The sequence below is a fragment of the Rhinolophus sinicus genome, linkage group LG04 (assembly GCF_036562045.2).
Source record: "Rhinolophus sinicus isolate RSC01 linkage group LG04, ASM3656204v1, whole genome shotgun sequence".
NCBI classification, from domain to species: Eukaryota; Metazoa; Chordata; class Mammalia; order Chiroptera; family Rhinolophidae; genus Rhinolophus; species Rhinolophus sinicus.
This window is the reverse complement of record NC_133754.1, coordinates 57,649,990-57,710,937: the sequence shown is the minus strand read 5'-3', so window position 1 is coordinate 57,710,937 and position 60,948 is coordinate 57,649,990. Positions and strand designations below refer to the sequence as shown.

Sequence of the window (60,948 nt, the reverse complement as noted above, 5' to 3'; positions counted from 1 at the left end):
GAAGTTACTTAAAGAGAACTCTGGCGTGTTAGGGCTTGTTTTCCGGCTGTTCTTTTTATCTCCGGGGGCACAGCCTGCTTAATTTCGATTAGAATTGTCTAGAAGCCACATGCATCCATCCCGGAGTCACCTGAACGCGGGTTCTCAGGGTACCGACCTGATTGCACGGCCACGGTCCGCGGGCACGGGGCGTGGCCTGGGCCAGCGCCCCCCGTGGCCCCTTTAAGGGCCGGCCGCGGTCCACGTGGTCCGTGACGTCAGAGCAGGAAGTGTTTGAGGAAGTAGCACTCGGCTGGCATGTTTAAGATTCCCGTATTTTAATGTCTTCGGGGTGTTACCAGAGCCCCCAGTTTTGTCGCCCCAGCCCCGGTTACCCCGCCCCGTGTCCCCGCCGACAGGTGAGTTCCCGGGCGGGCGCGGGCCGCGGGGTGCCGGGGCCTCCGTGTCACCCGCTGACCCCGCGTCTCCTTCGCCCAGGCAGGCTCGTACCTCCCGCCTCCCTTGAGGCTCTTGAAGAAACTTCTTTCGAGTTTAAAAGTCGGGGGGTACTGGGCATGGAATTGTTTCTCTTGTGCCGTTGGAGTTGGGAGGCCCCCCCAGCGGGGTGGTTCCAGGTGGATACTTGGAAGTGGGTGGCTTTGGGAGAGAGCTGTGATTCTTTCGGACTGTGTGAAGACACACGTGACCGTGGGACAACTCAAATAGCTTCTCTCTGCCACCTTGGGCAGAATGGCAGGGCAGGTCTCCCCTTGCTGGAGTCCAGGCTGGAGAATCCCATTTCGAGGCAGTGGGGTGTGGGGTAGCATCTCCTTTGAGTGACTTCCCTCCCTGCTTGCTTACACAAGGTTGAGGTTGGGTTGGGAAAGATGAGAAAGCCAGAAGTTTGCTACCAAAACTGAAAAACAAACCAAACTGGTTTATTTACAAAATAAAAACCTCAGTTTTTCCTTTTCCTCTTCCACTGGAGCTCTATGGTATCGCTTACCTTCTCCATCTCGTTGAGTTCCATTTTTTCTTAACCATAACCTTTTGTCCCCCACCCCAAATTGCTTACAGAGTTAGCACGGCATCATGAGCTGGTCACCTTCCTTGCCAACCCAGACATGTGGGGCCTGGGAAATGAAAGAACGGCTTGGAACAGGGGGATTTGGAAACGTCATCCGATGGCACAATCAGGTAGGGGCCCTGTGCTGATGGGAAGAGCCATGGGCGGCAGGGGTGGGGCTGGGGAAGACAGGCTTTCCCCCCCCACCATTGTCTCTACCCCACAAGGTGCAGTGTGCTGGATGGGTGAATGGGTCTCACCTTTGGTCATGGACTTCTTGGGAGAGAATGAGAAGGGGGAACAGTGAAGGGAATTCAGGGCTGCTAAGCTAACTCTAGGTTAGTGGTCTCCAAGCTTTATTGATTATGCCACCTAAATAGTAAAAAAATTTTAAGCTTTTAGCCTCAATTATATATATTTTAAATTATATATCTATGCTAACATTAGACTATCATGTACTAATGTATTGTGTACTAATATATCTCATGTTATAAAACATACAAAAATAGAAAAATTTAAAGGATGAGGATAATGAAATATTTTTAAATGTTTAAAACATTTTTTTTACATTTTAAATATTTACCAATTATGATGTCTTCCCAGTATTGTTTGCAATACTTCACAGCACAAAATACACAGATACACATGAAAGTGAGGATTATTCTTAAGGATATCGTATTTAATACAGATGAAAATCCGTATTTAAAATAATTTTTATAATTTTGAATTACTTGGACTGGTTTCTTTTTAGATCTGATTGGAGCCTCGTTGTTTTTACTCCTTACGTGTTAGACTGGAGTTTCTCACACTAGACGTGTTCTTCCATCTTCCTGTTTGCTTGTGCAGGTGTTACACATACTAAAATTCTCTGCAAGAATCTTTTTAAGCCACTTGTCCATTTTATGAGAGTTATTTTATTGGAATAATACAATCCATAATTTTACCTGAGTGGGGCACAGATGATCTGCAATATGTCCCCATCGGCCCCTGTCCCCCTGCCTATGGAACGCCCATTTTCCTCAGTATACCTCGAGTACCAGAAGAGGCAAGTGACCTTCTGACAAATGACCTGAGGAGAGTGCCATACAGTTAATATCAGTAAAGCTTAGTTTCTTTTTAACTCTTTGTGGATTGCAGTCTTGGATACCCTTGGGGTGCATATACCCAATTTGGAAACCATTGCTCTAGGGAACCCTCACTCACCAAATAGCTAAAATTTGCTTCCTGACCCAAAACTCAGACCTACCGAAGTCCTTGAAGGAAGGCACCTGTTTGTTAGTTAAGAGCTGCTTAGCCCCTTTTTGGACTGAAAGGATGGCAAATTGCACACCATCCTGGGAATCTGACTGCGGTGAGCAGGGAGGGCCATCAAGGCTACTGGCCAGTCCACACTGTACTCTGCCCTCCAGTAACATTCTCACACCCAACTGGTAAACTGGGGTTCCAGCAAACCCATACCTGGCCTAAGGGGGCCTTAGAAACACCGTTGACTCAGATTTATCCTGGTCAGAGTATAGCCAGGGGCCTAGCGTTACAACAGAAGAGGCAGATCATTCCATAGCTCCACATACACCTGGGCTCGGCTGCTTCTAAACAGGCCAGGGCTGACTATGGCTAACTTCTTGCTGCAGCTGAACTAGAGCCATCCTGGTTTCCTTCCAAAAGAATTCTGTCCAAATGTGCCATTTTCTTGTCTGTCATCTTTAGTTCATAATGGCTGCCACCTGCTCTCTGGGTTTGGAAAGCTATTGTCGGATTGAATTCATTTCTGGCTGTATAGATATTGGCCTAAGAATGTGTTTGTGTGTGGATTACTCTTCTAGAATTACTCATTTCAAGTTCCTTCCCTTGTTCAAAAATTTGAACTTATTTTTAAAAAGCCAAAAGCCAAATTTCCTCATCCTGCCGTTGGAGGCCTGTCAGAGTCTGGCCTCCTCCTGTCTTTCTAGCATTGACGCCCAGTGTTGGCTCCCAACAGGTGTGTCGGCTGAGCCCTCTCTTGGACAAGCCTCTCTCTCCTGGACAGCTTTATCTAAATTCTACCCATTCCTCCGGGATCAGCTCTCAACCATCTCATCCATAAACCTGTCATGACTCCTTCATTCCGTGGGAATTAGTTCTTCCATTGAATGCCTTCAGCTCCACTCATTTGGCGTGCCTCACATAATGCCTTTTTGTCTGTGTGTAGGAGTGTGCCTTGTCAAGTCTCTACGTTCCTGGTTAGCCAGGGCTCTGTCTGGCTTTGGATTTCTTTCGATTTCCCCATAACAACAATCTTTACGTTATATATGTGTGTGCACAAAATTATTCACTTAGTCCATAAATATTATCTATTATGGATGCAGTGGTGATTAAAACACTTTTGGTTTTTTGGTAGAACCTTTTTGGAAAAGAGAGCCATTAATCAATAATTATAAATGTAAGCTCCCAGCTATGGTAAGTGCAACATGGGACCTTATACCAGGGGTCAGGGAAGGCTTTCCCAGGGAAGTGGCACTCCTGAGGGATTGGTACAAGTTAGCTGGGCAGAGATGGTGGGAAGAGAGTTCCAGGCAGAGGGAGCAGTCTGTTTAGAGCACCCGTGGAGGGGTAGGTCATGACTAGTAGGGGGACTGAAGACAAGTGTGACAGGAAGGGAGGATGAAGGGGAACCAGGTGCCAGGGAGGCTGAAGTGTAGAAGGTGAGAGTCAGACCCTGCTGAGGAGGCTATTTTTTGGTACTAAGAGCAACGGGAAGCTGTTGAACGGGTTCCACTCTGCCTGCGGGGACAAATTGGAAGGGGCCCCAGCAGTGGTGTGCTGGGAAATCAGCTCTCTGAAAAAAAGCTCTGATTGGTGGCAGTTACCAATTTCCACAGGGTAACTACTCTGACCATAGCTTATTGTAAACCGCTGATGGTTTAACAACTAGTTCTCACTGAATTTCTCAATACTGAACAATCAACGCTGAGGAGCTGGTAGCAGGACAGCACTGGCACTGCCGTCAGGTGGGGGTGCTAGTTATGAGGTTTCTGGAGTAGTTTAGGTGGGAGATTGGACTGGGCAGAGGGTGTTGGAGATGGAGAGAAACGGGAAGACTTAAGAGCTCTTTTAGGGGTAAAAGTGACAGGACTTAGTGCTGGACTAGAAAGGGGAGGGGCTGAGGGAGTGGGAGGAGCCGAGGGTTGACAAGCACTTAGTAAGCATTTGCTGATGAGCCTGGCACAGTCCAGGAAGCTCTCCACCATCCTCCTGGGTTCTCAGTGGGGTGCTTAGGGGAGGTTCTTGAAAGGATGTTCAGGATCAGAACGTGAGCCATGTGTTCTCTGGTGGATACCCCTCTCTTCAGAGCCTGTTGAAGAAAGCAGCTGGGATAGAGTGGTGTCGATTATTTAACTCCAGTCAGTTATATTGATTAGACTTAACATAACCATGTATATTTCCCGAATACTCCATGTTTATCTTGTCTACAAAAGAGAGACTGTTTTGACTTTATCATAGCATAAAGTAGAATTGCATGAAATTGCCTAAGCATCGGTATCCTCAGTCAGATAAGTGATGCCTGAGAATAGACCTGTCGTTTATTGAGAACCTACTACGTGTCGGCATTGGCTGAGTTGTTTTATATGCTTTATCTCCAGTCTGCACAACAACCCTAGGAGGCTTTAATTCCATTTTATAGTTGAGGAAACTGAAGCGCTGAGCAGTTAAGTCACTTACCCAAAGAGGCTTAGCTAGTAAGTGAAAGAGCTAGAATCTGAACCTCCATCTCTTTGAATCCCAGCCTCATGCTTTCTCCACTGTGGCGTGTTGCTTCTCCATGGTGGGGAATTCTAAAGTGGGGATATCCCAAGAACATTCTCAGTTCTTCACCATCAGTCTAAACCATTTCAAAGCACTAAGGAAAAAACTCTCCTTTGGAGGACAAAATACATGTCTTCCTTGTTTACCAGAGAACTCTAAAATGAATATTTCTCAGTGAGGAAGGACAGTGTAACAATGACGCCACGATTGTTTCCCTGAGTTTTTTGGTTCTGTTACTAAGCATGGGCCTTGACAACCCTTGCTGCCTTGGTACTCCCTTAAATCTTTAGCTCAAGGTCACTACAGTCTAGATAGGCTGATATTTTCAATAAGATCTTTGTTAAATACAAAGGAGGAAGAAAAGGAGATGACCTGAGTGACCTCAGTTTGCAGTACCTTTTGGGAAAAAGGGGGGAAAAATACATGACTTGCAATCACACAGCCCTGGATTCAAATCCTGGCTCTGTTATTGCCAGCTTCATGGGGCCACAACTTCCCCCATCGATTTTGAGGATGCTCAGATATTGATTCCCTCAGCTCTCAGCATATCAGGGCCAGACATAGGGCAGCTGTTCTCTGGAAGCCTCTGGAAATGTCCTAGGGTACCTTGTAAATCTATTCTCTGAGTGCTTTGAAAGAGTCTGGGAAATACTGCCTTTGGTTCCAAAGGCTACTTATGAGGCTAAAATGAGGTAATGTGCTGGCTATTATAAGATATAAAAGATGAGGTATTATTAATCATTCCCTCTATGAAGTAGTATTAACTTTTACTGGTCCCCTCACTGGAGCAAACTAAGCTCACTTCAGCTTATCTGTGTATTTTGAAGTCTTAAAGACTTTACTCAGTCAGTTCACTAAGAATTTATTGAACACTGACCCAAGCTCCATCAGGGATCCATCAGGTCAAAAACAGAGATGACCTTGTCCTTAATGTGCTTATGCTCTCTCTATTCAAGGACATTACATGAATACTTAAGAATATATCAAGTAAATCTAACTATATGCATCAACTTGTATGGGAATAATAATGGCTTCTGTTTATCAAGAGTCATGTGCTAGGTGGTCTAGGTGCTTTATCCACATTATTTCTTGAATGTTCAGAGGAGAGGGAAGGCTTCTTGAGGAAATGGAACTTACGCAGGATCTTGAAAGGTAGGCTATAGATAGCCTGATGGGAGAAGAGAAGGCACTTCAAATGGGTAGAGCAACATCTACATAAGGCTAGTGAAAGGAAATGATACTACTGTAATTTACTCAAGTCTCACTATGTGTCAGACACTCCATCTCATTTTCACTGACAACACCAGAAAGGGTAGAGGCATCTCTATCTTATGGATAAAGACCCAGAAGCTTAAGTAATGGGCTCAATGTCACACATTTACCAGGTGAAGGATGAGGGAGTTACACCATGACCTACTTTGTCCTTGAGCCCTGTGGGTGAGTTTGGAGGCCACTGTGTCCACTGAGTGTTTACACTGAAAGGAGTGGGTTGAAGTCAGAGCCCTCTCAGTGTAGACTGGTGTGTGCTGTTGAGTCAGGGGTGAATCTACAGCCAGACCCTGGACCTTTTGACTCTCAGGCCTGGTTTCTGTCCCTAGGATCTCTCTGGGCCCAGCTTTGCACGTCCTTTCTCAAACATTCATCTTGGAGGGCAGGGTCTAAAAGGAAATGAGCAGGTTATTACTAATGGCCCCCTTATACCACAATGGCCATGCCATGGTAACAAGAGAGTGGACTTTCTGTGCTAAGGGTTTGAATGTACGTTTTGGCTACCTGTGTTTTCCCTACTCATTAAAAGAAAGCTAACTTTGGGGAAGCTGAGCCAGCTCCTGTGTAGACTGGCCTTGCAGCTCACGTGTGCTCTAGCACCTCTCGGTAACTCTCAGAAGTCTGAGGATGTGTCTCACCGCCACCCCCCACCTCTCACCTTCTGCACTTTATAATACACTCACATTTATACATAAGTTTTATATTTTCATGTACAAAAAGCAAAGAATAACAGAGAATGTAGTTGATAATAATCAACTACACTCAATATAGGTAACATCGTTGGCCCCTTTCTCCATTTTCTCAAAATACAAACCAATTTTAAATTTGGTTCCACGTGAAGAGTCCACTTAGTAGAAGTTGGATACTGAGATGGTTCGGGCCAAGTCTAGGTTTCCACAGAACTGAGCGGAGACTCGAGGGTGTTCCAGGCCAAATACAGAAAGTCATCTACTGCTGTTTGAGTTTCACTACTGATGAAGAACAAACTCCCCAGGGTTTTAAAACCAGTATTCATAGTCTATTTCTGTACTGAATTTTGCTTTCTAGAGCAGGTATGTTTTTAGCAACAGAAAATCATTGTTTGGGTTTGTATTTCAAATGAAAGATTATTCATGGCAAAGCTGGAATGTTTCAGAACATATCCTAGAGAGCCATTGTGTAAGAATAGTCTGTGTGTCTATTTTGTGTGGGACATCCCCGGGCCAAGGAAGTTAGGACTTCCCCTTCAACTGTAGGACTAAGCTGAGTTGGCCACAAACAGACAGTCAGTTTTGGTCTCTATGCCCAGTTATTCCAGTGTTCTTATTGCTAAATTTGCTCTTTAGTTTGATTATGGATATTGATGCCAATATGAAATCTTCAATCTTTAATGTCAGTCTTCAATATCAAAATCTATTCCTGGATTCTGGGTTGGGCCAGGTGACAGCTGTGTGTTAGGTCCAATGTTTGTATTGAGCAAAAGACTCCAATTATCTATGGTTATCCAATGTATAGGTAGACAGAGTGCCTGAAATAGTTTCTCAGTCACTTAATAAATCTACCTTTGAGTTTGATTTATCTGTCAGTTTTAAGGAAGCGTACTATTTGTGGTGGGCAGAATAATGGCCCCTCCCAAAGATGTCTCCATCCTAATTCCCTGAACCTATGAATATATGAAGTTCCATGGCAAAGGGGAATTAAAGTTGTAGATGAAATTAAAGTTGCTGATCAGTTGACTTTAGATGGGAAATTATCCTGGATTATCTGGGTGGGCCCCATGTAATCACAAGGGTCCTCAAAAGTGGAAAATGGAAGGCAGAAGAGTCAACGTCAGAGTGATCAATGTGACAAAGGCTCAGCTGGTCATTGCTGGCTTTGAGGATAGAGGGAGGGGCCCTGAACCAAGCAACAATGCAGGCAGCCCCTAGAAACTGGAAAGGGCAAGGAAATGGACTCCCCTAGAGCCTCCAGAAAGGAACATGGTCCTGCTGATATCTTGATTTTAGCCCAGTGAGACTCATGCTAGACTTCTGACCTCAAGAACTGTAAGGAAACACGTTTGTTTTAAGCCACTAAGTTTGGCAATTTGTTACAGCAGCAATAGAAAATACACTATTATGTGTATTAGAGTTAAAATATGTGCAGCTTCTAAAACATCTTGGTTTAAACTATCAGAGTCATTCTGAGGTAACAAACCATGAGTATCTTCTGGTAAACTGTTGTTTAGAAGTCCATCAAAACATCACATGTTGAGTGCCTGCTTTCAATACTGTTACCTCAATTCACAGCTTGGCCTACCCATCTTCTATCATTTGTAGAACTTGGCATTCCACAGTCTGAGTTTCTATGGAGATTCCGCCTGACTGGAAACAAGCACCTGTAACGGCCTGTCAGAGCCGTTATTTGATGAAGTTACCAGAGAACTGGGCAAAAGTGTTTGAATCTGACCACTAATGGGAAGTGAAACTTGAAACCAAATTCAAATCATTTGAGAGCAGAGAAAGGAATCCAGAAGTTCAGGATGTAGAGGGTATAACATTTTGTGAAATGTAGCCCAGTCTGTACATTGATCGAAGAAATGGCATTCTTTTGACACGTTCCCTGACTCTTGAAAAGTATTAGATGGACTTCTGCCCAAATTCACTTGTACAGTTGTACTGATTGGTTCAGTATCAACAGGATTTGCAAGTTTTGAGCATCTTCAGAGAGAGCGTTGGAATCTAGGCCAAAGATCAGGGTTCTAATAGCAAAGTAAGTGAATGGTACTTAGGGCAGAACCTGATTATCGGCTGCACTAAGGAGTCAGCTGCCACAGAAGTAGGCGTGTGGCTACGGCATGCGTGAGCCTTGGAAACATGCTAAGTGAAAGATGCCATCCCAAAGGACCATGTATTGTATGGTTCCATCTGTATGAAATGTATAGAATGGGCAAATCTATAGAGACAGAAAGTAGATTGGTGGTTGCCAAGGGCTAGAGGGGTTGGGAGGAAGATGGGGAGCTACTGCTAATGGGTGTGGAGTTTCTTGGGGGAATGATGGACATGTTCTAAAATTGACTGTTTTGGGTGTGCTCCTCTGAATATACCCCAAACCATTAAATTGTATAGTTTAAAATTAATGAAGTGTGTGGTATGTGAACTCCCTCTCAATAGAGCTGTTAAAAATGAAAAAAGCAGGCATGTGAGGTAACTGCGTGATGGAGAGCATAACCACAGCAATCTTGGGATTTGATGAAAGCAACTTTTGAGAGTATCTTGGAGGTGTTGTAAGCATCTGTTTTCTGGCGTTGGAGCTGTAAGGGTCAGATGCTTCCACCTTACTTCTGAAGCTGGTAGTTCTTGACCCTCAGTTTTAGGGATTGGTTTATCGAGCAGTGATTCAGTGGTCTTTATTAGATAGCACTGCTTGTGTTTGAAGAGTCCCATCTTTCCTTTTCTTACTGGGCAGGTCCTGGTTCCCGCAGGGATCGTGGCTGGTTTGATACATGTGTGGCCGTGACGCAGTTCTGTTGCTGGAAGCACAGCCACGTGCGCAGCAGGAGGCCCTGCCGCAGTCCTCCACGTATCTTTTTTAGGTCCCATTCAGTACCACATGAATTGCTACGCTTACACGGCTTATGATGCTTTTCAGTATGTGTCGTCATAAAATGAGAAAACGGCCTGACAGGGCCTCTGAGACATCCTTCAATTGGGCAACAGTAGGATTTTAGTCCGGTTTTGAAATCTTTTCTTACTGTTGGGTCACCGGAGCCTCCTGTAGGCCGCTGGGCTTTGGGGTGCGGTTCTTGTTGCAGCTGCATAGCATGCACAGCTTATTGGTGTAGGTCAGCTTCTTCACTGACCAGTTCCAGGCGGGGGCCACCAAAGCCACAGCCAGGGGCAGCTGCTGTCCCTCAGCTATCCTGGAGGCTCCCAGGGGCCTGAGGAAGTGGCAGCAGCATAGCGGTGACCCTCTTGTGGCGGCCAGAGCATCCAAAGCTAGTGCCAGTGTCCCTGCTGCCGCTAACGCTGTAGTCTCGGGGCCCTTTTACTCTGATCGCCGTGGCTCCCTGGTGCAGAGCACAAGGAAAAGGGAAGTGTTCATTGTCGGGACCCAGGCAGTCAGTTAATTATTCACAAAAGTTTTATTGATTGCCTTCTCTTCCATTCACGAAACCTCATTGGAGGGCATTGGGCTAGTTACTAGAATAGAGGTTAAAGTGCATGAGGATGAACAAACCTATAATTTAACAAAGAAAAGAGAAAATAACCCTATGAACCTACAGAAAATAAGTCTTTAGTAGGTATGAGCAATGGAGGAGTTACCTGTTTAGAGAGGAGGGCAAAAGCCCCTTGTGGTGGGAAGACTAGTGCCTGTGTACCTACGAGAGCATTAAAAGCACAGGACTGGGCCAGGTGGGCTAACCCCGCTGCAGTGTCAGAGGCTTGGGGTGGAGTTGTGGGAGAATGGCTGGAAAGGCAGGTTGGAGCCCAGCGTTGGAAGACTTTAAATGCCAGGAGTAGCTGCGTGACATGGGTCTGACCGCAGGAGTGTTATTGAACACCTGCTCGGGGCTGGACACTACTAGGGGCTCAGCTTCATGACAGTCCTGAAAGGTGGGCGTCTGGATTCCCATTTTACAGATGAAGAAACTGAGTCAGACCAAATGGTCTGCCCAAGGTCACAGAGCTAGTAAATGGCTGAGTAGGAATTTAAATCAGCCTGTACTCCCTCTACTATACAAGACTTGCATTCTCTCTGGAGAGACAAAACTCTCTCCGGAGAGAGAAACATGAAGAAGAGAAACATGAAGCATAAAGACAGTGTGGCATTAACTATTAGGTTGAACCATGTGGAAGTGCCATTTGCGTAGGTCAGAATGGTTAAGATCGGCGATGTCATATGGTTCAACCTAGTGTGACAGTAGTCGGGGTTTAGAGGAATGAGCAATCTCTCGGGCAGGAATGGCCAGCAGACGTTTCGAGCAGGAGGTGGGACCCGAGCAAGGCCTTGATGGCGACTTGATGGAGAGAGAAGGGCGTGCTGAGAGGTGGGGGTGGTGGAGCCTGACGGACTGGCAGGTGGCTTGGGGTACCTATCAGTGGATACATATGCCAGCCTCAGGAGCCCGGAGGTGATAGAGACCCACGTTTTGGACCCTGGGGAGACAATTTCAGGTTTGACCCGTGGATTTCTCTTTGTGTTTGGCTGTTGGTTCTGCTAATCCTTCCCGTGTTGCTCTCGCTTCAGGAAACAGGTGAACAGATTGCTATCAAGCAGTGCCGGCAGGAGCTCAGCCCCCGGAATCGAGAGCGGTGGTGCCTGGAGATCCAGATCATGAGAAGGTGAGGGCCCACTGCGTTGAGCCAATATGACAGAGCTGCCACTGGGTTGGGGGGACCGAGGGGACTGCAGGAGCTGAGGGGCCATGGGGCACTGAAATGAAATCTGGGGGGAACCGGCTAAACTTTGGGATCTGTAGCAATAGCCCTACCTGCTGCAAATCGCAGTCCCTAGTCAGGATACCAGCCAGCCTGTCCAGGTAGAAGTTTCTAGAGGCGTGGTGGTTAGTATTCAACTCCAGGTCTTGTCAAGGGCTTTTGGTCAATTTTATCTGTTATATTAAAGAGTTTAAAACAGCCACCCCAGTGAATTTTCCTTTGTCAGCAGAAATGTTTTCCCCCCTGTATTTCCAGTTCCAGGGAGGTATGTGACTCCACCGCTGTGAACCTATTGCCATTTATTCCCCCAGTGTGGTGACAGGGTCTGTCTATCCCCAGGTGGATGCTGTCCACCCAGCTAGTAAGGCACTTAACAATGGTAAGCGTGCAGGTAAACTAGAAAGCTGGTCAGCTTGGAAGACCTCAAACAGGTGACCCCTCCACGAACCTCCTAAAAAGGGGAGGTGTCACCTTGTCTGTGAGCACCCACACACGCACACACACACGGCACCCGTACTCGAGTGGCATGAGATTGGAAGGCCCTCTACTTTCTCTGCTTTTAGAAGCAGTTTCGAAGTACAATGAGGACTTACTATGGGGCACTCTAAGGAAAATTAAGTTACACAGGATGCACTCACAGAGTCCTTGAGTTCATGGTGCTGAAGGTAGAGCTGGGTGGATGCTAAGTGACCAGGCACTGAGGTAAGTCACCAGTTCCTGACTCCCATCTTCTTACTTACTCCCCAGTGCCCTTGGCTCTTCTGGGCCTTTGTTGTCAGGCGAGCTTTGCTGAGACACAGACAGAGAGAGGAGTGGGTTTGAGCCAAAGCTTGGATTCTCCCCTCATTGGTTCCCCCCCTTCTTAGGCTGAACCACCCCAATGTGGTGGCTGCCCGCGATGTCCCTGAGGGCATGCAGAACCTGGCTCCCAACGACTTGCCCCTGCTGGCCATGGAGTACTGCCAAGGAGGAGATCTCCGGAAGGTGAGGCTTCCTGGGGGCGGGGCCCCCTGCCTGGGTGAGAGCAGTGGGGCGACCTTTTACCGCTTCCATCATCAGGCAGTTCAGGGAGCCACAGTGGCTTCAGCGCGATTACCTTTCCTTCTCAAATTCCCCCTTCCGTGTCCAGCGTGGGGTGATGGATTTGGGGTGTGAACCACGACACTGAATCAGAAGGTCTTACGAGAAAATCAGGGAAGGGCTTGCTGTGCGTTCTGCACAGCGATTACTAAAATGACAAGGAAGCGATCACTAGGTCTGAGTCCGGGGAAAGACTGGACGCATTCCAAAACAAACTTTTCCTCCCTCGGCATGTCCGGGCCACTTCGGTCTTTCATGTCAGCGTCACCGTTGTCCTTATTAGGGGGGATTTTCTCCCACAGATGTGGCAGCAGTGCCCTCAGGGTCAGAGAGTGGAGCAGGAACGGGGCTGGCTTAGTAATCAGGGCGCTGGGCTGGGGTTCCAGAGCTACCACTGACTCGCCTCTGGGCTGCACTTTCTTCCTTCTCACCATATTAACTTCCTTTTGCTAGAACATGCCCTTCAGAGTGGGTGATGGTAGCCCACCCTAGTTCAGGGACAGTGGTGTGTGTCCACCTCCCTGATATTCTCTAAAACAGCGTCACACAACTTGTTTTGACACATTGCCTCATTCGATTTTCAACAACCCTGTGACATTGGTAAAACAGGTGTGACTCTCATGTGAAGAGTAGATATCATGGCCCAGAGAGGTTAGGTGGATTACCCACCCTCACACAACTGCAGTGGCAAAGCTTGGGTCACAGCCTGTAGGGACCCAACTGCAGGCCACCTCTCCGTCTGTGAAACTGAATACTGCCATACAGCACGAGGTAAACTAAGAGCTCTGTCTTTGTGTTGAAAAAGAGGTTGCCCTGTCAGTGCACACCTCCCTCAGTTCTTCACCTTAGAAGCAGGCCCATGATACGGAGAGGGCGGACACCCAGGCATTTCTTCTGTCTTCACATGGCACATAATGTGCTGTTCTCAGTACTCTGGCCCCTTCTGCCTTCTTTTTCACAAGGAAACTTTCGATGAGGGTTGATTCGCCCCAGTGGCTTTTTCCCACCATGGGTGGTGGGTGTATCCTGGCAGTGTCACAGCCGGATGTGGACACAGTCGCTGGCATGACTCCAGGCAGGGCACTGATAACCGATGAGAAATGGGGAACTTGACAAGGTTCGATTTTCCCCTTTATCTTCCTAACCTTTGCCAATCATCCAATTACTAACTGCAGTTATTTAAGGAGAGAAAGCCATGTTGTAGTAGAACAGATGGTTCTCAGAGGGCAGCGTGGGAGGTAGGTGGGATGTAACCAGATTACAGAGGGTTCAGGCTGGGCCGAGGACGTCAGACTTGATCGTGTGGGCAGCAAAGAGCCAGTCGGCCAGGGAAGAAGATACAAACTTCACATGATTGACCCCGTGTGGCTGCAGGATGACCTGGGGAGGCAGGAAGCAAGTGCAGCCTAAGGGGCGCCTGCCCATGGTGTCGCTGGGGCAGGGAGAGCCGGCCGGACGGTGCTGCTGCCCACCTCTCTCAGGTCCCCTTCGTTATCCAACTGACACAGCCTGTCCTTCCCACCTTAAAAAGTTCAAAATATATACCCTGAGCATGAGAGGCCAGCACGTGAGCAAATGTAAAAGCCAGAACTGCTTTGAAGAGTGGTCTGTGTGTGTGGCTCATTTGTGGATATAAATGTTAGTTAATGACGCTAAGCCTCAGTGGGGAAGCTTTTTTCTCCATTGTCTTTACTCAAGGCCAACCTCCAGCAGCTACTGAGCCCTCAGAGGGCGGGTTGAGAGGGGCAGGAGAGCAAAGGGATTAAGTGTGTGGTCTTGAGCCTTAGATACACATGGCTTCCTATTCCAGCTCGGCCCTGGAATGGCTGTGTGAGCAGACAAAGTGCTGACCGCCTCCAGCCTCAGGTTTCTCACGTACAAAATGGAAATGCCAGCAGACTCCTCAGTGGCCGTGGGGAGGATGCAATGAGGCAGCACAGGTAAAGCGGGTTTGCTGAGCTAATCCGCGCGCTGGTTAGCCCGCTGCCCAGCATGTGCTCCTTACGTACGCCCTCCTGTCACCATCAGCCCACTGGTGCGGCCCTGGCGGCAAGTGGTCAGAGGGTGGTTTTCAGTGAGTGCCGTCCACCCTGCCCTCTGCGGGGTGCTCAGGAGTAGTGGGCCAGTTGTGGTTGAGCTTATTAGACTCTGGCCTGTGTCCCTCAGAACTTCAGCACAGGCGAGACTGCAAATCCCTCGTGTTAGAATGACTCAGACACCCCAGTGATACGTAAGGGAGCATTTCCCGGGCTTTTCCGTGCTGCCGCCTCCTCCTCTGCCTCGGGCCAGTTCCTGCCAGTCCTACTGCCCGACTGCCTGTCGGCCCAGGTCCCCAAAGCCCCGGGCTGAGGTCAGCACGCGGATGACTTCAGCCGCTAAAAGACATTTGCACACTTACTGGTGGCTGATGACCGTCAGTCTGATGCTTCTTTTCATCTTCTTGACAGTACCTGAACCAGTTTGAAAACTGCTGTGGCCTGCGCGAAGGAGCCATCCTCACCTTGCTGAGTGACATTGGTAAATCCCAGCCCTGGAAGTCAGGCCAAGCCCTCCAGGGAGAGTGTGGTGCCCCTGTGAGTCTGTGTGCATCACAGGGAGAGATATTTCGGTCCTCTGGGCTTTACAGAGGGTGGGGTTGAGGGGACAGATGGAGTGGGGAGGTCAACAAGGGGCTAGTCAGGCAGGCGCTGAACTCAAATAGATTCCCCTTCCTTCCTGACTAAGTCGTGAAGTGAATTATGATGCATATAGAATAACAGATTTCCTTTCCCATTAAAAAGCTCCACTCCCTACTTTCCTGGAATGGCCAGCGATGGAGTAGGTTGTCACTGAATGGATTTCATCCCTTGGCAGCAAATTTTTCCACTTCCACATTGGCAGTTCTTTTGCCAAGTGCAGGCGTAGGAAAAACTGCCCTTGTTTAATCTGTTGGTACTATTGGTATCCTCAGATGAGGGTATCTGTGGCACTCTCTGAGAAGGCCCGGCTGGCTTCAGGGAGAGGGCGAGTGACCGCAGACTGCAGAGGTCAGAAGCAATCCTCTAGACTCTGGTGCCTGCTCTGAGAGGGAACTTGGAAGGCAAACGCCACAGTCAGCACATGGCTCCAGCCTCGGGAAACAGACGTTAGGAGTGAGAGAGGGGCTGCCCAGGCCTCCTAAAAATAAAATTAAATAAATAAACAAACAAACAAATAAATAAATAAATAAACCCAAAAAGCGTCCAAGGTTTTTGGTACAAGTTGACAGTTTAGAGTTATCCAGAATTTATCATTCAGTGTTGCCCTCAGATTTAGGGAGTGATACCATTTTCTTCCCTTTCTCACTGCAGCCTTTTTAAAACTTTTTTTTTTTCCTTGTTGTTTACTGAAACTTCTTTTTTTTTGGAAAAACGTCACACATATGTGATGAAAGAGTAGGACAGTGAAACCCACATACCCATCACCTAGATTCACCAGTTATTACCAATTTGCCACATTTGTAAAGCTGTGTTCTCTAACGCTTGACCTGGAAGGATAGGTGGGCCTGAAGTCTCTTAAACACATCGCCTTGCTGGTGTGGGTCTGCCTCTTCCTTACTCTGTGCCACTTTTGATAGAAGGTGGGCAAGAAGGAAATCAAGGGAGGAAAGTCAAGCAATATTTAAGGTTAGGATCAAAGCAATCTGACAGAAAATTCCATCTCCTCTATATCCTGTGTCTTTGTCCTTTGGATGGACTTCACAGTGAGGGCAAGTTGACGTTGCACCAATTTTATATGACTTGAGTGGGCTGCCATCTCTGGCCAGACTGCTTCCTTCATGCATTGGTCCATGTGGGTCTGCTGAAGGGTCCTGTGTGTCCACCTAGAGGGTGTAATCCAGACGTCAAGAATCCCACCTGTTTTCTCGAGGTGGCCAGGTGACTCAGTTGGTTAGAGCGCAAGCTCTGAACAACAGGGTTGCTTGTTCAGTTCCCACGTGGGCCAGTGTGCTACGCCCTCCACAACTAGATTGAAGGACAATGACTTGGAGCTGATGGGCCCTGGAGAGGCACACTGCTCCCCAATATTCCCCAATTTAAAAAAAAAAAAAATCCCACCTGTTTTCTCGATACCTTGCCACATGGCTTGTCCATTCACATTTTGCTTAGACATTCACTTGATTGTGTCTTTTTCACAGTGGCCATATCATTAATTTATTCTCTGTCAAGTTAGTTTGAAGGCAGGTTACTAGGTCTGGAAATATTCTTTTGCCCTTCATTGGCAACTTTTATTTTGTTTCTCCCTGGTTAGAGCGTCAAGTCATTTTTTAAAATGTTATTCTCTCAAATATTTTTGTTTCATTATTTGTACATTGAGCAAATAGTTAAGAAAGTCTTTAAATTAACTGGCTCAGGTACACATAACTGTTTACTTCCTCATATCACTTTTTACTTCCTCAAGTGGTTCTTGAGTGATATTAATAGAGCCGCTACTGGTTGCATATTCTCTGGTCTGGGCACATTGTGTCTCTACTTACCATCGACTTGTGCGGTAGCTGTCGTATTATCTACATAAGTTGTATATGTGTGTTTGAGTTATGTGTAAATCAGAATAACAAAGACAGGGAAACTCCCAAGGGCTTATGTCGTTCAGTTCTCCTAGAGGTGGATAAATATTAAAATTCTTTAGGTCACTGATTCCCCATCTTTCCTCTCTGTGACCCCAAGTTGAAATAATAAGGCCTTAAAGTACTAGTACACTAGAAGTAAATTCTTGAAGGTGGGGACTTTAGTCATTGCTATATATCTTCAGCATCTGGAACAGTAGTACTTTATATAGCAGCTTCTCTATAAATATTTGTCAAATAAATGAAATACATCCCCAAGGAAATCAAAGTAAGTAAGGACCTATTTAAAAAAAACAAAAACAAAAACAGGTGTCCACATATAGTTAACATTCTCAGGCCAAATACCAGCTCTTCCACTTATTGGCAGTGTGACCTTAGGCATGTTACTTAAGTTTTAAGAACATCGGTTTTATTAGCTCTAAAATGGGACCATTACTCACCTTATTAGAATTGTTACGAGGATAAAGTGAGATGATATGCCCAAAGCTCCCAGTACAGTGCTCTGCTATTGGCAGAATGTGCCATCAGCAAACATTAGTTCCTTTCTCATTTCCTTCCCTTTCTGGATTTGGATTTATGTATCATCCCGCTTGTAAAACCTCCGTCACCCTTATTTGGGTGTTGACCTGAGGTTGGGATCCCGTGAGCCAGGCAGGTGGTTGTCTTATGAGACTCCCCTTCCTGGAAATGGGTACCCCTCCTCAGCCCCATTCCTATCTCAGCCACCTTTTGGATGCAGTCACATCCCCTCACTTTGTGGTCGCCGTAGAGGTGACTGATAAGCTTGTGTTTTATTTTCATTCCCATTTCTGATTTGTGTGTAAGACTCATCAGATTTATTTCTTGTGCAAGGATTTTGTCACCAAGCCAGATTTCAAAAGCTTTTCTTGGAGCTCATCTCACATAACTCTTTTGTATTCTGAAACATTTCCTGAGCATATTTTGTTCCAGTTTGTTCCAAGTGCTGGCCCCACATTCCCTTTGGTTGCCACGGCCATTCTCTGCCAGGTTGACTTCAGATAAGTGGCAGAGCCACACCCTTGGCCGCTGGATCCAGATTCATTGCCTTCTCTTCTGGCTTATACCTGTTTACCCCTAACCTCTTCTGTGCCACTAACCTCCCAGAGATGCCCACTCAGAGCGGTACCAAGATAATAGACACAGGTAGGATTTTTCCAGTGAACCTTAAGTTGTCTAAGAAGATATCGCAGTGTACATATGAGGAAATAAGCAGATGACTGGTGAGCACACGGGTGAGCCCTATTTCCTATGCCAGTACAGGCCTGTTAGATCATTGCTCTTATGCTGGTAAGAGATCCGGGGATAGGTGCAGAGGCAGCTGAAAATCATTTGTCTTCCACCTAATGCGATCCTAAAATAGCTCCAGGAAGTTGTATCTAAGTGGACTCTATTGAAATAGTCTTGCTCATTATTCATTGGAAAACACTGGCGTGTGTTTCCTCCTGTTAGCTGAGGAGCAGACTCCTGGGCCCTCAAGATTGAGGTACAGATTGCTGCACTCTGGAGTCCCACGTCTCTGCTGTCCCAGGGGTGGGGACCTGCCCAGGCCCAGGCCAGCTGGGTGGACCAGTTGGGCATTTGCCACGGCCTTATCGGATCATGTGTCTGAGTCGATCATCCTTGATTGTCCAGGTGGCCAGTTTACTGTGGTGACTGCCCATGCTGTCCCCGGATAGAGCAGAGAGGGTTTCAAAGAGATCACAGGGCTTTCGGGAAGAGACCTCCGTTCTAGGAATCAGAAAATTGGGCTCTCTATTTAGTGTTTATCTAATTGTGGGTTTATAACAAAAGAGAATTGCCTGATCTCAGAAATTCGGATCATTGGTATATAAATTATGTTGGAAAGCATAAACCTGATTAATGAATATAATAATAATGAAAGAGACAACAACTGGCTTTCAGTCCTGGCTCCTCTTTTCCCAGCTCTGTCACCCTGGGCAAGGACCTTTTTGGTCCATGTATCTTTTTGTTTCTTCTTTACAGAAAACTGGTAACTTTCTGAGCCTATGTGTCCTCAACTTTAAAATGAGGGATTTGGGCTAAGTGACCTTAGAGAAGGTCCCTTCTGACTCTGAATATTGCATTGTCATTATCAGGTAGCCGACTTTCAGAATGGTTGCCCCAGGATGTCTCTGATGTCCACTCCACTGTCCCGTCCTGACTGCTTTCCACAGTTTCTCTCGCCTCTCCTTTAATGCATCATCTTGTTGCCCAGAACTTTGCTTGATGCATTCTTTTTATTCCTGTTCCATCCTAGTCATCCCTCTCTGCACCTGGACTGACCACCCACTGCTTTCCAATCTTCTGTCTGCCAGGCCATTCTCATGACGTCTCTATCAGCTGTATCTCTAAAACCTGTATATTCAGCCCTCATCTCCATCCTCAACTCCATATCCACATCCATATAATATTTCTCCCAAAGTCACTTCCAAATTGAAATCCTGCTGCCAAATTTAAAGACTGCTTCTTTAAATCTTCCTGATATCCTCTTTCTTATGTCACAAGCCCCATCTTTCTGCCAGTTACCCGGACATGACCTCAGTTTGGAATCTCATTTCTTAAAAATCTGCCCCTCTTCCTGCTCCACACCCTCCCATTTAAAACGTCTTCAGATTCTTCCAGCTTTCCTTCGTGTTGTATATCCCATTTTCCCTTTCTGTTCCCACTATCTCCACTAATTCAGTGTCATAGCAAATTACTGTAATAACGTCATACCTCACCTTCTTATCCCCATTTTACTAATTTGTCTTTCATTGGAAAGGACGCTTTCATCATAATCCATAATCCATCATTAGATCCAGGCCGAACCTCTTCAGAACCTTGCATTTCTCCTGATCCACTGTAGCCAACTTCGCATGTACACTTTTATACCTTCCTGCTAGCCTTTGCATATGCTCCTCCTTTTGAAATGCTGCTCCTGCACCTCCCCCAAAACCCTAAGCCTTCTTATTTTGGGGGCTTACATAGCTTTAGACTTGTCCCCTCCATGAGGTCTGCCCTGACCCGTCACTCGCTGTGGTTCTCCCTCTCATGGGGTTCTTTACCCCTCGTGGCCTCCTCCACTCACTGGGTACTTGGCATCTCTGCTCTTGTGACACGGTCTCTCTGCCTGAGCCTGACAATGAGGACTGATTTCTGGGCTTGGGGCCCATTGACCAGATTTTGTGTGGTACGTGAAGAAAACGCTTTAGTTCCCTGGCACATTTTCCACAATACCTAGCAAATAGAAGACACTTTATAAGTGCTAATGAAATGAATGAGAGATTGATTTTGCACTTGGCATTCTTAGCACGTGGTGTGACTGCCTTACTACCTTGCTGGTTAGTCATAGGGACTATTTCAGCCGAGAAACCTTAAGCTGGACTAAATCTCTCTCCACATGTCCACACTTGACCTTTCAATCTGTTTTCTTTGGAAAGCCCAGTGACACCAAAATGACTGGCACATAGTAGGCACACAATCAATTTTTATTGAATGACCAAACATCCTGTTGCCCTTCTTACTCATTGGTGACTTAAATTACCAGTTGGTAACTGTCTTTTCTTTCTCTTCTAATCTCTGTGTCAGCTTTTTGGTCCATTTATCTTTCCATTTCTTCTTTATGGAATGTATCTCAAAATAAAAATGTTGTTATGGGAGTTTAGCAATCTCTTTGAATTTGGAGTATAATAAGTAGCAATTCATGGATATAACCCTTATTAAACTGCTTTTTTACAAGGAAGTCTAGCTGGTCCTATCTGCTTCCTAATTTGTAGTTTTTGATATGAAAAAATATACAGGAGCTGTGATTTGGGATTCTGGTTCATCGGTAAGAACTCCAGGAGTGTCGCATTCTTCAGTTATGTATTTGTGTCTGCCTCATGAGCCCCGGGAAAGCTGGGCTTGGTGCCTGGCTGCTGTTCCTGACCAGGGTAATAGGAGGCTGTCTTTTTCCTGTGGCAGGTCCTTAACCTGGGCCTCTCTGTGCGGTATCTGCCCCAGGGCGTGCCACTGTGTCGTTTAAAGGCTCACACAGAGTAGGTGCTTCTTAAAATACTTTTCTGTAATTGGAGTGTGAGAAATTAACCTTCAGGCTTTATGCTTTGTGGTGTGTGCGGGTTTTTTTTATACATGTGTATTATCACTATTGCTGGGGCTTTAGATTTTTTATAAATGTTCAGATGCAAAAGTTTTTCTTAATCTCAAATTCTCATTTTCCATCCAGTTTAAATCAAATTAGGTTCTCTTAGCTTGAGATAATTTTGATTCATTTCATGATGCTTTTCAGGTACCATTTTGTAAAATGTAGCCGAGTCAGACCGAAGTAAGGTTTTAAAATTCTAATTCTGTAAGGAGAGCTATTTAAGAAGTCTTACCTATCAGAGAGTTTTGACTGTTCCACTCAGTCCAAGAAACTGTACATAATACATGTAAGATTCTTTAATTTCAGACTTTATTAAGTTGACAAGAGTATTTGAGAATAAATGACTGCCCCAAAATGAGGATTAAAAGTTTGTTGTATATAGTTGCTAAAGCATAAAAATAGACAACTATTAGTAGTAATTAGTGGATTAGTTACTAAATTGCTCTCCCATCTCACTAAAGAGTTGGTGACAACTCTTACTCAGCATGACGAAGGGAATAGTGCTTCAGTCTAAGCTGAGCACTCTTCTTCCTCACTGAGGGGCTGCTTGGGGCATCTCGCCTGCTCTTGCTCCAAGGGATTTGCATGGAGATGTTCACGTCTAGCTTCAGAGGCCTTGTCTCGGGCTGGGCGTGTATGCTCGCTCAAAATGCAGTGAGCCTCCACTTTCATACATTCTGCTTCTGAACAGACTAACCCACACTTTTATGTATTATACCCTGACATTCTTGTCATAGATCCAGACAGGCTCTTTGTGAGTCAGTCAATAAACCTTCCGAGTTACTGCATGGTTGTGCACCTTCCCTGGCAGCTACTAGTTCAGGTTCAACAGCAGTACGTACCATCGCTATGTGCAAGGTTGTGTTTGGGCAGTTATTTCAGTGTTTTGTTATACTTTGATTCTTTGGTAAAAATGAGTAAAACAAAAATTGAAAGTGCTGGTAAGAAGGATTGGTCTTTAAAAGTTAGTGCAGTGGAGAATAAGATGGAGTGGAATTTTTTAGGCATTGAAAGCAGCAAGTCTTCCACACCATTTGGACAGTCAGTGGACCTAAGCCAGTCTACTGTATTCAGTTATGAAAGAAATGAAAAATAAGGAACAAGTATAAAATGTTGTACCCATATGGTCAAAGGCTGGGTTTCAAAGGGCAGATGTAATTAGAGGCTTTGTCATATAATGTAATGTTCTGAGCCGGAACTGCCCTCATCAGATGTTAGTTGTTTAGCTGTCTCAGTTTGACTTTCATATGTGTTTTCAGGAAACGTTCAGCATGAAAGTCTTCGTTTAGCGTGTGTGATCACTTGATTCCTGTGGAAGGCCTTTGTTCTTCTGCTCTGCAGAGCAGGCAGGAACGGCTGCCCTGGTCAGGGGGCTGCGCACCTTCCTGGCTTGCCCACATTCTAAGTCTGGCTTGATGAGTTTATCTACCATTATTAAACTTCTCTTAGTGTTGTTATTGCATTTGCTTTCAACCATTTTTTTAATAACAAAAACCAGATCACGCCATTAACTTGGCAGTGCGTCATTGACGTCTCTCTGAGGCATATTATCTATATCTGGGTGATATTATCTATAAAGCTAAACGATTTTAAAACAGTTGCCTGTTATGATGTGAATCTACCATAATTTGTTCAACCATTCCCTGCTTGATGACTCTCAGTTTGTTTCTGGCTATTTCACTCAAAGCTATGCCATAAGCATCCTTATTTGTATGTTTTGATGCTTTTGATTTTACAAACTAGACTACCAGAGGTGGAAATAATGGGTCAAGCAATATGTATGTTTTAAAACTTAATAGATTATTGCCGTATTTCTTTCCCAAAAAGGCACAGCAATTTTTACTCCTTCCAGTCATGTAGGGAAGGGCTTTTTATTTCCCATCTAAAATTCTTGCCGGTTGAAGAAGTGAAAAAAGGTATTTCACTGTGCTTTGAGTTGCACTTTTATGACTACTTGTGACCTTGAGCAGCTTTCTGCAGAATTGTTTGCCATTTGCATTTCTTCTGTAAATTGCCCTTTTTCTCCCAGGTTGCTTTCTTATTGATTTATAAGAGCTTTTTTGTCTATTAGGTATATTTACTCTTTGGCATATGTGTTGCAGATATTTTTTTCTCAGCCCTTTTGTCTTTTGACTTTGTAAATAGTATCTTTTGCCAAAAACTTTGAGAACCTTCTGTGTTATTTTTATCGCTTTTCTTTATGCCATATAGTTTTCTTCACCTACCACTATTTTTTTTTTTTTGCTAAATTTATCCCTTCGTATTTTAGAGTTTTTGTTGCTGATGTGAATGGGATCTTTATAGCTGACATAGAGAAAAGCTTTTGGTTTGTATATCCTTGTTTTAGTTCTAAATAACTTACTAAGTTCTTTCCAGGTTTTAGAATGTTGAGTTTTCTGGGTATATAGTCATCTCCAAATAAAGATAATTTTATCTTCAAATAAAGATAATTTTATTCTGTATTTCTTTTTTTTGTAATACAGTTAGCTAGGACTTCTGTTAAAGTCATCAAACCTCTCTTACAAGAAAAAATCACATCCTGCTTAGAGTCAGCTGTAGATGGATCCCCACCCCAACCGCCACCCCCACTCTCACCCCTGTTGCTCTGTGGCATGACCCTCCTGTGTAACGTCATCATATTTCCTCTTCACAGCAGAAGTTGTGGGTATCAAATGACTTCAAAGCCAGTCTTGTGCAGACTCCTTCCTTCCCATCTAGATTCTGAGCTCTTTATAGTTAGGGATCATGTTGCTTATTTTATGCCCCTCACAGAACCGAGCAGAGATTTAGCACATGATAAATACATGCTGAACTGTCAGGTGTGTTCAGTGGGCTCCGATTCTCTTCTTTAATTCTCCCCACTTTTTTTTTTTATTGGGGAATATTGAGTAATAGTGTGTTTCTCCAGGGCCCTTCAGCTCCAAGTTGTTGTCCTTTAATCTAGTTGTGGAGGGCACAGCTCAGCTCCAAGTCCAGTTGGCCGTTTTCAATCTTTAGTTGCAGGGGGCGCAGCCCACCATCCGATGTGGGAATCGAACCGGCAACCCCGTTGTTCAGAGCTTGTGCTCTAACCAACTGAGCCATCCGGCCTCCCCTTCCCACTTCTTCCCTGAGGCGAGTTCTTATGTAATTGGACTCTAGACCAGATAACCAAAGTGCTCTTTGCACAGAGGGCCCTTCTCTCTTACCCATCTGTAGAATTCAGATTTTTAAACCTCTACACTGGAGAAGTTTCTCTTCTCAAACTTGATCAGCATCAGCATGACCTGGAGAGCTTGTTAAAATACAAACTGCAGGGTCACCCCTGACGTTTCTGATACAGCAGGTCTGGGCTGGGACCCGAGAACATGGCATTTCTCACAAGTTTGGATGCTGCTGGTCCAGACAATGCCACATGAGGACAACTGCTTTAGACTGTGGTTGGTGACCTCATAGATTCCAGGCTACAAGTTCTTTGCATGAAAAAGCCTGATTCTCATGGTGATCCAAGTTCTCGCACAGTCAGATCCCCTTCCCCTATTTGCTCAGGCCTTGTCCCTCCACCATAAGGCTGTGCTGAAAGTCAGAGTATGTCTCGGGGACACACAACATTCATCTTTCACAGCAGAGGCGATTTTGAAATGAAAAGCATTGTTTGGGCATAATGAAAACTCGCTCCCCTTTCCACCCTCAGCCTCTGCACTTAGATACCTCCATGAAAACAGAATCATCCATCGGGATCTAAAGCCAGAAAACATCGTTCTGCAGCAAGGAGAGCAAAGAGTGAGTGACCCCCTGGGACTTGGAAAGTCCTGGGATTGCCTCAGGGAAGCTGCTCTGGTGGATAAGGAACTAGCTCTGCATGTTTGTTTATATTTGCAGTTTGCTTGCGTTTGTATTTGCTTTGATTCTCTGGGAATGTTTTTTTTATTTCAAACAAAATCCAGCAGAAAGTTCTTGCTTGGAGATTGAGGCAAGTTTGAATGAATCACATTGTTAATTGCCCAAGATGCAGGAATCTGATAAGGAAAATAATGTTTGTCTTCCCACCTTCCCCCCCCCACCCCCCCGCCCCCCACCAACCTTTGGGACTAGCACTTCTTGGAAATAGACTTTTTGTTTTCCTTTGTTTGAGAGCGTCCACTTTTGATGCTAACAGGGAAACGAGTGCTAAGTTTGTTCTAGATATGGCTGAGAAGAGGTGTTTGGCGCTGGCACCTGTGCATGGAGCCTGGCCCAGCCTGCAGTTTCCCCAGAGCTCTCAGTGACCCTTTTCAGTGGCTCTCCTACACAGGTGTGGCGGTAACCTCCCCATGGGGCTTGGCGTTGTGTTCTTTCACAGCCTTGTTTTTTCAGCTGGGGTGATAAGCCAGGGCTCAGCTGAGCGGAGTGTAGTAACTCAACTCATGGGTCACTGAGTCTGTCCGAGACTGCTTCTGTCAGCATTCTCGGCTGGCCCAGGACCACCACAGAGCTCACCTTTGTTCCCGTTCACACGTTCTCACCATTGCTTCTAAGAGTTAAGAATGAAAGGTACTTACTGACAAGGGACTGGCCTGGTCTCTCACATCATAAAGTCCAGGGTTAACGATCCTGAGGGCTGGTGCTTTAATGTTAGTCTCCCTCTGGTGACTGGTCACAGAGCATGGGAGAACATATGCCTTTTTCCAACATTTTCACAGCGTATGTTTCCTTTTGTCCTCTGTCTATGACATTCAGGGCATTCTGTGTATTTGGTGGTTCTGAGGAACTTAGGATTTCAGAAATATTCTCTGCTCTGTCAGCAAACAATCAGAATTTTTATAGGAGGATAGTGTATTCTCATAACTCTCAGGTTTCTCCTTTTTTTTTCCAGTTAATACACAAAATTATTGACCTAGGATATGCCAAGGAACTGGATCAGGGCAGTCTCTGTACTTCCTTTGTGGGGACCCTGCAGTACCTGGTAAGAAATGGGGTTTACAAATTTGCTGGTGAGTCTCTGGTGGCAACATTCATGGGCTCTTCTCTATACTGTATTTGCCTTCTCGCGTCTAAGTCTTGTCATTTCTTTGGATGGTTCCTAGATGCGTAAGAATTGTCGCATGAGGTGAGAGCCATAATTATCAGTTCAAGTCAACACAGAGTCCCTGTGGAAAGATACGGCCATCTCTGATGTCAAAAGAGCTCTGCTAGTGTGCCCTTGTCTAGATCCCATAACCTCTGCGCTTCAGTGTTTCATCTGAAAACAGACTTTAAACTAGATTCATGCTGGTCTGTAGAGGCCAGTTTCCATGTGTCTCAGGGGCCATTGAGTACGAGATGAGAGGTCTGAGCTCCCACCCTTTCTTTATGTTACTTGGTCTGAATATTGGGGTTCTATGTGAGTCACTCATTCATTCGAGAAATACTCACTGAGTATAGTCTGTGTGCCAGGCACTGTGCTAGGAGCTGGCGATGCAATGGGAAAAAAGACAAGCATGTCCCTGGCCTTTAGGAGCTTAGAGTTTAGCACGAAAGCAGGTGTTACACGGGTACGTACACCAATAACTGAGACATTATAGTCAGTTTCTGAAAGTGCTGCCAAGCGGAAGTGCAGGGTGTTAAGAGAGTATATATTAGGAGGACCTGAAGGAAGAATAGGTGAAAAGGGGCTGGAGGTGGGGGGAGTGAGAGGAAATTCCAGGCAAAGAGAAGATAGTACATTAGGAGACCAGACAGTGTGGCTGGCACCTAAAGAAGAAGGAAGAGAGTATCTTGAGTTGAAGCTGGAGAGAGAGGTAGGGGAGAGATAATTCAGGGCTTTTTTAGCTGGGATAAAGATTTTGGACTTTATCCTAAAACCTCTGGAGAGACATTGAAGGATTTTAAGTTGGGGCGGTATCAGGTTTACCTTCTAAAAAGACCACTTTTGAAACAATGGGGAAAATGAATTTCACTGAACAGAAGTAAATCTGGGCAAGTAGTAAGGAGGCTGTTGTGATACGCAGTCCAGAGCTGGCGGCAGACATAGAGATTGATGCAAGAAATGCTTAGCAAGAGACTCAGCAAGACTGGGTAATACAGTGGTACCTTGGTTTTCGAACGTAATCCGTTCCGGAAGACTGTTCGAGTTCTGAAATGTTTGAAAACAGCCGACAGCGAGGCCTCAGGATCTTGCACTCAGCAGAAGCCGTGTGACCTGTTCGACTTCAGAGGCGTGTTCGAAAACCGAAGCATTTACTTCCGGGTTTATGGCTTTCGTAAACCGAAATGTTCGTCAATGGAGACGTTCGAAAACCAGGGTACTACTGTAGATTGCTTGTGGATAACAGCCAGGAAAATGTTGATTGAATAAAGGAGTCTGCAGTTTAAAAAAGAAAAACAGTTGAAAGCTACTAAGCTAGATGAGCTAAAATGCCCTATCTAGTTCTTAAATAAAAAGGAAAAGAAATTCTTTGAAGTTTTTCTGAGTGCATTTATACTTACTACTTATCCCACCAACTAAGGTAATGGGCTCCACCGATTTATCACCTGCTGTGTGGGTTGGAGGTTGCAGAGTTGTGACTCATGGAGGGCTGTGATTCAGGTGCCTGTGTCTGTGGAATGTGAGCACGTAGGCCCAGGAGTGGCTCCTGGGATGCTCATCAACTCAGCAGCAGTTAAATGGTGACTCCATGCTCTGACCAGCATGCTCAGTCACATCGTTCACGTACAGAAGCTAAACCTCTGTCCATAACCAGACACAAAGAGTGACCTGACCATCCCAGTTTTTCCTCTTAGTTTGGACTGCTTGGCCCTTCCACAGGCGTCACAATTCCAGCCAGATAGCACACAGCCTTTGCTTGTGATGGTCCTTTCTGGAATGAGTGTCTCCTCGCAGACACTCACGTGAGGAGCCTTCTTCGGAGCTTGGCTCTTGTCCCACCTGTTCTTCGAAGCTTTCCTTGGTCACCCAGCTCTCCCTGCTTGGGCAGCAGTCACGCATCTGGCTTTTTTCCTCCGGATTGTATATATTCCATCCCATTGTATGCCCACATGTCATAAACCACATCAGTTTAGGAGACTTGGTCAGCATTTAATGTATGTACGATGCATTTGGTGTGTACAGCCCAGTATCATTGTCCTTTGTTGTATGTAGCCTGTCTTCCCATCTGTACACAGAGCCCAAGAGAAGGGTATGTGATGTATTCTGGTCTACCTAAAAGTACCACTAGTGGCCCTTGTGTCAGCATCATGAGTGAACGGGGTACAGAAAAATCCTAGATACCACCACCTAAATGTGGTCACCTCCTCACCCTTGAGTGGATGTGTCAGTGCCCCCTGGATGGAGCCAGGAGAGTGTGGGGCATGATTAGAAGGGCTGGTTCCCCTTCCTGTGGTGGCTCCTCAGAAGAGGGAGAAGCTCAGGCGTGTCCCCACCATGCATCGTTTCAGGCCCCGGAACTGCTGGAGCAGCAGAAGTACACAGTGACCGTCGACTACTGGAGCTTTGGCACCTTGGCTTTCGAGTGCATCACGGGCTTCCGTCCTTTCCTTCCCAACTGGCAGCCTGTGCAATGGTGAGTGAGAGGACATGGCCCTGGGGCAGGGCCGGGAGGGTCTCCTGAAGGAAGAAGTGTGTCCTTCTGTCTTTGTCATGTCAGTTTACCTGTTCGCATCTCACTGAGCACTCCCAGGCTAGGCCTGACGCATCTGAGGTCTGTGTTCCAAAAAGAAAGTCCTGTTGGGACCCTGCGTGTGGGCAGTCCAAGCTCCAAAAACCTAGAAAAGTAGAGCAGTTGTCAGGTATTAACATCTTTGAATATAATACTATATAAATGACACAAATAGCCCTATATTCAGTAGCAATAAGTCAGTCCATTCACACAGGCTGTTGTGTATATTTGTGCACTTACACTGAAAATACTTGTGTTTTAGTAAATAAGTTAAAGATATATACACATGACAAATGAGAAATATTTACATGAAAATCTATTGTTGTCTATACCTGAATATAAATTTTTGTTTCAAAAGCATAAGAAGATGGCTTAAAATGTGAACCAAATAAGTTACAAAAAAAGATTTTCTAATAAAAAACCAAAGTATACAATTAAGTTTTAAAAAATTATATTCTTTAACTTTTTTAATTATAAAAATAATGTGTTGTGCATTTTATATGTATAAAAGTTAATCACTGAAGTTAATTACTGAAAGTAATTACTAAAAAGTTAATTATTGAAATGTATAATTTAAAAATTAACATTCCCCTAAATTAGTTAGGTTTCATTCAGAGTTGTTTCTTGAGAGGCCACCCAGTAATTTAAACGACATTACTTTTCAAATTTTTTTTCAGTTTTTATTTTTTGGGGGCAGTAATTAGTTCATATAGTTCAAACTTCAAAAAGTATAACAGAGTATACAGAGTGACAAACCCACCTAGTTTTCTTTCCCACAGACATTCGATTGCATTGGTTTTTGGTGTGCTTCTTTCAGTAATTAACTTCAGTGATTAACTTTATACATATAAAATGCACAACACATTATTTTTATAACTAAAGGATGTTTTGTACATATCCAAGCACATTGGCATGTATTGGTTTGTTTGTTCATTTATGTGTCTTTTCCTCTTTTTTACATCAATGGTAGTATAATATGAACTCTGTTCTGTATGTGCTCTTAAAGCATTTTTACACTGTGAGAATTTCCTTCACATACCCCTGGAAACAATCACCATGACCATTTTTGTGTATCTCCAGGCTCTTCAATGTGTGTGTTATACTTAAAAACACACACACAGACACATGCACACACACACACATACACACAAATTACATACTCTCATATAACCCGCTTTTTATACTTACTATTGAAAATGATTTATTTTATACTGTATTATTTGTTTGGTATTCTACTGAGTGGCCGTACTATAGTTTATGCAACTTATCTCCCATTGTTGGAAGTATGGGTAGTTTATAATTTTTACTTACTAAAATAACACCAAGAATAACATCCTTGTAGGAAAAACCTTGTATATCCACAATTATTTTTCCCTAGGATAAATTCCTAGAAGTGGAATGAACAGATTAAAGATTATGCATATTTTAAAGGTTGTTGATGTGTATTAACAAAGTGCTCAACAGAAAGGTTGTATAAATAACATTTCCACCAGGAACATACAGAGCTGTGCCTTTCACCACACTATTGCCAACACTGACTGTTGTCACTTTTCTAAGTATCTTTCTAGAAGTAGTGAAAACAATGAACTTTTTCAAAAATAGGTATTTAAATCATGAGACTCTTTATTGATAAGAATAAGATGTAGCTTTTGAAATCTGGTAGAAGAGTAGTTTTATGTGATGTGTTCAGTTCAGTCAACGTTTATCTACCAGATGTTAGAAAAGCAAAGATGAAATGAGACAGGTCCCTGCCCTTGAGGAGTCAGGTAGAATGGCAAAGTATGCCCTCCTGTGGTGACTGTTTTTAAACCTTTACAGATTCTAAATTTGGGGGAATTCACTCATTAATTTATAGTCACATCTCATAATGTAACCATCATAAAAATAATTTTACATATCTGTGCAGCTATAGTGTTTTTAACTAACCAAGGAAATAACTGCATTTCTTCAGTTCAGATGTTGAGTTTTTCCATTATTTGTAACAAGATGAGTTAAAATCCATTAGAACTGGAAGAACAAGTGCCATTTGAAAATATATTCCTAATGGTTTGGCGTGTTCATAGAAGTCTGTTGTCTACAGAACCAGCATCCTAGAACTGCCCTCTGGTGCTGGAAGGCCAGGTGACCACTGTCAAAAGGACTTCTCTGGTGCCATGTAAGGAGCTATTGAGTGCACTCATGTGTGAGAAGTGCCTGTTTCATCTGCTTTGTAAGGCTTAGACAGCTTTTAAAATTTTCACTCTCATCTCAGACAGCAGGTAGATAGTAATTTCAGGACAAATGCAATTTCAGCTTTAGAATTCTATTTTGCAATCTAGGACGTAAGCAATAAGCATTTTACTTACTATGTCCTTTCATTTTTATAATTTCACATTGACAGGCTCAGTGTTCTGTTAGAGGACCATCCCCTCTGTATGTAATGACAGTGTTGGTGATGGTGACTTACAGGCACAGCCTCAGACAGAGCTGTGACCCACCAGCCTCTCCCACACGCCAGCTCTTCTGAGTTTCCCATGTGATTCCCTTACCAATGAGAGTTGCACAGGTGAACACTTTTTATTTGAATTTCTTAGGTGTTTTTTGCAAAGGAAGTATTTGGACATTCAGACAGAGTCGAAAGAGCACCAGACTTTGGATGTGCATCCCTGTCTACCACTCTCTAGTTGTGTGACCTTGGGCAAATTACCTGATCTTCATTTCCTTTCCATTGAATGGGGGTCTAAAAACAGTGTCTGCCGCATATGGGGTTGTCATGGCAAAGGGGTACATGTTCAGTGTCAGAGGACTTGGTTATCTAGAAAGCATTATTCAAATGATCACCCTTGTCACTGAGAAGATTTGAAACCAGTTGGGTTTAAACATCTTTTTTCCTTTAAAAACTACTTCAGATGCATCAACAAGTTCTCTAAGTTGGGAAATGTAAAAGTTCACTTACCCTTAGAAATAATATTTAGCAACATACATTTAGAGGAAAGTGTATGTGTGTGTGTATGTGCTGTGCAATTTCCTGTACATGTGACATGTGTGCCATAATCATGGTTTGGAAGTCCTACTTTTAGCCTCCATCAACACATGAGAGTTTTGAGTTAGATAAAATGAAAGGTAGAGAAAATAATAAGGATAAGACAAGAATGAGATAAGGTTTCAGCAAGCCATTCTGTCTGCAGGACTTGGCACAGAATGGTTAGTGACTCCTCACTCATTCAGCCATGACTGTCCTTTTTTAAACTCTCAAAGATGCCATCTAGCAGGGTGGAAATGCACTGACTGTTATCCCAAAAGATTAAATAGTGACGTGGGGGGTATCCTGTACAGCTGTAAAGTGATATGTTGCAGCGTTAAGGGCTGTAATCAACAAGAATACATGATTGCAGGCATTCCAAAGTCCGGCAGAAGAGTGAAATGGATATTGTCGTTTTTGAAGACTTGAATGGAGCAGTAAAGTTTTCAAGCTCTTTACCCTACCCCAATAATCTTAACAGGTAAGGCACAGTGGCATTTCTCTTCTACATATGTTTCTTTTTTCGAAATAGATGTCTGAGGTGACATCCATAGGCTTCTTTTTTTTAATAACAAAAATTTATTTTCTCATGTTTCTGGAGATCAGAAGTCCAAGATCAAGGCATTGGCAGCTTTGATTTCTCCTGAATTCTCTTGCCTTGGCTTGCAGATGGCCACCTTCTCAATGTGTCCCTCACGTGGCCTTTCCTTTGTGTCATCCATAGGCTTTTAAATAGATTATCAGGTTATCATCCTATGACTAAGAACTTGACATACACAATCCACCTTGATCTTAAACTTAGAACAGATTCCCACCACTTACTCCCATCTGGAAAGCCTTTCTCTTCTAAATTCAAATAACAATTTATCGGTACCTCTTATTACCCTTAGTAGCTTCTACCTTGTATTACATTCGGTTTTCCATAGAAATGATCTCCTACTCAACTGTAAGCCTTTTAAGGGTAGGGAATTATATTTTATTTCTCTTTGCACTCCTCAGGTAGCCTAATACTGTGTCAAAGCCAACAAATAAACCTTTGTAGTTTTAACAGCATTGCAATCTACTCGTAGAGCCAGAGTATAAACAGTTAAGTAATAATAGACTTGGGTAATAGTACAAAAGAAAGTTACAAGGCAGCTTTTGTGTGTGCTACAAGGCACACACACACTTGAGTAGCATGGATAATAATTACCATGAGTATTTAGAGGATGGGTAGAGGTATTGTAGGACTAGAGCTATGTGGAATGACTTTGGATGAGCTAGAACATCGTGGAAGGATCTGGAAAGATGTGTAGGAAATGGATAGATGAAGAGGAAGGAAGTTAAAAGGGAAAGGCTGAGGGGAGCAGAGGCACATTTTGCAGAGCAGTGAGTAGCCATGTTGGCCTCTGTGAGCGGCTGTAGTGGAGGATGATGTTAAGAGGTGAGCTGAACGTGCTTACAGGAGGCTAGCTGCAGAGCGTGCGGTGCCAAGGGACGGAGTGTGACTTTTGTCATGTGAACCCACCTATTGCCTTTGATGGGGTGATTAACAAAATAAATCCAGCAGCATGGGGTCTAGATTGTGTGTGGGGATCACCTGGAGGTCGGCATGCCTGGAAAGTGCATTTAAAAAGCTTCACAGATCATTCTCCAACAGCCAGTTGGAGATCAGTCTGCTGACCCATCTGCTGAGAAATCCCTGATTTGTGGGCGTGTTTTAGCACATCAGGAGAGGTGATGAGCATCTGGATAATTTAGTTGGAAATGTTACTTTTTCTCTGAGTTTAATTCATTTTCCATAATCATTTATTGGCTGCCACCTGTGTGTATAATGGAGCAATGCATGTGAGGTGTGCGCTTTGCACGATGAGGCAGCCTGAGGCTGGCAGTGGAGGTGTCTCCTCCTGCACTGTGCTCCTCTCTTCTCAGCGTCCTGGCACAGCGGCTGGAGAAGTGGCTGCAGCTGATGCTAATGTGGCACCCCCGACAAAGGGGCACCGATCCTGTGTACGGGCCCAATGGCTGCTTCAAGGCCCTGGATGACATCTTAAACTTAAAGGTGAGCGTGGAGCCTTGAGGCCGCAGGTCAGGTCCCCGTGGGATGCGGCAGTTCTTAGGGGAAAGAAATGCTCATTACGAAGCAGTTCGTGGGCCCCCTGACCAGAGGGGAAACTGAGGTTGCTGTGAGAGTGTACCTCTGCCTAAGTGAGAGGATAGGACCCTGCGCTGATGATCGTTGGTTGTAAGGTTGTAGCTGTGGACAAGCAGGAATATTATAGACTGAAATGTATAAACCACAGCACTCGGACCCCCTTCCTCAAGCTAGGCCCTTGCTTTGTGTGGCTGGGAAATTTGAGGGTAGCAGGGGATCCAGGCAAAGAGATGGACATCTGTTTAGGGATGGGTTTTTTTCCAGTAACATCTGGGTTGTGTTGCAGCTGGTTCATATCTTGAACATGGTCACGGGCACCATTCACACCTACCCGGTGACAGAGGACGAGAGCCTGCAGAGCTTAAAGGACAGAATCCAGCAAGACACAGGAATCCCCGAGGAGGATCAGGAGCTGCTGCAAGAGGCGGGTCTGGCCTTGATCCCCGACAAGCCTGCCACTCAGTGTATTTCAGACGGCAAGGTGAGCCCCGGGCTTCTTGCAGAATGCTGTTTTCCCCTGACTTTGCCTGCAAGGAAACTAATCGTGCATTCAGATTTTAGCTCTCCTTTATCAATTCTGTCAGGAACACAGTGCGCACACTTACCTGTTTGTTTGGTGTTTTTCTCTAAGTTGAACTATAAGATCCCTTGTATGGCCTAATGTGACGCACGAATCCCTCCACACTTGACTTGTTACTTCCAGACCACTTAGAGTGCCTTTTGTTTTGCCTTCGTTGCCAAAGCAATGCTTCATTCTTCTGAGTCAACCAAAACGATGTATGATGTACCTTTCACGTACAGAACTGTGCTGACAGCCGAAGCAAAGTGAGGCATGGTTCTGCCCCCAAGTAGCTAATAAAGTTAACATATGAGAAACAGTCATTGGAGAGGAAAGGAAATAGCAAACGTCTAAATTGTACAGTAAAGATAATCAGAACAAAAGAGAATGTGATAAGCTGTAATAAGGTGTCCATTCAGAAAATAAGTGTTACAGGAACAGGAAAAGGAAGTAGAGGCCAGAGTCATTAAGACTCATGGCGGGGGCAGGGGCTGGTGGCCGTTGGTTCGAGAGTCGTGCTAATAACACCAAGGTTGCCAGTTTGATTCCCGCATGGGCCACTGTGAGCTGCGCCCTCCTTAAAAAAAAAAAGAAAGAAAGACTCATGGATGCTCAGTACTCACGGGGTGAAGACGATGCTATGCATGAAACGTGGGTAATGCTCTGAAATCTCTTCGTTATTAGTTGGAAAGAGGAGGGGTTGGACCTACGAGACTCATTTTGTCCTTGTCCCTTTGCAGTTAAATGAGGGCCGCACGTTGGACATGGATCTCGTTTTTCTCTTTGACAACAGTAAAATCACCTATGAGACTCAGATCTCCCCACGGCCCCAACCTGAAAGTGTCAGCTGTATCCGTAAGAACATCATTGCTTTTGTTTTTCTTTTTTTAAGTCACTTACGAAGCATGGGACGAGGCAGGAGCAAGAGACATGGACCAGGGGATGGTCCACACCAGGGAGATCAGCTAACTCGGTGCTCGGGGCAGCCTCCTTTACTAGGGACCCGTGAGGAACAGCCCCGCTGAAAAAGAGCAAAGGAAGTTTTCAGTTAACGTCAACCTCATAGGTAGAACTTTAAACACAAGACAGAGAAGACTGCCTGTGAGCTACTGAACTTGAATCAGATGACTATTTTATTTATTTTTGAAGTTTTATTTATAGTTATAATAATTAATACATGCACATGGTACCAAAAAAATCGAAAGGTACAAAAGGATATACAGCATCTTCCAGAGAAACTGCTGCTATCAAATTCTTGGCTATACCTTCCAGGGGTATTCCATGCATTTATAAATTATATGTGTATATAATTCTTTTTTTCCCTCAAACAAATGGTAGCATACAATACATACTGTTCTCTACCTGCCTTTTTCATTTAACAATATATTACTATTTTGGAGCTTTTTCCCCTGTTGGTACATATAGAGCTGCCTATTTTTTAAATGCCCGCATAGTATTCCATTGAGCGAACATTAGATGGACATGTTAATGCATCTTCCACTCCTGATCCCACACACTCACACAGAATAAACTCGCACAGATCAAGGGTCACAGGGCTTAGAGATCTCCAGGCTTCTTGCTCATTTAATCTTCTTCCAGTACTGCTAGTTGAAGCTGCATTTTTAGAAAACTTCATACGACCTTAAATATTATGAAATTTAGAGTTTCTATTGAAAATATGTGAGCCCGTGTACATGGACTCTCGCCACTTGGTTCACAAAGTGTTTCTTCAAATTAACAGCCATTTATTGACTGGTACCTGCTTATGCTGAAATGCGGTACAAAAAAATGGATGAGGTAGTAACCAGGCATAGCACCCAAAAACCTTATGTACTAGCACAGCGGTTACATAATGTGCACGAAGGTAAAAGTGCCAGTGTTGTCGCCAAGCGGGATGCGGTTCATCGTCAGGGAGTTATTCTCTGACAATTGTGTGTGTCTCTGTTCCAGTCCAAGAGCCCAAGAGGAACCTGTCTTTCTTCCAGCTGAGGAAAGTGTGGGGCCAAGTCTGGCACAGCATCCAAACCCTGAAGGAGGACTGTAACCGGCTGCAGCAGGGACAGCGAGCTGCCATGTATTGTGCCAGGCGGTTTGGGGCTTAACTTACTTAAAATGGCTTGGTGGCTTTTGCCACAGAGAGGTGGCAGAGGCAGGGGCCCACAAGCAACTATTAGGAGAGGCAAGAGGGAGACACTGGTTTGGATGGGCAGGAAGTGGTCCACTGAGCTGGATGGAGAAAGGCCCTTTTAGACCCGACAGGGTGAGTGAGGTCAGCCCGTGGAGCAGGAGTGAAAATGGAGGGTTGGGCTGGTTGAACCAGGGGCAGAATTTGGAACGTGGAGGAGCTCATTGCAATTTGGGTCAGCAACACTCCCCTGATTGTCATGCCAGGGACTGACTGGCTCTTTCCCCAGGTTATGACTAGTTTGGGTTACTGGCCCTTTGTGTAGTACTCAGCCTAGTTCCAATTTAGGTGCAGAACCACATGCATTGCTGAGGGCCAGAAAATTGTCTATGGTTATAAGTGGCTGCTCTTATAATAATAATTATAACTGGGACCTGCCTTGGCATTTGAGGTGGTGTTGTTATTGTACAGGAAATGGTATTTGGATCCCAGAGATGCCCCAAGGCTCTGTTTTTTGTGGTCCCTGCAGGATGAATCTTCTCCGGAATAACAGCTGCCTCTCCAAGATGAAGAATTCCATGGCTTCTATGTCTCAGCAGCTCAAGGCCAAGTTGGATTTCTTTAAGACCAGCATCCAGATTGACCTGGAGAAGTATAGTGAACAAACTGAGTTTGGGATAAGTGAGTGTACTCTTTGCAATGCGTTTTGAGAGCCCATTCCATTCTTGTTTTCTCTTCCTGAGGTTTATTTATTTTTTTTTTTTTATAATTGAGTTGCTTATTTCTGTTTTGGTTTTGTGGTGTTTTTCAATTTTTTTTTCCCTACATTTTTTTTCCAGCATCAGATAAACTGCTGCTGGCCTGGAGGGAAATGGAACAGGCTGTGGAGCTCTGTGGGCGGGTAGGAGACTCATTTTAGGTTTATATCCTTACCAAGGGGGATGAGGCTTTTTTTTCCATTTTCCACTTTCTCTTCAAAGAGTAGGTCAGTCTTGCATGTCAGAATTCAAGTTTTTCTCACCATGCTCTTTGACTTTACCTAGGACTTTCTGGAAAGAGGTTGGGAGAATAGCCAGTAAAGGGGGCAGATTCAAGAGCCACACAGATGGACAGAGCTGGTCCAGATTTGAATAAGGAGCACGATGTGAAGTGTCCTTCAGGGGAAGCCTGACCTCTTCCTGTTAGAATGGGCCTTGGAAGAATGATTAGCACTTCATTTAGTCAAAGGTTTTTGCCGAATTTTATTGGGACGTTAAATCCATAGGGAAAAAGAGGTCTAGGCAGAGTCTTAGGACAGTGTTTATCGAATGCCACTGAAAAATGTTAACTGTTAAGGCAAGGGAAGTGAACCTCACACAGACTGAACCTTGGGCTCTGAGGCTTCTCCTGGGCTTTTTCAACATTTTCCCGTGTGAACTTGGGCAAGGACCTTCACCTCTGTGTTTTAACGTCTGTTTCTATAAATCGGTACTGAATGGATACTTAAAGGCAGCTATTATCTAGACAATACCTTATTTAACCAGAGACGGTGAGGGCTCCACCCATCTTGGTGCTCATGTACATAATCTATGACATAAAGGAGCCCAGGCCTTCCCACATAGGTGGCAAAGGATGGGCAAAGTAAGACAAGGGAAAGAATATGCGGAGGGCATCTTCTGTATGCCCTGCACCATGCCAGATACTTACATAGGTTATCTTATCTAATCCCTAAAGTGGCACTATTAGAAGTCTGTTTTGTGGTGGAGGAAACTGCAGACAAGGGTTAAGTAACTTGCCCAAGGGTCACACGTCTAGAAAGTGGGGGCCCCAGGATGCAAAGCCAAGTCGTTCTGACTTCACAGTCCATGTTCCTTCTAGCCAGTCAATCAGGAGTCCTTAGTGAGTGTGGAGGATTTTCCCTGAACATCTTACATCTCAGAGTGCTGGTATTATGTCAGTTGACATTAGCGCAGATTTTTCATCAGGAGAATGAAGTGAAACATCTGGTGGAACGGATGATGGCACTGCAGACGGACATCGTGGACTTGCAGAGGAGCCCGATGGGTCGGAAGCAGGGGGGTACTCTGGACGACTTGTGAGTACCATCTGGGCAGGGAACCATACGCTGTCCCCAACATACACACGGCCCCAGCCAGAGTTTCCATATGTGTGTGGGGTCCCGTGTGGTTATTACGGAAGCTCTGTGAGGCCATTCTCTAGAGCATGCCCCGCAGTCAGTCATCTCGGCGTGGTCCAGAGATGAGCAAAGGCAAGTCACCGTCACTCTGAGCTTGAGTTTCCATATCTATCGAGGGGCCAGCAAGACTGACCTCCCAGAGATGTGAGGATCAGTTTAGATAATGCACAGAGCAGTAGTTCATAAACTATAAAGGCTGTAATGCCCGGAGCTTTTCCCATGGTATCAAACGTCACTGTTCGTCCAGCCCACCCTGACCCAGGGGTGGCTCAGAGAGCAGAAAGTAGAGCAGAGAAGAAGCCTGGCAACTCCTAGAAGTTTGGACCTGGAAACTTCATTTGAATCTTTATCAGGACTTTGGCCTTGGCTCCGGGAGGGGACGAAGCGCCCAGGCAGAGCGCCCTACCTAAAATAAATCTCACAGTCGCATGCAGCCCCTAAGTGCAGATGGGAGGGAGGCAGGCAAGCACATCAACCTCTCAGGAGCTGTCTCATTTGGGCTCAGCAGTGTCTTCTGATGCTTTTACTAGGATTCCCAGGACCAGGAGCCCAAACATCAGAAACCTGATTATTTGTACATTTTCTCGAATCATTTAACCCTTTATTCCCCTCTAGTTTTCAAATGAAAGTCAGTTGTCTCAATCTGAAAATGTCAGCCAGTCTCACTGTGTTAAGGGGAGAAAGGGATAGCAGTTTGTGTGCACGCGGGCTTGAGTTTTCAAGGGGAAGCCATGTTCTCCAGGTGTGGGTCCAGTGACAGCTCCTGGAATTACTATTGCGGAAGCCAAGTGGACAGGAATTCCGGGGACAGAGTGGAGACTCCTTTCCTTAAGATTCTCTCTCATTACACCTTAGAGATGTTTGATTTTTGATCATGAGGGTGATCGTTCCCTTGCTGTAGGTTATCGCCTATAATATCTCCAGGAATAATCATTTTCTCCAGTCAAGACATTGCCAGTCATGATTCTAGAAATCAGTAATTCTGCTGGCAGGAAGTAGCTTATCAGTGCTTTAAATGTGCTTATTTGGCCTCAAATCTAGACATAGCTTCTTCTTTGTATATTTCAGAGAAGAGCAAGCGAGGGAGCTTTACAGGAGACTAAGGGAAAAACCAAGAGGTAAGTAGGGTTTTATGCCTGCCTTGGGTTCCTTGTTGTCTCAGGTGTGAGGCACTGGGACTCTTGTGCCAGCCTCCTGGAGGAACTGTGCAACTCCTTCCCTCTTTCCAGACCAACGAACTGAGGGTGACAGTCAGGAAATGGTACGGCTGCTACTTCAGGCAATCCAAGCCTTCGAGAAGAAAGTGCGCGTGATTTATACACAGCTCAGGTATAAGCAAGCCCCTACTTTCCTACTTGAGATGCAGTGTGGAGAAGCAGCGAGGCTGTGTGAGGCCGTTTCCTCGCTCTGCTCTGATACGCTTAAACCACCTGAAGAAAATGTATCTGCAGCCGTTGAATGGATTCATAATTGCCAGGGATTATGTTCTCCCACTTTCTCCAACCCAAAAGCCACTGGAGTTTGTCTTGTTTATTTTTCACAGTAAAACTGTGGTTTGCAAGCAGAAGGCTCTGGAATTGTTGCCCAAGGTGGAAGAGGTAGTAAGTTTAATGAATGAGGACGAGAAGACTGTTGTTCGTCTTCAGGAGAAGCGGCAGAAGGAACTCTGGAATCTCCTGAAGATCGCTTGTGTGAGTGAGCCCTTGTACCAGGCCCACAGCCCTCAGTCGACCAGCCTCTCGGGGCCTTTCCACCTCTGTGCAGCTGCCACTGCCCTGCCAGGGAGACCACAAGCCCACTGATAGACGACTCAGCAGCCGCTGTTCAGTCTTCACTTCTCCACGAGTTAGAGTGAACAGGGAGGGGAAGAGCTAGGGCCTAGGCCCGTTGTTTTTATTTATGTATGTATTCATTTCCTGTGGCTACTGTAATCAATTCCCACAAAGTATTCTCTCCCAGTTCTGGAGACCAGAGCCCGAGATCAAGGTGTGGGCAGGGCCAGACTCCCTCTGAAGGCCCGAGGGAAGCTTTCCTTGTGTCTTCCAGCTTCTGGCGGCCCCAGGCATCGCTTGGCTCATGGCAGCATCACGCCAGTCTCAGACTCTGTCTTCACATGGCCTTCCCTGTGTCTCTCTTCTCGGGGTCTCTTAAAAGAACTCTTGTCCTTGGATTTTGGTCCCACTGGAATACTCCAGGATGGTCTCATCTTGGGATCCTTAACTACATCTGCAAAGACCGTTTTCCCAATAAGCTCGCATTCCCAGGTTCCTGGAGTTAGGAATGGACAGACGTGTTGGGGCCTCCATTTAGCCCAGTACAGGGCGTGTCAGCATGATGTGACGGACCCTCATCTGTGTCTGCTGCTTGCTATCAGAACTCACACTTCTGTGCCCACCGTCCTAGTGGAGCTGTGATTTCATTGAATGTTGCTCACAAAGAAAACATAACACAGAAAAGAGAGCCCAGGACAGCGAAAGGAAAAGAGCCAGGCAAAAGCCATGGAAGCCAGAGCTGATGGAGAGTGGCCTCCACTGTGAAGGCTGCAGAAAAGTTAAAGAGGTTGAAAAGAGAGCTACGTAGTCATCGATAGCCTTGAAGAGCAGAGAGGAGAATGGGAAGGAAGATAGTTGCTTAAGGTGGAAGCGGGATATATGGCTGGTGTTTATGATCATGGAGACTGGAGCATATTTGTCGGCCAAGTAGTAGATGGAGGAAGTGTACCAGGGAATTCACAGTATCAGAGCCAAGAGGCAGTTGAGTCTCCACTCCTGAGAACAGTAGAAAGGTCAGCATCACAAGCATGAGTGGAAAGCTTGGCCTTGGGAAGGGGTGAGTGGTATTTCCTCCTGGAAGTAAAGAGGAAAAGAGAAGGGGAGAGGTGACGAGGCAGAGAGGATTTAAGAGGGAGAGGAAAGTCAAAGTGTTCATAGGCCATGGCCTGATCTGCCATCTGTAGCCATTCAACGTTTTTTGAGCACTGACTATATGCCCAGCAGTGTGATGAAAACTGGAGATACAGGAAGAAAAGCATGGCACCTGACCCAAGGAGCTCATAATCTGGTGAGGGGCACAGGCAGGAAATGAATGAGGACAGTTTAGGGCAGGAAGTAGAGTACAGCAGCTAGAGTAGCATGAGCTGTAGCATGAATGCAGAGGAAGAACCCCAGCTTCCACCGTAGAGGCAGAGGCGAGGGAACCACAGGCAGCGTTCACAGGGAGGTGCTGTTTCACCTGAAGAATGAGTAGGAGGCGGGTAGGTGGAGATGAGGACATTCCAGGACAGAGACGTTGCTCTGTCAAAAGGCTGGAATGGGGTATAATCAGGTTGGCGTCGTGTGGGGCTGGGGTGTCACTGGGATGGAACTGGAGAGAGAGGCAAGAGCTAGCTAGCTCACGCAGGCCACACTGTCTTTTGAAGGCATAGAGGAAACATTGCAGGATTTGTTTTTTCCTTTCACGTTGAAGGAAGTTAAGCACGGCAATGGTCTGATCACATGAGGGTTTTAGAAAAATCACTCTGATGGCAGCTGAAGAACAGATTTGAGATTTTGGCAGACCTCACCATTGAGCATGGGGAGCCACTCCGCGGGCGCTGGAGTTGAGTAGCCTCATCCACCATCCTCACAGGACAGCTTGGTGGGAGGGAAAGGGAGCCGATCATGCAGGAGTGGGCTCCTGCCTCACGTGCAGACCGAGGCAGAAGGGGAGGAGGTGGATGACTGGGTCTCTCCATGGGCGACGATCTGCGGGGAAGCAGAAGGACAGAGAACAGGGCAACACTGAGTGCTTGAATGGCTGGATGAAGTTGCACCTGGACATGCAGTGGGAGGGAGGTGTGGAGCCAGGATGGGCCCCACAGCTTGAGAGGCGAGAAGGATGCAGAGCTGCAGGCTGCAGTGAGGGTATGGGCAGGGGTCAGTGAGCAGGAGGAGAGCTCAACAGAGGAGAGTGTGGCGGGGCCTCGGCGAGGAGACGTGGCCGAGATGCTGAGAAGCTTGGTTGTCTGTCATGTCTGTGGGCCGCAGGTGTGAGGAGGGGCAAGTAGCTGGAGCAAGAGCCATTGGCTTAGTATCTTGGCTTTGACGTGGAGTGGCTACTGCAGCCCGGGAGTCAGGGTATCTCGGTTTTCTTCTCAGCTGTCCCACAGATGGGTGATGCACAGAGTCACTGATAACCTTTTTGTGTGTTTCAGTCTCCTACTTGGAAAAGAGTAAAAACATCTCCCTTCCAATTTCCTTCTATGAGTTCATTAAGCGATCAAACTAATGAAATACAGCCTACAAATACAGGCAATTCAAATCTCTTACATTTAGAATCTTTTATCAAAAAGTATACCTATAAATAAACATTTTTAAAACTAAAATGCAAACTATTAGCTGTTGTCACGGATAGAGATGTTGACTGATATTCTCTAGGAATAGCATGTGTCTTGTGGCCAATTGGCTCATAAGAAAATACCATAGTATGTGAAGGCAAAATTCGAATTATCCCTTTGCTCCAAAATTTTGTTGACTTTTTTTTCCTTTTTTTTTGGTTCTGTCCTTTAGAGCAAGGTCCGTGGTCCTGTCAGTGGAAGCCCAGATAGCATGAATGCTTCTCGCCTTAGTCACTCTGGTCAGCTGATGTCCCAGCCTCCCAATGCCCCCAACAGCTTACCTGAGTCAGGCAACAAAAGGTATGTCATCGTTAATAGTGCCAAGTGTAATATTTAAGGGCACATCTGTAGGTCATGGGATGGAAATGCATGTTTATCATTGATAGACTGTTTCATCTGTTTAATGGTTTTGTGTATGTTTTCCTTGGTGTTTGTTACATCTGCTAGGCACTGCAGGGATGAATGTCTCATACCGTGTTTCCCAGAAAATAAGACCTAGCAGGACCATCAGCTCTAATGCATCTTTTGGAGCAAAAATTAATATAAGACCTGGTATTATATTATATTATATTATATTATGTTATATTATATTATACCCCGTCTTATACTATATTATATTATATAATACGCGGTCTTATATTAAGATAAGACCAGGTCTTATATTAATTTTTGCTCCAAAGGTCTCATTAGAGCTGATGGTCTGGCTAGGTCTTATTTTCGGGGAAACACGGTCGTCCCTTGTAACTTGCTAACTAAAGTTTCCTTGTCTGAGGGTTGGATTACTAATTGCTCAATGAGAATATTGAAAGTGCTAGTCAGTCACATGCTGTCATGTAGTCCAGCCATCATTATCTGTTCTTCAAAAGCAGACTCCCCTCAGGGAGCGCCCTGTTCATCCTACCTGAGCTCTTGCCTCCTCCCTCTCACCCCACCACCCCTTTGAGTTACCAAGTTACTGTTTTCCATCTGTTGCCTCGCATCACCTCCCACTCATCCCTTCCTTTCCCCTCCTGGCAGTTGGACGACTGCCATAGAGGTAGTGAACAAGGCTTTTTGCCTCCCTGCTTCCTGTCTATATTGCCTCCAACCCCTCACTGGTACAGTTAGTCTTCACGTAATGCCATTGGAAGGTATGTCTTGGTCAGAAACTAGCAAGGGCTTCCCACTGCCTGGAGGATCCAGCCTGAGCCTTTGCAGGCATCACGGCCGCCTCGCAGCGGCTCTCCGGGTGGATCCACTGTCCCCAGACAAAGTCCTCACTCGGGCCCAGTTTATCTTCAAGTAGAGTCCAACCAGCAACATCAACAGCATCTCGGTAGAAATGCAGATTCTGAATCAGAAGGTCCGGGGTGGGGCACAGTGGTCCATGTTTGACAAGTCGCAGCTGACTCTGATGCACACTGAAGTTTGAGAACCAGGCGTCTGGCCAACGCCCTTCCCCCACACCCCCAGCGGTCCTCCCATCTGGAGGGCACATCTGCTTCTCACCTCTTCCAAAGCCCTGAGTGCACATGCACACAGGGACTGCTGTCTTCTTGACCACCTGTGGGTTTTTGTTTTTTTTTTTTGCTTCTAATTCAGTCCCATTCCCATTTAGTCAGCACCATCTATGTGTCAGGCCCTAGGCACTGGAGGTGGTTAAAATCAGTTCCTGTAGGCATATCTATAAACATAGAAAATAGATTAATGATTGCCTAGGACAGGTGGGGACAGGGGATGGAAAGTGGCTCACAATGGGCGGAATATGTCTTTTTGGGTGATGAAAATGTCCTAAGACTAGATTATTGTGATAGTTGCACAACTCTGTAAGTATACTGAAACAATCAAATTGTACACTTTAAATGGGTAAAATTTATGGTATATAAATTTATCTCAATAAAGCTGTTTTTAAAAGTACTGTTCCTGTGCTTGGGGAGTTCATAGCTTATGCTGTTTTGGTACTTAATCAGATGTGGCCTTAGGTTCTTAATTCTCTCCCCAACCTACAGTGAGTTCCCTGAGGATAGGAAACAGGTCTTGTGCCTCTTACATTGCCCTCTGGAGCTGGCATTGAGCCTTTAACCTAGTTAGTAGCCCCATAGATGAGGCTAAGCAAAAAAGTGCCCCTGTGTTCCTTCTATCAGAGTATTACCCTTTGCAAGGTGAGAGGAGTTCCAGGGCACTGTCTTCCTGGATTTGTCATACTCCCTCCAAGGATATCCTCAAAGCTCTAGAAAAATCATCCTGGGAGCACAGGTTGCAGATTGTCTCTCCACAACAGAGAGCTGAGGTTAGAAAAGGACAGATGGCTTATTGTACTGTCCTCTAGCTCGCCATGGCCCGTTCTTGATAAGGCACTGCATTTCTTATCAAAGAAAAGAGAGAGCACGCAGATTAATGAAATCAGTTTCCAGAACTTGCTTTTCTGCAGATCTCAGGGAACTGTGGAAATCTGGTGAAATTGCTTGGTTTATATATATTTTTCCATTTCAAAAATTAAAAAATGGGTGATTTGGGAGATATCTTTAGATTTTGGTACTTTGGAGAGAATTAATAAATTCAGCTATCTAGTTAAGTCTGAAAGAGCTCTTTCACTTTTAACTTTTTATTAAGCAGGGATCTGTTTGCGTTTTCACATTGTGACCAGTAATATTTACAGATGGATTTGGGCTTCTGAAAAGTGCTTAACTGGATGAATGAAGTCACTAGTCAATGACATGGTGTTTTAAGACAAGAACCAAAATAATTATTATTCAATTTTTAAATCTTGCAAAAGCTTGTTAGCATGTTTTTAAACAGTAGTATTAGCTCTTAATAAATAATACCACTTTCTAATAATTCGATCATTTTCTTTAGTGAAGAACTGATGGCTGAAGCACATACTCTCTGGAGCCAGCTAGAAAGTGCAATACAAGACACCATGAAAGAACAGGACCAGAGTTTACAGGTAATAGCCTGTGTGAACCCCAGCTATCCCATGTCCTTTCTACAGCAGACGAGAAAAAGAAAATGGAAAGGCAATCTAGTGTTTCCTCGTTCTCAGTATACACAGGATTTTCTAGTACAGCTAGAAACAACGTGGGGGTTAGGGGCACTGACCCCCTGCACAGTCGAAAATCCATGTCTAACTTTTAACTTCCCCCAAATTTGACTAGTAATAGCCTACTGTTGACCAGAAGCCTTACTGATAACATAAACAGTCGATTAATACATATTTTGTATGTTATAGGTATTATAATGCTGTATTCTTACAATAAAGTAAACCAGAGAAAAGACAATGTTATTAAGAAAATCATTAGGAAGAGAAAATACATTTACTATATTTATTGAAAACACATATAAGTGGACCTGCGCGTTTTTCACAGGTCACCTGTACATATTTATTATTATGCACGATAATAAGAACGCTAACGATTACTGAATGGGTACAAGTACTTTATGTGTATTATCTCATTTAATCCTTACAACACTTGGTCCTTATGAAGAAGGTAACGTTATTCCGAGGCCTTCCCCTGCACCCCTGCAACCTTTTTACCACTGCTGAGTGTCTGTGTGTGGGTGGAGGGGGTGCTGAGCTAGACTTCAGGGATAAAGCAAGAATGTGTCATGGCCCCGTTTCTTAGGGACTCAGAGCTTAGTAGTAGGTAGAAGTAGTTTTAGGGAAGCTAACATGAAGAAAAACTAGTCAAGATAGTACATTAACACAAAGCTAACATTGCTGCGAGGATCCTCCGTCATTCCCTCCGATCTTTAACCGATTCCTGCCAACGCAGTCAATCACCTGCTAGCCTCCCCCTAACTGCTCAGTTTTCGGGAGAATCAGAAGGGATACCACTAATTGTAAGGACCTTTTATTTATTCAAGTGTTGTTCTCCAGCACTTGGGCCTTTCTGTATCTTTTATTGCTGCTATTCTTCCTCCTGGCACTGTATATTTTATCCTTTCACTGCTAATTTGCACTTCTGCCAGCGGAAAAGGAAGTCTTATCAGGCCATTTCATCTGGTGAGGTTAGAATTCAATAGCTGAGATTTGCTCTTGGTACCCCCCACCCACAGTGAGCATAAATAAATAAATGCTGTGAGCACAAGTAACACTAAAATTGCCTTTCCAGTTTCCATAGTCACAGAATTTCAGGGACTCCAAGCCAGTCCAAAGAAAAAATCCTGTACAGTGACAGAATATGTCACTTCAGCTCAAGGATACCCTGCAATAATAAGACTTATTACTGAGAGGATTTAAATTTCCTTCTAAATTGTGCTGGTTGCCTCTGGAAAATATTTAAAAACAACCTGAGGTGTATTGGTGGCCACTGTATTTTTAACCTGCCTGTTGACTTTCAGTCTCTAGACTGGAGCTGGTTACAGACGGAGGAAGAAGAGCAGAATAGCCTGGAGTAGGCCTCGTGACTGTGTGGGTGGCCTGGACCTGTTGGGGCTTCTGGTCTGATGGTCTTCGCACTGTGGCCCCTGCTGTAATGATGTCCCAGCGATCTTTGGCACCCAGGTGGAGATCTTCTCACTTCCCCAGCCGTTGTGACATTCATTGTGGACCAAGGGTGTGGTCCTCCGTTGGCACTGCCAACAACTTGTCTGCACACTGGAAGCCCTCCATCACAGAGGCTCAGCAAATGCTGATGCCAGGTACGTGCGTGTACAGAGACCAAGCCACGGCAGCTACTTTTCTCTGCTCTGAAAAAAGTGCATAAAGTACAGTTGTCTCACAGACCGCTGGGCAAATGAATGTCTACCATGGATCTTCCAGTACAAAGTACAACCTGCACTCCCTGCCAGCCTGTCCTCTCCCGACCCCTCCTCTTCTCCAGAGGCCCTGATCCACCTGCCCTCACAGCTAGTGTTTCACCGGATTTGGCTTTTCTCAAACAGACTTTTAAATCTGGACGTGGCACGGCCCCATCCTCTCTCTTCCTCTTTTTATTTTACTGCTGCTAAAAATTTCCTTTTACCTACACTTTGGTGGTTGTCCTCCCTTCGGCAAGGTTGTAGGTAAATGTTAAGTTCCACCTGTCTGTAGTCCTTTCAGCCACAGAATGACTCATTAGAGCCAGGATGAAAGAGCAACTCCCTTCCTTTGGATCCCAAAGGTTACCTGGGAGTGAGTTGCCAAGAAGACGAAAAGGTTATCTGTCTACCACTAGCCTGCTGACCACAATGCCAACCTCCTGTCCTTGCTCAGACATATCTGTGTGTGGTTGTCATGAGACGGGGAGTCCCTGCCTCTCATGTCATCTAGCAGTATTATTAAATTGACTTATTTTAAAAATAGTTTCTATATCTCATAACATGACTCAAACACTTATACAAGATTCCACAATCCATTTTTATAATACCTATGGTTAGGACTGACGAACTCAAAATCCTACCTAATGGGGAATTTTATAAACTGGAATAGTGCCTGGATGAAACAGTGCCATAGCACTAGCACAGCTTTGACATACAGAATTTCACCTTTATATGAAATACAGCAGGAAAGCAAAACAAGGTCAGATGGTCACAAATAGGTATGTTTGGTTGGAGAAGAAAGTTGGAATAGAGGAGTTTCACAAAGTGGCTTCCATGGAAATAGTGCAGAGGGTTGCATGGGTAAGTAAGTTTCGGAAATGCTTCATGGTCTGATTACCTCTTGGAGATCTACCTTGTACACTGGTACATAAAAGTATAGCAGGCCCTCAAATAACATTGTTTCGTTCAATGTCATTTCGCTACAGTGTTGATGAGATGCCCTAGGAACTTAACTTTTGTTTATATCAATGAGCCTGTGGTAAAATTAGTGTTGTTATTGTTGTTTTGCTTTAAATCGCAGAACCTGTTGACCACATCTTGTTAGTATCATAATTTGTTAAAATGGTGACCAATCTTTGGTGACCAACTTCCCAGAACTTTCCTGGATTTAGCCCTTAAAGTTCTGTATCCCAGTAAAGCTCTCAGTCACTCACTGCCAATCCAGGATGATTAGCCATCTTACATTATGATGTGTCCATATTCTGTGTAATTTGAAATATTTGACACTTCAGCAAAGTTGCAGTTGAGGATATTCATTCAACAAGTATTTTTTTAGCAACTCTAGGTGACAAAAATTAACTCCCTACTGTCGTGAGCTTACAGTTCACATAGGTGGGAGAAGAGTAGAGCAGGGAGTAGATAATAGGTTATTTCAAATTGTAAGTTTCGAATAGTTTCAATGCTATGAAAAAAATAAAACACAGTAATGGATAGAGAGCGCCTTAGTGTTGTTCGGAAATGTGACAAGGATGTGACTACTGGGCTAAGATTTGAATGATGAGAAGAGGGCAGCCAAGCAAAGTCCTGAACAGTAAGAGAAGAGACCTAAGGCAGGTACATGTGTGTACTAAATAATGATGTGTGTGTACTAAACAAAGGGAAAAGTGGCAAGAAATAAAGGTGAGTTGGTAGGGGATAGATCACATTAGGTCTTGTAGGCCATGGAAAAAAGTGTGGATTTTATTCTAAGTGCAACGAGAAGGTAGTTAAGCAAATGAATGACATTCTGACACACATGTTTTTTTTAAAAATCACTCTTGTCCCATTTGGAGAATAGCCTGTAGGGAACAAGAGCAGAAGCAGGAAGCCCACTGAGGAGGCTGTGGCAGTAATTGGGGAGCGAGATCATGGTAGATTGGACTAGGGTAGAGATGGTGAGAGGTAATCCAGTTCAAATATGTATTCTGGAGACAGATCAGACAAGACTTGCTAACAGATTGGATGAGTGGTGTGACTCCTATGGTTTTGGCCTGTTGGCAAATTAGATTAAAGCATCATTAACTGGGATGGGGAAAAGTTAAGGAGAAGCTAGTGGAGCAAGAATCAAGAGTTCTGTAGGACATTTTATCTTTGAGATACTTATTATGGACAACTAGAGATATCCATTAGGCAGTTTCATACATGGGACTAGAGCTTAAGGGATATCAGGACTAGAAATACAAATTTAGGAGCTTTCAAGCATTTACAAAGGTGAAACTGGACAAGATGGAAAAGTTGGCTAGAAGATCAAGGCCTGAGGCACTTTCCCATAGAGGTTGGAGGTTGGAGAGTGGAGGAGGAGCTGGAAACCAACACACAAAACAAAAAACAGAGAACAAAACAAGACAACATACTTGAGAAGTTTGTGGCTAGTAAGGAGGAAGGAAAATGCAGAGCATGTGCTATCTTAGAAGCCAACTGAAAACAAATTATTTCAGTAAGAGAGTGATTAAAAGGATAAGGTGTTACCTGTTGGTCCAAGAAGGTGAGGAAAAGAGAATTGATCATTTTCCTTGGATTTTCTGGCACTGATTTTTTTTTAAGTTGACATAAAACTCATGTAAAAAGTGATCCCACAAATCCCTAAAGACCTAACTTTCATTATTTAGAGGCGAATAATAACTTTTTTATTTAATGAGAGATGCTCCTTTTTCAGAACAAAATAATATGAATACAGCCAGGACTAGAGATTGGATAGGAAAAAGGGAGAACAGAAAAAAACTAAGATGACTCATATATCTAAATGAAGGTGGAAATCAAGGAGTTAAGAAGCTGCAGAATAAAATTAAAAGGCAAGGGATAAGGGGAAAATACAAATATTTACAAAAATACACAATGTACAAAAAGGGTTAGTAGTAATATATTTAAAAATCGAATAACAGACAACTACTCCATTAGAAAGATGAACAAAGTATATAAATAGGAAATTCACAAAAGAAATACAAATGTCCAGTAAACGTAACTTAGGATGTACACTGATACTGTTAAAAAAAACAACAACCAAGTACAGCCTAATCAAAGAAACTAATTATAGCTACAGCATTCCATAATTGAAAAATCATGGGAATTTAAAAAGAACTGCATTAGATCCCAAAATATTAACAGTGGTTAAGCTGGATAGTTAGATGATCACTGATTTTAATTTTCTCCTTTTATACATTTTTCAGATTATTCTATAGCAACCATGTATCATTATGTAATAAGACCATGTAATAAGCTTTTAATTTTATTTACACACAAAGCAATTCCCTGAAATTGGCAGCTTAGTATAAACCCCAGGAGTTACTCTTGTAAAATAAAATATTGCTGATGTCACATTTTCATTTCTCAAGCAGAACTGTAAATTTCTTGGATATAGGTCATCATGTTGTAATGACAATTTCATTGCTCATTATCTAGGTTAAGCACTTCTCCCTCCCTAGTGGTTTTTTTCACTTTGGCTCATACCACAAAAGGCAAGGGAATACAAAATAAAATATGTTTTGACATTGGATGGCATATCTGCTAAAAAGTTTTGTATGGGAGGCTTTCCTATTGGCATATTTCATCCAAGACTCCTGCTGCACCCAGTACAGGAGAACGCCATTGTAGCGGCGTTCTATATTCATTATAGTGGACTGCACTGTAAATATACACATTTTAAGAAAGGAAATAAACTATTAAAATTGCAATAATATACACTGACAACAAAAGATGAATACAAGTCACGTGTATACATTTTTTTTGCACCCCAGTATTCTTACAGAAAGTTTTGACAGTAAGTATGAAAGGCAGGTATTGCCTGATGTCACATAGAAAATACATCATGCATTAATAACTATTATTCTGCATATACAATATGTACACAGAGCAGTCCTCATTATTCTATCTCCCATCCTACCACCTCGTATAACCCACCATTTGAAGTTTTGATTTTAGAGTCAAATCGGACTCCTGTTTGTCCCGTGGTAGGGGGAGGATTTCAGAGAAACGTACTGGGAAAATATATGTCTTAGGGTAAGAATCCAGATCTTTCCAAAGGAACCCCATTGGGATGTAATTCTGAGGTGTCCACCTTCCTGCTGCCAAACCCAAGTTTCAGGTCCCCTCCAGCCTCTCGGTTCCCTATGCTCACAAGCCGAAGTAGCGCCGTCCTGGCCCCGCCCCTTGCACCGGCCCTAGTGACGTCACCCCGCGCGCCGCGCGCCGCGCCTCCTGTCAGAGGCAGCCATTGTTCAGCGGGTTGCACTGGCTGTGCCGGGGCTGGGCTGGTCCTACCCCGCTCTCCAAGTCCCTGCCTTCCTTTAAAGCTGGGAGAGGGGACCAGTCCCTGGCTCTGAGCGCTCTGAGGTTCTCGGGTGCAGGCCACCATGAGCAAACGGAAGGCGCCACAGGAGACTCTCAACGGGGGCATCACCGACATGCTCACAGGTTAGCACCGCGCCGGGGGCCGCTGGCTTTCTTCTTTCCTCCCACCCCATTGCCTTCCCTACCTTTTCTCGGGTTCCGACAGTCCAGTGAATGGGATCGGCCCCTCGCAGCATGTAGTCTTCCGTGCGGATTTTCTTTCCGCCCCCGTTGCCGGTGGCTGATTGTTAGTACTGCTGGGGACTCTTGTGTCACCGCTTGGGCTGCCTTTGGCCTGGCCCGTGTGGCGGTGGTGGTGGTGGTGATGGTGTCTGTCACGTCCTTTCAGAGACTGTTACGTCCCCTTCTGGGAAACTCTGCTGTCGTTTGTTTATTCGTGGTTCTTGTTCACCCGAGCCTCTTACTGCCTTTCAGAACTCGCAAACTTTGAGAAGAACGTGAACCAGGCTGTCCACAAGTACAATGCTTACAGGTGGGATGGTGCCGCGTTCCTGGTAACATGCGTTCCGGGGGTGTGGCAGTTAAAAGGGCTGAGGGGTCCGGGGATATTGGGACCATCTACAAGAGGAGAAAAAAGCAAGAACTGAGGGTATTGACTCTGGTGGTATCTTACTGCAGTATTTCCGGGAGAACTTGAGCAGAGCTCTGTAGGAACAATTCTGATCAGTTTCCAGTTCTGGCTGAAAATGGGCTGATACATATTTTTCTCATCATCAAACATGAATTGAAAATACAGTTTAATTTTAAGCTGTAATGAAAAACGGTGGATGAGGTTTGTGCTGTGAAATAGAAGTGGTTCAACGAATCAGCTTTCTCCATCTGGTTGGTCTGTGGCTAATCATGTCACCTTTTGGGTTCCATCCAACCAGCTCATCTAACCAGTGGCCTTATCCTAGACATTATTATCACACCTGCCTGCCTCTGATCCTTAGCCTATTAAACATGTCCAAATCCTTCAGCTCTTAAAAGCAAAAGCAAAGCAATCTTCTTAACTTCCCTCTAGCTAGCACCTCATTTCTTTCTTCCGTTTTACAGTTAACTCTCTTAAATAATCTGTTCCTTTCCTGGACTTCCTCACCCCTAGTCATGCCTGATCTCATTGCAGTATAATTTATATCTTACTGTTCCTCTGAAAATGCTCTCACCTACATCTCATCTTATTGGACTCTCATGACATTCACTATGAGCTCATTCCATTCAAGTCTTACCCTTGACTTCTGTGATGGCACAACCTTCTGTTCTGTCTCCTCTTTTAGCTTCCCTTTTAATGTTGATATTTCCCAGAGGTCCAACCTTAGCCCTCTTCTCTCACTTTCATACTTTCCCTGGCAATCTTACCATTCATGGTGGCTTTGTATTCTGGTATGTTAATGACTCTAAATCTGTATCTCACTGGGCTTTTCTCCAGATTTTTAGGCCTATATTCCCTTTGTCTCTAGCTTTTCAAAACTAAACTCCCTCTGTCCCTTTCCACTCAGCATAATTCAAACATGATTACACGCCCTCTTTTTTTTTTTTTCACCTCCTGTGACTTCTTATGTAAACTAATTATACTATGATCCACACATTATAGTATCTAGAAATCAGAGAGCTATTCAACCCTATAATTTGAGTCATAGCAGGCTTCAGACAGGTTTTAGTCTTGAAGGAGCACACCAGGGATAAGTGAGGGGAAGAACAATTTAGAGAAAGGAAACAAAATATTCCAAGGCATTGAGTCCTGAAGGGGTATAACATTTTCTAGGAAGTCATTAGTTCAGTTTGCTTAAGGGATATGGTCTGAGTGGGAAATAAGTTTGGAAAAGCAGGTAACACCCTGCATGCTCCGTCCCTCCTCTATATACATTTCTCTTGATTGTGGCCAAACTATTCTTTTCAAAATAGTTATGTGATCTTGTTATTCTTCCATATCAAATAATTAAATATTTCCTCTTAACCTTGATAAAGCCCCAATGTATTGTGACATACAAAAGGCTTTTCATAATCTAAGTCTTCCCTTTCAGGCTTTGCCCCATTATGCCAATTATCTAGAACGACTTGCCTTTACTGAAACAATTCCCTCCACAAACTGACCTCAACCTGCCTTTCCAGACTCATCATCAGTATTGTGCTAAAATAGGAGTTGAAATCCAAGTCTAAAGGTTTATATGTGCTAGAATAAAATGAAAAACCAAGACTTCAAAGATTATCCAATATTTATGCTTTTGACTTAGATGTAGTATGGCTTTTTATCAGCATTAATGCTAAACTACATTTAGTATTGAAATTAGACAGGATACCATCAGTCAGCTCCCAGGGTGTACCTAATCTGTCACCAGATTACCGAGCCAAATATGTATGGAGATGGGCAAGAATCTCAGGTCACTGCCTGATGTGGAACTGAAATAGAAGCAATGGGAAAAAAAAAGAACTGGGAATAAAGACATAGAGGAATGCAGTTTTAAACAATGAATTTAAAAATACCCTTCCATACTGTTCCTTAGTTGTAATAGCTGTAAAGCACTTGACTAAACTGCTAAATAAAGATAAATTCTAAAAAAAAAAAAAAAGGCATCCGTAAGCCTACTGTGTTTCCCTGAAAATAAGACCTAGCCAGACAATCAGCTCTAATGCGTCTTTTGGAGCAAAAATTAATATTCAATATTCACTTATATAATATAAGACCGGGTATTATGTTATATTATATTATGTTATACCCAGTCTTATAGTAAAATAGGACTGGGTCTTATATTATTTTTGCTCCAAAAGATGCATTAGAATTGATTGTCTGGCTAGGTCTTATTTTTGGGGAAACATGGTAGTAGTCTGAATATTACAAAGTAGCACATTTTATGAAAGAGAGTTATGGATAATTTCTAAAAACTAGCTATTAAAAAGAAGGCCCAATGATACTTTTCCACTTAATCCCAGAAAGGAAAGGTTACTGGTTTCCTATCTTCCTGATTTTACATATACAGTTAAAATCATATTATCCTCAAATGTGAGGATTTTCAAGATGTACTTCTAAAAATTAGAGAGGTAGATGGTCTGTCAGCTCATCTGAGTTTTTTTATGTTTTACATGAATATGGAAAATTAATTATGTTGGTGAAAGTTTAAGTGGCATATTTGCTTTTTTATGTGTACGGTTTAAGAAAAATTAGTACTTTGCTGGATTTCTAATTCGTTTTCCTCTTTTTTTCTTGTAGAAAAGCAGCATCTGTGATAGCAAAGTACCCACATAAAATAAAGAGTGGAGCAGAAGCTAAGAAATTGGTAAGTTTAATGAGGTTTATCATAGAGTTCACACATGTACAAATTTGGTGGACTCCCACAAAATTAAATTTACCTCCCTGAATCCTCCTTGACCCACACAAGCAGATTTCTTGGAATAATATTTATTTCAAGCTCAAAGTGTTTTGATTGTGGGAGGAGGTGGATTAAAAAAACTTAAATATATATAATTATAATTTTTGTTCTCTTCTTTCTCCGTATATACATGTACTCACTCTCATTTTCAGCTTGAGTATAGTTCTGAAGAGAGTATGGTGACAGAGTGGCACTAGCATGTCTGGACCCCAGCTACCTTTTTCTGATCCCCAGGTATAGGAATTTATGTGAGTTAGTGTTCCCAAAGAGATCTTACCTACTAATAAGCACATGATTAAACCCATTTGTATATTATGGCATTTAGCCCTATCCTCTGTAATTTCCATAAAGCCCTGTATACTAGTAGTGTCACAATTTCTAGAGGGTCACATCTCTTGGTAGTTTGTAATAATATTGCTAAGAATATCCTGAGAAAGTTTACCTATTCATAATCAAATTATTCTGTCTCATCTAAATCTCACTAATGTCTCTAAGTTCCTTAAACTTAAAGACCCCATCTTATTCATTTTTCCTTAAAGATGTCAAACTGACATGGCTTTTGATTAGTCCGATCCATCTAGTTATCACCTTCTGCTGTTGTTCTTTACCCATTTGTGTTTCACAAAAGTCCTCTAGAATTTAGGTATTAATATTTGATTGTTCTTAATTTTCTCATGAGAGCCTTCAGAGAGGAAACTGTAACTTATTTATATTTTCATCTTTCAGAGTCTGAACATTACCATAAATCTTGTACTTAAGATCGAGTGACAGATTATCCACATTAATCATGTACCACATCTTCGTCTTGAATTTATTACTCAATATGAGTCATGCTCTGGTGTATAGGTTTTAAATCCTTTATGCCATAAATGGTTCTCAACATCAGTATATCCTCCCCAAATAGACTAGCCAAGCAAGTGATAAATACATTAGTCTTTAATTCTGAATATCTCTATTGGTGAACTGACTTATTGTTTACCTCAGGAGCCACTTCTGCTTCCATTCTGTTCCCCTTTTTTCACCATTGAATTTCCTTTTTTATGTTGATTGCAAATAGCCTACTCATTTAGTAGAGGCAAACTTCTGTCAAGCTCTAATGCACTTCATCCCAAATCTGAGTTTATGGTAGATCCCAGAAAGAACACAAAAGTACCCAAATTCCTTTTGCATAAGACTGGACTTAATATGAAAATCTCATTATTCCTTTTCACTATTGTTTTAAAACACACCTATTTTCAGGTGTATATGAGTACTTGTCAATAATTCTAGAAATCTGAAATTTCTACAATGTATATTTTGCTTTTTATTCCTTAATATTAGGTATAGAAAATAGCCTGGCCTAAATTGCTTTACGTCAGTATGTATCTTCTGACATAGGAAATGAGAAACCTAAGCAGTTTCTGTTTTCAAATCTATTCTACTTCCTAAATCTTACTCATTTCTATCTGGTGTTTGCTATTTTCAAAACTTGAATATGCATTCATTAGTCTTGGATCACTTATTAAATATTAAATAAATCAAGAATATAGAAGAGTGAAAAAAGAAAAAAAAGCAGCAAACAAACAAACCAAAAAGAATATAGAAGGGTGAATTTAGGGCTAAGAGAGAGTAGGAAATAATTGACACACGTGTTGTTCCGCATGTTGAACATTTATAAGTATGAAAAAGTTCAACTTAGCTAAAAATCAAAATTGCAAATTAAAACAAGATGCCATATAGTGCCTATTAAACTATCAAGTATAATATGCCATATGGATAAAGATGTGGAAAAACAAGACACTTATTTACTGCTGATCAAAGTGTTAGTTATCTATAGCCTCTCTGAAGGATAATGTGGCAGAATGCTGGAAAATGTATATATCCTTTGTCTCGGCAATTCCACTTTGAGGAATTCATCCTAAGAAAACCAGTAGCGCTCTATGTATACAAGGATTCATTAGTTCTAACTTTTGAGCACCTCTATGCCAGGTATTCATCCAGGTGCTAGGACTAAAATTGAAAAGACAGTATCGCTGCTCTCTCAGAGCTTATATTCTAGAGCAGTACTGTCCAATATAGTAACCATGAGCCACATTTGGCTAGTAAGCTCTTGAATGGAGCTAATATGACTGAGGAAATGAATTTTTTGTTTTAATTAATGTAAACTTAAATTGTCACGTGGCTGGTGGCTGCCATTTTGGACAGTGCAGTTCTAGAGCAGTAGTTCTTCATGTGTGGTACCCAGACCAGCAGCATCAGCATCACCTGGTTGCTTGTTAGAAGTGCAGCCTGTTGGGTCAGAAATTCTAAGGTAGCATTTGGCATTCCGTGTTTCAACATATTCCCCAGCTGATGCTGATGTATGCAAAAGCTTGAGAACCTCTGTTCTAGAGGAAGTTCATGACAGCATTGTTATAATATCAAAAATTGGAAACTATCTAAATGTTCACCTGTAGGGTATTTATTAAGGAAATTATGGTATTTATACAATGATATACTATGCACCCATTAAAGATACTGTAATTGTATTTATTTGTAGACATGGAAATTTGTTCATGATGTATTTTAAGTTGGAAAAAGCACTTTACAAAACAGTATGATTCCGTTTTTGTAAGAAAAAGTATGTATCTACATATATAGTAACTCTGCTTTTATAGATAAGCAGAAAATAAGTCAATATATAGCAGCTATAAGTGATAGGTTATAGTTTAATTTTCGGAGTGATGAAATTAACAAGTGATTTAAAAAATATTTTTCTTTATGCAACTGTATATTTTCTGATTTTTCTACAAACAAAGTTAATTTTAAAAATGCAAGAGTCATTTAGAATTGTTTTATTAGGGCTTCTCCTTTGTCAATCATTTAGGTATTTTATCTTTGGGAGAATATATATTTACTGGGGCTCAATTTTCTGTGTCCTGTGTTTCAAAACTGGTTATGTAACAATCATTTGTTTTTAATTTCTCATTTTGTACTTTTTAGTGATTCAGTAAGAATTATATTTATGTGACTTTTATATTTTTAATTTTCTGTATAGCCTGGAGTAGGAACAAAAATTGCTGAAAAGATTGATGAGTTTTTAGCAACTGGAAAATTGCGTAAACTGGAAAAGGTAAAATTGTAACTTGTTTGCTTATTTGATAATAGTATCTACCTTTATGGCGACTATCATAGAGCACCATTGCAAGGTGACTGGTGTCACTCACTCTAATGAGACTCAGAAGGAAAAGAGAGGAAGGGAGTTTACAGCTTTAAGTATTCCATTTTTAAAAATGGAATATTAATTAAATGTGAATATTATTTCTATAAAATGTTCACTTATTTTATGTGGCATTTAAGAGACTGTTAGCATATATGAAAGAATTAGCTCTTTATTTTCAGTACCATTCAGAAGGGAGATTATAATCTTTGACTTAAGATGTTATCTTTTAGAATTTCTATGCTTAAACTCTCCCAAGCATTTTTATGTTTCTGTTGCACTCTGATGATAGTAACTATATCACTTCTGGTCTTTTATGAATAAGTCTTTTTAAAGTTTTGGATAAATTAGAGATGAGATATCTTCAGTTGCTTTGTTATTTACCTATAATATAACCACTTAGGTTATATATGAATAATTCTGTATGGGTTATCCAGGCAAATGTAAATGACTCTTATAGTCTCTTGGCAGACTAGTGTATTTCCAATAAGATCATTTGAGTCCTCAAAGCATTCCTAAATTATTGTTATGCTTTTGTTTTCATTCAAGATTCGGCAGGATGATACGAGTTCATCCATCAATTTCCTAACTCGAGTTACTGGCATTGGGTAAGAACTATTTTTTAAGCAGACACAATAGTAGTGTTGGTTTCATTATTTATGTCAGCCAAACAAAAGTGTATGTTATTTCCCTTCAAAACCCGTTCCTTTCCATGTCTGTGCCTTTGCCCATGCAGCTTGCATAGCTTACATGTCTGAGGCTGGTTCTCCAGATGCTGCCTCTGCTGTAAAAGCCCCATCCAAAGCAAATGTTACCTCCTTCATGAAACCACTTTGATTTCCCCAGTCAGAAATAATCTCTCCTTCCTCTAAACTCCACTAACACTTGCTCTGTGTACGTTTTATCACTCCCTCCAGATTATGCCTTTTTTGCTTCTCTGAGCATGATATTTATCTTAAGTTGTTAAGCCTTTTTCCATAGCACCTAGCATAGTACCTTATGAATTTGAAACAAGCACTCAAGCATTTTTTAATGAAGGAATCTTTATCTTGAAATTTGAACTAGCATGAAAAAGGACTTCTTTGAACTGAAATATTAAGGCTGTAATGCTTTACCTAACTCTAATCTTCATGGAATGAGACTTCTTATTTTTTTTTTAGGTATATGACAGTCTTTCAAATTTAGGCAACATTTTGATGAAAGTTTCTCTAAAATAGTTTAAATTTTTAAATCTAGTACACTGAAAATGAGCTTGACTCCTTGGGGACCCAAGACCATTATAAAATGTCAGTTAGAAGTTGTTTTAAAGAGCATCTGTTATATTATCCTCTTTTTCCAGGCCAGAAAACTAAATACAGAAAATGAGATAACTATGGCAGAGTTAGAATTAGAACCCATGTCTTTTAACTCCCATTTTAGTTCTATTTCTTCTTTGCCACATTGCTTCTTGACATGAGTATCAGTTTTTGTACCACACAGTTTCTGTACAAAGACTCTGTCATGCCAATCTCAGTTTAAATATCATCTCAGAGATCTTCCCTCACCATCCAGTCTAAAGTAGGACCCAGCCACTCTGTCATATTACCCTATTTTAATTCATTTACCTGATAAATTAAAATTTTCTTGTTTGTTTATACATATATATATATCTATTATCTCTCTTTAGCCATTAGAATGTAAGTAAGACCAGGGTCCTTATTTGTCTTATTCCTGCTGTATTTTCAGCACCTACAAGAGTATCTGTCATATAATAGGCCTTCAGTAAATTTCACTGAATGAATGAACAGTTTTCAAGTGCCTGTATGTTTGTTTTATGAATAAAATACGTGGGCACTATTGACACCTAGCTGTTTAGACATATTTTTCATGCCCAAGTTCATGGTAGTCTTTCTAGATTGAAGCTTCAAGAATTCTTCTCTTTGAATGAAATGGAACATTACCAAAGTAACCATGCAACGTTTTAGCAGGTCTTGTTTAGCTCAATAGTAACTCTGTGTTTGACAAGAGAAGGCATAATTGGTTATTTGTTACAAGGATCTCAAGTTTCA

At 43.4% G+C, this 60,948-nt stretch overlaps 2 protein-coding genes and 2 pseudogenes across 3 annotated transcripts in view; 2 read left to right on the top strand and 2 right to left on the bottom strand.

Annotated features, from left to right (window-relative positions):
• Positions 1-245: 245 nt before the first annotated feature.
• IKBKB (inhibitor of nuclear factor kappa B kinase subunit beta) lies at positions 246-48,532 on the top strand. 2 transcript variants are annotated; one of them, XM_019742104.2, is made up of 22 exons: positions 246-398; positions 1,057-1,176; positions 11,306-11,400; positions 12,363-12,480; positions 15,024-15,093; positions 24,979-25,067; positions 26,140-26,229; positions 28,680-28,804; positions 32,275-32,382; positions 33,813-33,942; positions 34,322-34,516; positions 35,335-35,449; positions 36,545-36,668; positions 37,249-37,400; positions 37,559-37,620; positions 38,684-38,793; positions 39,964-40,013; positions 40,125-40,224; positions 40,439-40,586; positions 43,443-43,570; positions 46,106-46,196; positions 47,591-48,532. In XM_019742104.2, exons 2-22 carry the CDS (start codon positions 1,072-1,074, stop codon positions 47,645-47,647), a joined length of 2,262 nt encoding a protein of 753 aa, XP_019597663.2. In that variant the 5' UTR covers positions 246-398; positions 1,057-1,071; the 3' UTR covers positions 47,648-48,532. The 2 variants fall into 2 exon arrangements, with proteins under 2 accessions (XP_019597663.2, XP_019597662.2); XM_019742103.2 differs by having other exon boundaries at positions 252-398; positions 38,672-38,793.
• On the bottom strand, positions 6,404-8,914 carry LOC141571224 (ATM interactor-like; annotated as a pseudogene).
• On the bottom strand, positions 9,191-9,875 carry LOC141571223 (ATM interactor pseudogene; annotated as a pseudogene).
• A 3,685-nt stretch (positions 48,533-52,217) lies between the features above and the next one.
• Positions 52,218-60,948, top strand: part of POLB (DNA polymerase beta) — a 22,966-nt gene continuing 14,235 nt past the window's right edge. Inside the window, exons 1-5 of the mRNA XM_019742127.2 lie at positions 52,218-52,438; positions 52,790-52,847; positions 55,563-55,629; positions 58,739-58,813; positions 59,450-59,508. Of these exons, the coding sequence (XP_019597686.1) occupies positions 52,378-52,438; positions 52,790-52,847; positions 55,563-55,629; positions 58,739-58,813; positions 59,450-59,508 (320 nt within the window). The 5' untranslated portion in view covers positions 52,218-52,377. The remainder of the gene's footprint in view (positions 52,439-52,789; positions 52,848-55,562; positions 55,630-58,738; positions 58,814-59,449; positions 59,509-60,948) is intronic.

Bases quoted from the DNA above. Each gene is read 5' to 3' on its own strand.
- IKBKB (XM_019742103.2), top strand. From the start codon at position 1,072: ATGAGCTGGTCACCTTCCTTGCCAACCCAGACATGTGGGGCCTGGGAA. The intron at 37,401-37,558 runs GTGAGTGTACTC...TTTTTTTTCCAG, and splicing joins ACAAACTGAGTTTGGGATAA to CATCAGATAAACTGCTGCTG. The intron at 37,621-38,671 runs GTAGGAGACTCA...ACATTAGCGCAG, and splicing joins CTGTGGAGCTCTGTGGGCGG to ATTTTTCATCAGGAGAATGA.